The 72,089-nt window shown below is 39.0% G+C and overlaps 1 protein-coding gene and 1 long non-coding RNA gene across 8 annotated transcripts; both read right to left on the bottom strand.

Moving 5' to 3' along the window:
* Positions 1 to 23,210: 23,210 nt before the first annotated feature.
* LOC308196855 lies at positions 23,211 to 30,688 on the bottom strand. The gene is made up of 3 exons (XR_013952443.1): positions 25,997 to 30,688; positions 25,074 to 25,231; positions 23,211 to 24,646 (listed from the first exon to the last, which is right to left on the bottom strand). It is a non-coding gene; the product is annotated as an uncharacterized lncRNA (long non-coding RNA).
* A 670-nt stretch (positions 30,689 to 31,358) lies between these two features.
* Positions 31,359 to 49,216, bottom strand: FAM204A (family with sequence similarity 204 member A). Of its 7 annotated transcripts, XR_013952441.1 has the most exons (9): positions 48,713 to 48,736; positions 48,282 to 48,614; positions 47,260 to 47,350; positions 46,726 to 46,762; positions 46,168 to 46,270; positions 45,953 to 46,014; positions 44,506 to 44,595; positions 33,551 to 33,657; positions 31,359 to 33,222 (listed from the first exon to the last, which is right to left on the bottom strand). XR_013952441.1 is itself a non-coding variant. In XM_080596545.1 (8 exons), the coding sequence occupies exons 2-8, from the start codon at positions 48,549 to 48,551 to the stop codon at positions 33,171 to 33,173; spliced, it is 750 nt and encodes a 249-aa protein (XP_080452671.1). In that variant the 5' UTR covers positions 48,552 to 48,614; positions 49,093 to 49,216; the 3' UTR covers positions 33,044 to 33,170. The 7 variants fall into 7 exon arrangements, 5 of the variants coding, with proteins under 5 accessions (XP_080452671.1, XP_080452674.1, XP_080452673.1 ...); XM_080596545.1 differs by lacking the exons at positions 45,953 to 46,014; positions 48,713 to 48,736 and adding an exon at positions 49,093 to 49,216 and having other exon boundaries at positions 33,044 to 33,222; XM_080596548.1 differs by lacking the exons at positions 45,953 to 46,014; positions 48,713 to 48,736 and adding an exon at positions 48,877 to 48,991 and having other exon boundaries at positions 33,044 to 33,222.
* Between the last annotated feature and the right edge of the window lie 22,873 nt (positions 49,217 to 72,089).

Below are 72,089 nucleotides of genomic sequence, written 5' to 3' on the forward strand. Positions count from 1 at the left end.
ATCCATTTGTTTGTAATAACTGAGACAGCCTTAATATGGAGCACATATACTGCCTTTGCATTTTGGGTATGCAAAAGACATTTTGGCTTTTTTTATTTTTATTTTTTCCCTCTAGAAACAAAGGCTGGTGTCTGGGAAAAAAAAAAAAAAGGAGGGAGGAATATGATATAAAGGAGGAGTTTCTGTATGAGAAGATTTGTTTTCTCACCGACAGCTGTGCAGCCCCACAGGCAGCACAAATTGGCTAGGCTGTGAAGTCAAGGCCGGTGCCTACAGCACTCGGCAGCTTCCTGTGTCTTAATCTTTCTGTTTGGGGAATGAACTGTAATTTGTTTTCATTGACCCATAGCTTCAGTTGCAGAGTGTAGGATTACCTTAATGGACCAAAACTTGAGAGACACCAACTTTCTTTCTCGTCCCTCAAGTGCTGTACCCTTTTTTGTGCCGTTCACTCCCCTGGTCAGAGCCAAGCACGCTGTGCTTGCTGCCAGCAGGGCAGCCCGGAGGGGAGCGAGGATGCTCCAGGGCTGCCTGCATCGCCTTGGGCAGGGCTGGCCCAGGGTTTCTGAGAGTCCCCAGAACCATTCCCTTGTGCCTCCTGCCCCAGAGCACAGCTCCCCACCCCCAGTCTGTCTCGGGAGCCCGTTTCAGTAACAATTAGGAATCCTGCCTCAGTTAGGGGCACCATAAATCAAACTGGGAGCCACCAGCAAGACCAATTTCCTGGCCGCCGATGAATGTGCTCCGTAATTTTCTGTCTGCCATCCTGACCTGCAGTTTAGCAGAGGCTGCAGGTTTTTCTTTTCAATCCGGGGGTGCTACTGTGTGTTCCCTTATACCATGTCACCGTGTGTTTACTGTGAACATGGGCAACAGACACCCATATGGGACTCCCAGAGAAACGTAAATCCACTGCGAGAAAGATACTTTTCTGGTTAAATCAGCAGGCTTGAGGAACACCAATTCTGTCACAGAACTTGGCCTTATTACTTCATCTCCTTGTGCCTCACTTACTAAAATGGAGATAAAACTTTCCTCTGTAATTAGATTAACATTTCCAGGGCATAGGTAGCAAGATGCTGAGTACACTACAGTGGAACATAAACTCTGAGGCCTCTGAACGCTACCATATCCCACCAATACTGCTACATTTTCAAAAATTGGCACGTGTTGCACAGGAAAAGAAAAAATAATGTTTTTCTGGCTTTTGAAGCTCAAAGTACTAACAGCAGGTGTAACTCCATGTGGTACACTGACAAAACCTTGATTATTTGATTATTTTCTTTAGGATACAACCTCTAGCCCTGGCTCCCCATTAGGGTTAGGCAGCAGCTGAACATATTAGAGAGCGACCTGACGCAGCTTCTTGACGTCCTGGCAGGGAGCGCCTAGAAGGCAAATTTGCAAAGGTCTTTGGATACCTACAGGTACCATATAGGTTCTTCAGAAAAATATACTGCACACTTATCTGAATATAATCTGAAATCTTCTGAATCTTTTCCAAAGACTCATGAAACTCCAACAAGTGAGCAAGCACAGGCTCAGAGGAAGCTGCTATGCAACACTGAAACTAAGCCTTAAGCTTTTTTAAGGCACCCATGAGTCACTGGAAGATTTGCACTGACACTGCTTCACGCTCAATGCAAAACAGGAAAGTAATTAACAAGGAAATCAAAGTCTTCACCCAGACACTTTAAATCACTCTAAAACTGGAGTCTCTAGTAACTGTGTCTGTCAGCTATATGGGGCTTTTCAAAGAATCGCGCAAAAAATCACTGATTTCCAGATCTATGGTCCATCTGCCATTCAAATCATTATGGCATTGATCCAACAGACAACAAGAATTTATAATCTTTTATTCCAGAAATTCAGGAGCCAAAAGAAATGATTTTTTATAATGAGTTGTCCTGGGACTTCATCAATTTTTCTCACCTTAAAAGAATTTTCTGTCTTGCATGGGAAGTTCCTCTGGCAGGTGGAGAGACACCTCTTCTGCCATTCTGGTGTCAGGTCAAAAGATAAAACATTTTATCAACACAATTAGCATATCAAAATGAAAAACCCTATTGACAAAACAGCTAGAAGGCAGCTCATCATAATACAGAGAATTGAAGGAAAAAGAAAAAAGAAAAAAAAGAAATCCAAGCACAACAACTTGTATCCAACCAGCCACTGAGACAGAGGCCACCAAGGCCAAGATCCGCAGGGTGAAGGACAATCCTCAGTCACACTTGGAAAACAAAAATCAGGGGTGTTAGGAACCAGAGTACCTTGTCTATAAACCACGATAACAATTCCCAGACAACAGTTCCCAATTTTTGTCGTTTCCTTAACATTGTCATATTTAATACCACATCCAAGCAGCACCCTTATCTTAAGGCAAACACATCTTTCAAACACTTAAACAAAGTCCAAGCTTTAGGAGAAACCCAGAGCTCGTAGGGCTTGTCAGCAAGAAAGACAAATGTATTTGAGATCCACAGGCTGTTATTTACAAAGGGAGAACTGGTTGTTCTTTTGCTTGTCAGACAACATAAGAAGAAAACTTTCGCTATTTACAGTTGCATCCATTAGGTTGTTCCCGTACAATCAGTACGATGGGTGAAACAACTTCACAGAGTGAAGCCCCACCAGGAGCAGGTGGCTCAGGAATGCCAAATACTTTGAGACCTACTTGAGCCAACACAGAGGAAGAAGTGCTCTTCTCCCTCCAGTTTTCCTCCACACTCTGCCTTTTCTCCACCTCCATAACTCTAAGAAATTTTACTTTTCTCAGTTGGTATTAAAGCTCCTGATAGAAAATTAGATCCTTTTTTTCCCCTCACTTGCAGTGCTGTAGGAAACTTCGGGTAAAAATATATAAAATTCTAGCACAAGATCCAGGTTTGCCAAAATGACCAGTGATTTTGAGTATCTCCAGCTGCTCCCCAAACTCCTAGCTATTTCTGAACATCAGGTGATGAGTCAGGGTGAAATATTCACTAAGTTTGCCAGCAGGACTCCCAGCATTCAAGACATTTGAATACGCCTTCAGGGCAAGAACGAGTTAATGGAATTACCTTGCATTTAGTATTCATCTTTTTTTTTCAGCCTTGTCAGGTAGCAGACCACAAGCCCAGGCTTGACTTGGAGCATCAGCTCTGTGCTAGCATAGTCTTGTGGGTAGCCTTATGTAATATTAATAGAATTGGCATCTCCGTTGAGATCGGTTACACATGTAAGATTCAAGTTATTTAACAGTTTGTGTAACTGTAGTTGAATTTTGATCATAAAGACACCAGCTGGGTTAACACAGCCAGAGGCAGAGCCAGTATCACGTAGAGCAGAAGTGACCTAGGACTCATGTTTTTAAGGTATGATTTATGCAGCAGAGAAAACAGATTATTCCCATACATTGTTCCAGAATCAGCATTGCTTTATAACAAACAAACATGTCTCATAGTCAATATTTCACCTTAAACTGACCCTAATTTGGCTTGTCAGAAGACCAAGAATTATGAACAGCAAAGAAACATTTTGGAGTATCCTCTGCCAGCTGACTCATTTGTGTCTCCCTCCCTGGAAAGAGACCTGGACCCCGGGCAGATCTGGGCATAGGCTTTCTTTTGTATTTTAACCAAATATTTGAAGAACCTCTACCTGCCCTGGATTTCACTAGGCCCTCTGCTCTTTGCCCCTACATCTTGGTCTCTGGAAGAGGCTTCACTGTCAGCTGAGTCCAGTTTTCCTAGGATGCTTGTGAAGGCGTGAGCATAAAGTGGCAACAGCTGCAGAGCAGAGGTCTGGTTGCGTACCCCTCCCGCTGCCTCAAAGGCTGGCTCCGTGCCCTGTGCGTGAGCTTAGTCACAGAGAGTAAGCTTACTTACCTGAGAAGTTGTTTGCTTACTTAGCTGTGTAGATAAAAGTGTCTCACAGGAAAAAAAAAAAAAAAAGGTAAGAAAAATCAGGCAGTGGGCTGAGAAAGGTCATTTTTTTCTCCAACTTGGTATGCCCAGTAGGAAACTTATATTTATATAATATATATATATTATTTTTCTAAAGAAAATCTTTAAAACAAAAAATCTGAACAAAACCAAACTAAGCCTACCTTCTCCAAAGTGGGTATAGTGGAAAAAAAAAATAATAATTGGCAGAGTGAACCAGAACAGGAGCACTGAAAAAATTAATTCCTTGTGCTGCTTGCTTTCCTGCCTTCTGTGCCCAGTGCCAAAAGCCCGTGCATTTCAAATCCAATCCGCTGCAATTACCCCAGTCCCAGCCACGCACCGTGCATCTGTAGGAGCACAGTGAGCAAGAAATGGATTTCCTTCAGTGAAGGTGTCAGGGGACCAGCCAGCAGGCTGGAATCACATCCAGCCATTTGCTCAGATAGACAGTAGTAAAATGAAAAATCCTTTCCACCCTTCACTACGATCCAGCTCACGAAGCTTTTGTGCTATTTTATCCATTTTGTCTAAGGTCCCATCTTTATCCTGATCCTAAAAACAGTAAAACCGTTCAAAGAGACAGTATGTTGCTACACAGGTACAAAATTTACCTCTGGGAGCACCTTTGGGCTGCTGTAAAAAATCCACACTAACATTGCCGTACCACGATGGGACATATGTCCCATGCTTAGATGAACCCTCGCAGCGTAAGCCTATGGAAGGGTGGAAGCTTTAGAAGTTGCATCCTCAGATCACAGGTAGGCAAACCTCTTGGAGACCTCATCAGCTAAGTCCTTGCAATGGATTTAGCCACAACATTTGCAGAAAGAGGCCTGCTGGATGGTTCTCACCAAAATCTCAGAGCTGAGCCTCCAAACTGCCTGTTAACACCTCGGGATACTCCGGTGCTGGCCCCAGGAGCCTGAGACACTCAGCCTTTGCAAGCAGGAGCATCTGGCAGCAGCAGGTAAATCACTGTGGATGTTGCAGCCATCACGTCTGCCAAGGAGGAAATAATTGAGGGGGAGCACCTGGTTTTGGACCACCCAACACACCTGCCGCTCGGGACACAGAGGAAAGCAGAGCACACGTTTATTTAAAATCACTGTAAAAAGCATGAAAATGTCTGGGGGCAGGAGAGGCAGTGGTGCAGGGAGTCCTGAAGGTAGCCACTTACTTTATCAACTAAAATGCTTTTGTGAAGAAGAGAGTGGAATAGAAGCAGGTGAGAGCAAAGGAAGGATCCAAAAGCCTTATTTTTAGTTGTTAGTTTCAGACTGAAATGCAATGATCCATTTTAGTCGGTCAGCTGTAGCTGATCCTAGGTACATGTGTAAGGGATAAACAACCACCCCCTGTGTCTGAAATGTCCTTTTTCAAAGTCTTCACTCATTTTAGGGCCAGTTACTTGAATTCTACAGTTTGCAGCTGTGGACAACACACACTGGCAATGCACAATCACAGCACTGAGGCTGCAGTGTTGATTTTTGTAATTCATGGCAGCTTCTGGATGATCCAGTGAGGCTGGAGCTGTGCTGCCCAACACAAGCGACTGTACCACTGCCACCAGTTGTCAAACGGGAAACCGAGCAGGAGACGGCTTTTTTTTATTATTATCATTTAAAGTGCTTAGACATTGATTGCACCAGGGTGTTAAGCACCCAGCTGCTTTTAGAAGTCAGACCACTAGAGCCCCACTCACAGTGTCTTCTGATAAGCAAACCTAGCTTGAGACACCAAACTAAATCACAGTTATTCCCAAATATCCAAACTACACTAGCCAAATTGTATATCATCCTTTATCTGACTGGCAACTGTCTTTTGGACATTATTAACAGCTCAGCTGCACGGAGGGTAACTTCACCAGGGATCATCTGGGTTACAGACAAATGAGGGAGTGTAGATGCCAAAGGAGTCCACGGCTTAACTTTCAAAAGGCGGCTATCGTATGGCCAAAGTTGAAGGAAAACTCAACAAGTGAAGGTAGATGCGTTTCTGGACTTTGATGTGGACGAGGTGTATTCCTTCATGTGACCCAGATAAATATAACTCTCCGTTCTCACTGTATCGCCTCTCCTAATGCTCATAAACAGAGCTCTTACAGTACTTTGAATTAGATCTGTGATTTGTGAGCGACATGTATAATAATTAGAGTGTGAAGATGTACAGTTAATCCATTTAAAGGTGTAAAGAAGTCCATTTAATGAACATTATAGTCACATTAGACTTGGAAACATCTAACTCTTTTGTTGAATAAAAAGAAGTTCAATGAGATTAACTTCTCTTAGTTGGTTTTAAAGAATACTCAAACATGTCCTACTCTGATAGTGTACTATTCCTTAGTGCATGGTTTCTGCATACCAATGCCTTCAGTGCAGAAGAGTAAGAATAAGACTGGGAGACATTCTATTTCAGTTAAATAATTACAAATTAAAGAGGATCACTTCTACTTTCTATACTTACTGTAGTATGATAAGAAGCTGAACTCCTTGAACTTGTAATTATATAACAGAAATGTTAATCTCCTGGTTCGGTATTCAGTCCTACTGCATTAAATGTATTCTTACAATTATCAAGTTTACTACATGGCACATAGACATTTCTATTGGGAAACCTATTATTTGATCATATCAGATTTTGACCACAAATACTGTAATGGAATTCTGTTTTCAAATCTCTCACTGCCACACAATGACTAATGAGGGTTAATACACCTATGTAACTTGAGAACCTGAAAAAAAGAAATTGGTATAATTTCTGATTTTCAATTTGTAATTCTAACTGAGCTTCCGATTATTTTCCACAGCTTTGTGCAATTAAAATAAAATAAAATAATGAAAAAAAAAAAGATTTAAGCTAGAGAACATATAAGTCCAAAATACGCTAAGTAACTTGTAATAAAGAAATTTAATTTTAAATATATGTACTTTAAGCAGCTGTTCTCCTCTTAGGAGAAACTCATTTAGGCTTAAGAGTTACTGGCCGGAGCTATCTTCTTTTCACAGGATATTATAATGTGTGCTATTGGCTTTAATAGTTTGGAAGTACAATTTACATCCTCGTCCGTTTAAATATATAAAACTATTTCAAGGGGTAGCATAGCCGGTTAGAAAAGAAAACAAGATAATTCTCCGACTGCCACTTTCACATTTTTAGTGAAAAAAAAAAGTTATATTTGCAGCAAAATGCTGGCTCCCAATGCTTTAATGAATTTGTACTTCTTTTTAAAACTGAAGATAAATTCTGCAGATAGCATCAGTCACTTCAGATTTAGGCCAGTGAAGCGCTTGCTTCCCGCGGAGATACCTGGCTTGTTGCATACACCAGCCGGGATTGGTTTGTGGTTTGCAGAGCAAAACCTGATAAGATGGAGAGGCAACATAATCCCGGCTAATGCGGAATGACTTTGTGTGTGCTGTATGTGATGCGAGATGAACATGAGAAAGACAATCCTTACACCCAGGGAGGTTTTGGCAAGGGAAGTGTCCTCTTCACAGCTAAACCTGCACCGAAATGGCATTCTCGAGTTTTGCCTACCAAGCATGCTGAGCCTTGCAAGTCACTGCCTAAAAAGAGGCGTTTTACACATGTCCCAGGGTACCGGAACCGTACAGCTCCTCTTTATACCCTGCTGGAAACAGTCACATCACCGTTTGCAAAACACAGTCACAGACACTCCGAAACAACAATTTTACTTCCCAAATGTGTTGGTCTGAGCTTTATTACTGGTCAGACGCTTAGGCAGAGGCTTCTACGGGCTAAAAGGCCAGAAGGAAAGAAAAACACAGAAAAAGAGCAGTCTGTTCAGGACAAGAGGTGTTGCTAAGGATCTCTGAAGCTAATGCTGCTTTTGACCTGTAGGCAGTCTGGGAAGAAGTCTGCGGGTATCTGGGACAGAGATAACTGGGTCCTCACTCAAAGGTCAGCCTTGGGTGCCTGTGCAATGCCCAGATTTCCTGAGTTTCCTTGGCTTATTGAGGACCCAGCACCCACAGCCCCAGCACAGGGCCTGCCAGGCACGAGGGCTGCTCTCTGCTAGTCTGGCACCAGCCCCGCGTCCCCTTTAGACTTCACATTTCTCAGAAGCCTCCTCCCCTCCAGTGTCGAATCAGGCATTTGGTGCTCACTGGAGCGAGCAACTGAGATAAGGATAAAATCAACTTTGATTGCTCTGCATAGAAAATATACTTCCCTTTAAATTTCCTGCCTGCCTGAGTTATTGGATACGCACACAATACCCAGTCTAATGACTCAATTATGCAAGCTGAGCTACCCAGGCTGACCCACCAAGCCTCTCGCTGACCCGGCTTCTCACACAGTGTGGTTTGCAATGGCACAGCTAACTCCAGGCTCTCAAAGAGAATAACCATTGTCTGAAACCTCACGCAAGATTCTGAAACACCAGAATTCTCTAATTCACTCAGTTTTTTGCCTTTCCATCCTCTCTAGGCATATTAGTCCATTGCTTCATTATTTTCCCATTAGCAAGTTTCAGCTACTGTCTACACCAAATCTCCCCTGTTTCAGCTGAAATATCCATGATGCAGATAGCAGGAAGGAGTGTGTTTCAAGGGAAATCCAATTCTTGTCCTATATATACACCATGGACATGGATGGTAGGTTACTACCTACCTCTTTACATGCACACACCTCTGCTTTTCACCTGTGTGCTCACACAAACGTTACCGCACCTCCCTTCCAACACAGGCTAACCAGAACTACGTTTTTTACGTGACTACCTCCTTAGTCATGTTTTTTGGACTCCTGCTCATTCATGCTTCTTTTCTCCCTCCCCACCTTTTTTCGAAGTGCGATGCCTCCGAACGTGGTGCTTCAGCTGAGGCTTTATCAACCCTGGACAGACCTGAAGGATTACTCCTTGTGTCCTGCAGGCTTTTTTTTTTTCTTTTTTTTTTTTCCGATTAGAAAACCAACCACAGTGGTTGGCCTTGCCACAAGGTATTTTTGACTCGCCTTCAATATGTGAGCTGAGGGAACTCCAGATCTTTTCCTGTAAGAAGCTAAATAATTTTAATAATTAGTTAAGATCAGTATCCGGTGTCATGAGTTGTAGGTCTCAGTCCATTTCCCCCACAAATGCATATTTATAGTCTACTTCTACTCGTGGCATCGGCTAGCACCCTCCCTTGTTCTGAATTAGCCCGAAAAACTCATTGACTCATTCCAGGAAAGGTCTTCTCCGTGTCGCAGCCTGCTTGAGTCACATCGCTCAGCCAGCCTGGGAAACGTCCTCTGGCGGCCGGGTCTGCCTGCTTGGCAAACAGCACGCTTTGTTCTTTGGGGTCAAGCGAATTCACAGGTTTGAGCAGGCCACTGCAAGTCAGAGACCACAGGGACAGGAACGTGCTGGGGTAGCTGAGGCACTGCTGCAGGCGAGAGTAAGAAGGAAAAAAAAAGGTGAGTGGGAATGATTCAGCTTTACTGTAAACGGGTACATCCAGGCCCCGTCCCTGCCAGGAGGGCAGAGCAAATCCCCCCCTGCCCTGTTAGCAGGGACACATCAGTGAGGTGACAGAAAATGTCATCGCTGCAGGTGAGCAGAGCCCTGTCCGGGGCCACAGTGCTGCTGCGCTGCGTGTCCCCGAACAGCGCAGCTCCCTGCACGTGGCACAGAGAGCGGCAGCAAGGCAGCAGCCTTTACTTGTGCGCCGAGTGCAGCTGGCAAGCACCTGAAGAAGGTATTCCAGCCTCATTAACTTACAAAAAACTTCATGCTTCCCTCATATATCCAGTCTTAGTGGAACATCGGTATGTCTCTACTGCGTTACAAGGCTGTTCAGGTAATTAAGCAGTACACACAAATGCGAACTGACACACTGGGAAATATACTGCATTGCTGCTGCTTAAATGGGGGAGATAAAGCTATGGGAAAGAGGCAACAGAACATACTGCTGTAAGATTACGGAGATATAAATTCATGCCGTGGTGCCACTAGAATACGCGAGGAAAGTTGTTAGAAACAAAATGAATTCAGTAGCGCCTTGAACTCACTATCATAGTCTGGGGCAAGTTAATCACTTCATCCTCATCCACTAACACATTTATCCACCTACTAATTCTCCACCTAATTAGAGAGAAATTCAGAGCTCTACTGGTCAGGGAGGCAGGGATTAGGGTTAAGAAAACATTTGTATTTGAAACCCCCTACCTCTGCTGGTTAGTGTGAAAGATCCTATAAGAAACTCCCACCCTAGCTAATCCATGACCCTCAGCAGGGAGGAGTGTTAACAATTTGGTTTAAAACTCACACTCTCAGACAAACGCATCAAAAACGGCTTTTCTTCTTTGATTTATAGGTATTACTTGTTTTTCCAAGCTCCATTAAGGACTCTTCATCATGTACTGCAAGGGGCATTAAGCACTGAAAGTTGTTCCCAGCTCTGTATTATTCAAAGGCAATTTACACTAATTATTGGAGTCCGTGGTGTTACCCATACTCATAGAATGATCCATCTCAGCAGGCTAAAGTACTTTTGAAATGTTAATTTATTACTGAGGTATAAAAACGTCCTTACATTAAAGCACAATTCTTTCTTAAATGCCAAGGGTTTTCTATTACTGATATATTACATACTTACTGTTTATCTTAGATATAAGAATAAAGATATAATTTAATTTACTATATAATAGTGCCTATAAAAACCTCCATTAACACAAATTGCACTGCATTTAAACTCAGTTACGACACTGATATTATTCTTGTTTTTCTTGTTTAGCAATTTTCTCAACACGCATGCAAACAGAACACGCAGAGCTGCCTCACGGAGGTAAGCTTTTCAGGCAAGCAGCTGAATGCCAAAGTGGAAAAAAATAAATGTTTCACTGGTGAAGTGTTTCACTGATTCCAAAATAATGTCATTCACACTGAAGTACAGATATTTGTCTGATATCACTCCAAGGACAGAGAAAATGTCTTCATAAACTAGTGAGAGAGAACACCAGCCTACCAGGTGCCAACAACAACGACAACAAAAATCCACTAAAAGTACCCAAGCAGTCAGTTAAATTCTGGCACAAAAGCCATTTATTTTAGCACGAATAGTCCAACCAGTGCTGAGAACAAAGACACCACCTCTTACAGGTTTTGTTTTTCTTGGTCACAGTGTGTAAAACTACAGCGACGCCAACAAAAATTTATTTAACCTTGTGTTTGACAAAAGCCCTTGAAAAATCGAGGGTATTATTTCTTAACTAGCTCAACCGACAATGTTTTCTTCATTCAGATGGCACTGCGTTGCATTCAGTGGTAATATAAATGTTGCCTTGGAAGTGTCAGAGTCTTGGGATGTGTAAGGAGTTTGTGGCAGGTGTAAAAAAGCCCCCTTTGCTTTCCTATCTTTGCTGTCCTCTGCAAGGCCTCAAGGATAGTCTTTGCCCACAAAATGGACCCTGTAGTGAATTAAGACCATCTGCTTTACATCTGAAATACCTAGATAACATCACATAAACAAAGCTTGCCGTGATAGACTCAAATCTTTTTTATCCAAAATTTCTGGCAACCTAGAAGTTGTTTGCATAGCTGAACTACAAAACACGACTTTGGAATAGCAGTACGCTATTCCCTAACTCTGTCAAGACTTTATATGACCTTCTCCTAGATTTCATTTACCTCTCCAGGTCTCTCTCTGCCCATCCTTATACATTCCTAAAATGTAAGGACTTCAGAAATAAACTGCTATGCCTCCATAAAGCTCAATCTCCACCGACACTACCTGTCAGCCCAAAGAAATCCAGATTTGGGAAGGGCAGCCTCAGAAGCTGGCCAGGCAGCTGCAGGTGCTCAGGAGGCTGAGACTTTGCAGAGGAGTCAGGCAATTACATGGGGGAAGTATTGTGCTCACCTGCTTGCCTAAATCCCATGCGTAGGACTATAATTTGCATGCACTACGGTTTGCATACATTAAGGATTATTTTTTTTTTTAGATGCCATGTAATGACTTGTATACAAAACCACAGTAATTCTACCTGCAAGTCAGGCCTTTAGATATACAAGCTTGACTCACAAAAAGCAGCTCTTAAACTATGGAAATCTGCTTTTGAGAAATGTGTGTTCTCACAAATATCTCTGTAACTGATCATGAAAATGATTCACATCACAAAAAAAAAAAAAAAAAAAAAACCTCCTTCTGTAAAATTTAAATCATGAATTAAAGTATGGTTTATTATTTTGAAGCACTTCAGCGCCCATCTGATCAGCCATATTTAATCTTGAATTTAGTCCCAGGCTATGAATCATTTTATCTATAATTCGTCTCTTATTTTGGGAATAGGTGGGCACAGCTAATCCTAGACTACAGAGTCCTGGATCACCAGAACTTCTTTGGAAAGAAGCCATCTGGGTATAAATATCCCTCAAAGAGAATAATCCCATCTATCCATAATAAACTGACTTCTTGGTATGCAGATGAACCTATGTTTTGCAAGTTTCTGTTTTATTCTTCACTGAAAGTTAGCCAGACTTCAACCGTTTGGATCATCAGTTGTCTCTATAGAGAATTTACTTCCAAACCTAAAAAGTAGTTTGATTTCCCTTGTGCAAAGCTAGCCAAGTCCCAAACGTCCATGAGGAAGGACTGGAGATGCCAACGAGCAGCTCAGAAGCAGTGTTTCTGATGGACAGCATCACCACAAGACAATTTCGTTTTTAGCTGAAGTCCACCTGGGAAAAAACACGTTCAGGCAGAGAATGTAAATCCCGTCCTTGCCTGAAAATCTTCCTGTATCTCAAACGGGTTTGTTTTGGCAGGTTGGGCCAAGCAAGTAGTAGGAATTCCCTGTCTATCAGGAACAAATAAACATAGGCCACCATGGAGCCATTCTGCTCATTTCTCTTCAACAAAAGAATGGTTAGAGAGATAAATGAAGCTCAGATGTAATTTTTGGCAATAAGACTCATCTTTATCCACATGGAAGTCTAGATAAAGAATCACTTGAAGCTGTGCAAACTTTCAGTAGTCACTGACATTGGCTGACTGGTTAAACTCAAACAGAGAAGAGTGAGCCCATGCCATTTGGGGTGAATCAGAACATTTTAGGATCTACAGAATGTATGTTGCATATCTCTCTGTAGGACAAGATTTCTACCTTTGGATTAGTGGAAATTACCACAGAAAACAACAAAAATAGCACTGGGAAAAAAAAAAAGTCCAATCAAATCCTTAGCTTCCCTTCTAAAAGAGTGATTTTAAGGACCTTGTTTACTAGGAACTGACATGGGACATTGTTCACATCTCAAGATAACTAAACATTCAGCAAATGGTAACATCTGAGATTTAGGGAATTTGAATTTGCAGTCTAGAAATCAATATTCTATTTCCCCCTACAATTCTGCTTAGTAGTTCAGTCCCCCTGTGCTTCTCTCTCTATATATAATTTTATTTAAGTATATATATATATATATATATCAGCAATGACTTAGACTCTTCTGATGAACACATTTAAGAAAAGAGTTTTCAAGATAAACAAAAGAAAAAAAAACTAATTTCTGAAGGAAAAAAAAATAGATCTTTCTCCAGACCTTTGTTTTTTGTACGCATTGTAAGCAGTGGCCCGTCAGGTTTTAATGGCTGTGGATTAGAACAGAGTAAAGATTTCATCGTAGGGCCATAAGAAATATTTCAGGTTGCCAGAGAGAACAGATACACATACCAAGTTCTAAACTAAATCCCAGCCAATCAAATGACTGCTGGATCAGGTACTTAATGAGTATGCTTTATCTTATTAGACAGAAATAAATAAAGTTTGGAGAAAAAAAAAATTTAGCCATCTTACTTGTATGCATTTAATTTTTAGCCATAGTAATATATTTTATTAAAAAGGTAGATTAACCAAAAAAAAATATCAACAGGTTTGCCTAATAACATCAAGCCAGATATTCTGTATTTTATAAATTCATCAGGATATTGCTGTGCTGCCATTCAGATCACATAGCAGCTGTGCATTATATATGCAAGACTACTGGCACCAGGCAGGTCTTTTTCTAATTAATACAAGTCAGACTGAATTGTTAGGAGGAGGGAAATAGAGCAAAAATGAGAGAAAAGAAGATTTCAGCACAATTGCCTATTGCAACATGAATACTCGGCTCATCTGCATAATATTAATGATACCAAATATGCAAACAGATGTTTCTCTCATTAAATGCTGTATGCAAATAACACTAGGAGGAGTGGTAATGTTGTTTCAGGGTTGAGAGATCACGGGGGGTAATTAAAGGTTAATCCAGTTTTCAGTTCACAGACTGTAAGACATGAGTGGTTGTAAAGAAAAATCGTCACTTAACCTTCAATTCATTACCCACAGCACATGGATTTTTCTTCTAAAATAACAAAAACATATATGTATTTATCCACACTCTAGTGCCGAGGTATGGTGCATATCATTAGGGAAGAACAGAAATTATTTGTTGCCATGAATGCCATTAAGTAGGTGCAGGAATGCATTAATTAGGGAAGCCAGAATATGATCGGGAGTTCCTGATGACAGACTAAATGCTGCAGTCTCACTAAGCATATTTCAAATGCTGAGATGTCATCAGATGTTAACAGACAATCATCTAAAGCACTCGTGGAACGAAACCCCTAAAATAATTAGAAGTCTAATGTTTAGATACTGCGCAAGTTTTGCAGGGAGCCTCTGTGACTTGGATGGTACCATCAGCAGCAGGCTGCCAACCACTACTTTTGCTCAGAGCATCCTGCTGGGTGGATTGAAAGCAGTAAACATTTTAGCACTTAGATCTGAGTTCAACACGCCAGATGAGACATTCCCACTCCTTGCTCATAGGAGAAAATAAAGTGATAAGTGTCTGCGCTGCAGTCTAGCCATGTTCTTCAGCAGCAAGATTTTGTGCTGAGGGAAAGGCAAGGCCAGTGTGAACTACAGCAGCCACAGGTGGGAAGAAGTAGAAAGAAGCAAAAAAAATCTTGATTTGTGCAACCCTTTCTATATAATTTCTGGGTGAAAATCGATGTGGGCCTGAGATAGTGAGAGTTGAGAAAGCAGAGGAGATGACAGTTGGCGCTGCTTGGCCTTAGATCCAAACCAAAGCACTCTTTCCTTCCATGACTATAAAATAAGTTTAAATATTTTGGTGTTTCACTCGAAAATCTGCTTCCAGAACTCTTGCAAATTAATTTCTTTAAATATGGTTTCCTAAGAAGAAAAAGGGCTTATGCTGTCTCCCATGTGCTGCTCACCATCTGGCTGTCTCCACCATCTCTCACTCCTCCCCCAGCAACACACAACGCTGGCCCTTCCATCTGTGCCTCACCCATTTCTTTGGGTCTGAAAAGTGGTTTCCTTCTTCTCTGACCTCTCCAGTTCCCACTTGGGCTGTTTTTGAGCCTCACACTCAAAAAACAATGACCACACCAACCTATCCTGAAACTTTATTTTGGTTTCCAGGGCAGAGGAGCTCAGGTTTGGCCCAACGGCACCGGATATGGTATATCCTCAACTTAAGCTATCATAATTGTTTGTTCCATTCACCATTTGTGTTGCAAATCTTGCTGCTGGAGACAGTCTTAACACTCCATGCCGCTAATTATTCATTTCTTTTAAAATTGCATCACTTTACTCCTTGCCTGAGCTGCTCTTTTCCTCTTTGTTCTTTCTGCTAACTCTGGAATTTCATTATGGAATTCAATTGAAAATTTTCTTATTAATTGAGGGTATGAAAAAAGACATTGAAAAATGTACTGTATGAGATAAAAAAATCATCATATCTATACATCGTTGTCTGCATTCATGTGGCATCCTGTGGCACAAACTCTGTCTCATAAAGATCCCCCCTCGCAATGACTTTCACAGCTATTTACAGCCTGGTTCCATTTGAAAAAGGTCTGATATCCAAGAGAAAAAGCCTGTGAAATATCACTTTTTCTGCAGCTGAACACAGTGGAGGGATTTTATTATACTTTATTTTGTCCTGACTGAAGTGAAATAGAAGCATTATCTTCCTTGCCTTGAGTGTTCAAGAGAGCTGTATGTTCCCTTGGAAAGCACATTTTGTTAGGTTTATTATATTTGGCAAGCCACAAATTTTAGAACAACGGAAGGGTCATCTACAGCACCGTGGATAAGGCTTTTAAACTTTGAAGGCTCCAGTTACTCCATAGATCATGTCTGGTGGCAGGAGCTTTGCGTGAGGCCCATAGCAGGAATAGGACAAGGGGGAAAATCACTTTTCAACCACGCTGGGCCTGAGCACGGCTGCCTTCAGCTGTACACCCTTTTCCATGGCCACTGCCCCACCTCCGCAGCAGAGCAGCAGCTGCTGTCCCTCCCGAACTGCCAGAATAAACAGCTGAGGATTACCCTGCTGTGAGCGCACACCCGCCGGCACAGTCAGCTCTGCGTCACCCCAGGGTAAAGGGAGCACACGGCAGGATGCAGCACAAGCATAAAGAAGCGGTGGCCAGCAGGTGCAGGAGTCCCGCGGGGGCCTGTCGCGGGCTGATAGCATTTAAGCAGCCGTCAGCCCCCTGCTTTGATCACTTGAGCACAAAGGTGGTTTCCACGCCTTCCCTGTCGCCATCATTCCTAGCCCAGTACTAGGACCTGGAGAGCAATTCAGGTTGGAAATCTCCCCATCCACTTATCTCAAGATCCCATCGGAAAAGGCACCTGTCAAAATCTCATCCCTGGTTTATCACCCCCAAGCACCACTGAGGCTTTCTGACTCAAGCAAGCAGGTGAAGTTTTAAAGTTGTAACCATGAAGTTTGCATGGGTTCTAGTAAATGCCATCTGATCCCCATTAAAACAGATTACAAGTATCCCCTTGAAATGTCACGATGCATTTACAGGGAGAACCATATGAAAAAAATAAAATAAAATAAAAATTGAGCCATAAAATTTTCCCTTATCATGCTCTGAATGTACTTTCAGGGCAAGTGGATATCCGTAACAGCACAAGTAAATCAGGCCACTGAGGATTTGGACCAATGCTCACAAGAGCATAAGAAAATAACGAATACAGTGGGTAGAGGGATGCACACAGCCCTGAAGGCAGACATCTCGTGGGTGTGCTTGCCCAAGTGTGTGCACACAGGTGCTAGCCACTGAGAACACATTCCTCAGTCTTTGGTTACCTGGGAGAGAGCTTGGCTCTGGCAAGTAAGCCCCTGGATTCTGGCGTACACAAGGAAAGAAATAGCTGTTCAAATCTATTTATCACGAGCAGAGTTTTGAACGTCTAATGGCTGCAGTTGTTTAGAGGAACAAAAAGATCTTCCCTGGCTTCAGCCATATCCAAGGGGATTAATTTGTCACTCTTCAAAAACAACTCATTGGAGGAATACCCTCTTTGATTCTTTATTCTCACATTAATTAGGACTAATAAGTACACTAGATACACTTGGTATTTAAAAATTAGTAGAAATAAATCTGCTACACATCTCAAGAGGGCAAAGAAGATCTGGCTGAGCGGGGTGGGAGCCTTGAAAGTGACTCCTGATGGAGAATGGCCCTGCCCTGCCCTGCCAGGCTCTGGCACCACTCTACTCTGGGTACACAGCCAGGGCAGCCCCCAGCCCTGGGGCTGTGGAGAGAGTTGCGTGACAGGCTGAGAAACCCCACCGATAACACCGAGGGCAGCGGGGATGAGTTCTCCTCAGCATGCCGCAGGCAGTGTGTACCCAGTGCCCCAGTGGCTGCCCCAAAGATGGCTGCCCACAACAGCCTCGTGTGCTCCTCCATGCTCGGCCAGGCCCTGCCAGGCCCCAGGGCACGGCCTGAAGACACATGTGTCCCCTGCTCCATCCTCCCCAGCGCAGCCAAGTGCCATCCCATTCCACCCACAGCGTCCTCAGCACAGCTTTTCTGCAGCTCCACATGGAGCACCAAAAAGGGGCCTGTCTGCAATGGCTGTTGGCGACATGCAGCAGGCATGCAAGGCTTCAAGTGGGGCCTGGCTGGTCTCTTCACTTTCTTTTAAGACACAGCCTTATGGCCTGCTGGAAGTCCAGAGCACCACATCAGAGCACCAGTCCCTGAGCACCGCATCCTCCATTTTGTACCTCTCAGGGTTTTCCTCGTCCCCAGGTCCCTGCCAGCACTTATCGTCAGCAAAGTTTCTCTGATTTACCATGGGAGGAGTTGGCTGCAGTGGCACAGGGAAAAAAACATGTATTTTGTTCTTAAAAAAAAAAAAAAAAAAAAAAAAAAAGGTGACTGAAAAATTCTCCTCCAGAGAATAATTCTGACAGGATTGAACCCAAACCCATTTTTTTCTGTCATCAGTTTTCAAGCGAGAAACCCCCTTGGTGCTTTGGATATCTGCAAATCCCTCTTGTGACCAGTTTCTCTCACTTGAGGATGCCTTTTCCGTCAGTGGGGCCGTTCACCTGAACAAAGCCGTCTGTCCCCTGGCTCCAGGGGTCCGCTCGGCTCCCCCGGCATGGCCCCGCAGCCAAGGCCCTGCCCGGCGGCAGGAGCTGGAGGAGCTGGGGACGCCGCGGTGCGAGGCAGTTGTTACGGGCTGAGTGCTGACACCTCCACCTTTCATCATGTCCTTAAACCGCATGGCTTGAGAGGCAGCCTTTATTGCCTGCTTGTTTAAGGTAATTACTACATGTATTTCCTCCCTGCTGGTTCTGCTGAAGCAGAAAGGCTTTGGCCTTCACTGCACTATACATAATAAAGAAAAAAAATCTGGTATATAAACACCACTTTTTCTATACTTTCAAAGGCAGGTTGTAGGGTGAGCATTAGGAGAATGGTCCCTATTTGGCAATCAAGCTAATAACGGTGAAGTTGCTGGAGGGAAATCTCTTGTGGAGCCTCCCTGAGCTGGAAGGGCGTAGAAGGCTCTTTGTTCCCCTGTTAGTAAACAATAATCCTTTAAAGATATTCTGCTGTCCCCAGCAGTCCCCTATAGGATATTGCAAACAAAAAAAAACAGCCCAATTGAGTGTAAAAAAGTGGATTTAACTTCAGAGAGGGTGGGGAAATTTTTACTTTTTAAAGACTCTTAATGTTAATTAAAATCTATGCTACCTGAAGAGATATACAGCACTGGTTTTCAAAGGGGGATGAAGGCAGTCTGATTAGCAAATGATTTGCCAAGTTAAAATATGCTTTTTCATTCTCAAAATTCAGTGCTTTGTACTGAGGGAAAACAATTGTACTCCATACAACAATGAAAGTTCGTGTGACTTTAAAATACGAAAAACAAAAATACACTCAAAAATACACATGTATATGTTTTACAGGGAACTCTTAAAAACAAGACTTAAAACTCTTAAAAACAAGACTTTTTGAAAAGTACACCGAAAAGGTAAACATATAAGCAATATGGAAATTCTCCATTTAAAATCTACTTAGCAGTCAGCAGTGTGTCGATTTGAAATGCTTTGCATTTCTAACTGTTCCCCTCTTCCTAATAAGCACTTCCTAATAAGCATCCAATTTGTATGTTATTCTGATGAAATGGTTTAAGCGAGAGAAAATGAGTAGTTTGAAAAATAAAGTTCTACAAAAGAAATGAAGTGCTATCATTGAAATCTTTATTTATATGAAAAGAAAGGGCTAAAACATTACCTCAGCATTCAAGATTACAACATCAGTAGGATATAAAGTAAATCCATTCTCGTAGTGAAACATCAGAAACCATAATCCTTTTTCAAAGACCTTTTGTTATTTTAATGTCTGACAAATTATGCTTTTTTAAAAGAAGAAAAACACTTAGATTTAAGAGGTTTCTTTTACTTCAGTAAAAGTAGTTTCACTATTTAAAAGTTTTAATTTTCTGTAACCAATAGTATTTACTATGCTGGCAAAGTATTAACACAAGGGTAAGGTTATTTTAACCTCAATAGGACTGAGTACAAAGTTACCACCAAAGAGTTTTGCATCAAGTTGTTATGGCAACTTAGCTTTCAAAAAGTATTAAGTTTTAGCAATGGTTTTTGTTTCATTATTGTTAACTTTTCCTTCAACTTTTTAAGCTGGAGTTACAAAATCTTACATCAATATCAGGTTCAAAACCATTCAAGTGACAGGAGGTCTCAGAGTGTGTTTAGAACTTGTTTATGTTACAAGAAATTCCAGGGTGATGTCCAAGGCCTCCCATCATCGCCTTTGGGGGGAACTTCCTGACCTCAGTATGAGCCTAGAAGTCATTCCATGGTGTTCCTGGCACTGAGAAATGAGGACAAAAAGAAAAAAACTACGTAACTATCTCCAATGTACCGAAAGAAAGAGGACGGATCAAAAGATGGAAGAGGTGACCTTTCTGTTGAGCTTTCAGCTTCTCCACTTCATGTGTTCATGTAGAAAAGCATCAGGAATAAGATCCTAATTGGTATTCTGGACTCCTGATACCACACGAAGAACTGGAAAAGTGAAATACATCAGGTTTCATTGGGTGCAGACATTACAGATGTTCCAAGAAGCCTACTTTAGAACCTATAACACAGATAGGGAAAAGACAGAATTTTGGCTTTAAAAACAGCTGGACAAGAGCTCTGGATCACAGAATGTCACAAAACATTCACAACAGAAAGAGCCAGTGCTGGAGGCCCTCAGTTCCTTCACCCTCATGCTGACCCTAACCCTTCCGTGTAGCAAAGCCTCTTCCATCTCCAAACGCACTGTGAGCTATGGCTTATTCGTGACTCCAGCATCTCTCCCAGCTTGCCAGTTTGGGCAGGGGAGTACCAGAGCTCAGCCCAAAAGAGTCAAAGAGTCGGTCATGCGAAGGAGCAGTGTGTTCTGGGCTGATTTCCACGTGCAATCTCATGGGTGCATGGCCAGATATTTCTTCTGGCTTCATCGCAGTAATGGGTTTTAGAGGCTTAAATATACAGTGTAAGATAATAAATAAACAAGTAAATAAACTTGTTAAATAAACAAGTGTAAGAGGGTAAATGAATTGTGTCTCTTGTGAAGAGGAGTTCTTTTTTCTATATTGAAAAATTTCAGAGCTTTTTAGTGAAACTTGAAGTCATGGAGGAGTCTATGTTATTTTTATCAAAACTTTGGTTCGTTGTTTTTCCTCACCAGGTGTCTCAACTCTTTTCTCTCACAGTTTTCCTGTTAACATGTTTTTAAATAGAAAGGTAGATGGAAATAAGCTGGAGAAATTGAAAAGAAAACTGAAATATCAAAAATAAAAAGCTTACAGGCACATGCCTATAACAGATTTGGAAGGTAACAAAAATAATTTATTTTTAAAATGTGAAATTATTTTGACATTTAAAACAGTATTTTCTTTCCATACCTAAATGTCAGCCATTTTCCTAGAAGACAAACAAAACATGAACCTTTGTCTACCAAATTCTGCCAAAGATTTCTTACATAAACTTGGCAAATCATTGAATTTGCCAGTTTCTCCATGTGCTGTTTGGAAAATGAGAACAATAGTACTTCCTTTTTCTCATCCTCTGTCTTGTTTATTGAGATAGTCACCACTCCAGGGAGTACACAATCTCTAATTATGAGCAACCAGCATAATAGCACCCTGATCTCTAGGACCTACCGCAATACAGAGAACTAATAATCATCACAAGTCGTTCGTTCTGATGCATGATCTGCAAGAGCTATGAATACTAACATATGCTGGAAAGTTCTGTTTAATTTAAACTCTTTGAAAGAAAATAAAAGCCTATTTTTCCCATTGTTGTCCTTTATGCAGGCTTATACTTTCCAGGAAGCTTCTGCCTTTACGTTTCTTCCTTCCCCTTTTCAAAATGGAATTAAAAGTCTCACTAAATGAATGGCCAATCTTTTTCTTCCTACCAGATATTGTCACCCAGGAACGTGCAGCAAAGGATGTCTATACTATCGTTAAGTTTCATAGAGATCTACAGAGGTCTGCCAGCTGCTGGCCATATGCTTAATCTGAAAAGGAGATATCTGTGTTCTCTGTTGCCTGTACGTCTCTTTCCCTGTTTATATATTCTTACTTTATCAGGGCATATTATAAATCCATCTAGCTCAACTTCTGGTTAGGATCCAAATCCTCCAGTTTCTCATTATTATTATTTTGTTGTTGTTGTTCAAATGAAATTCCAGGGCCATTGTGGGAAATCCACGCAGCAACAAATGCGATGAAAGCAGTAAGATTTCACACAAATGTATTCAACACAAAACAAAAAGTCCACAGAAGTTCATTTGCAATTACATCCTTTCTTTAGAGGGTGTTTTTTAATGACCTGGTAGTATTTCAGAGCAGACAGAATTTCCTGTCAACTTTCACGGCCCTGTCCAGAATCTCTGTCCACTAAGTGACTTGTGTGGTTTCCACCACAGAAACCTCTGGCCACCCCAGCCATCGCAAAGGTCGGAATGGGTTCCTTGACTCCCCTCACCATCCCTTATAAGAGGGAACTGTGAAACAGAGGATGATGAAGTGAATTGCTCACAGTCAGAGGAAATAGCTGACCTGGGAACTGAGTTCCAGTTGCTCAACTCTCTAGCAGGAGCCAAACCACAGGGTATTGTTTGCTATTGAAGACTGTGGACATCCCCAGATACTTGAAGTCAGATTTTATGAGCAGGCTCGCTATGCACATACCCGTGTTGAAACGATACATCTCTGTACGACACCAAGGCAGGCTTTTATATTTCGAGGCCATGGCAAATCTTTACCACGAAAGCATTTTGATGTGCCTTTTACACGTCAGGCTTATTTTTCAGAACGCAGGAACATGTCTCTTGGGAATGCAGATTGGTTCCTTAGGACTCAACTTAAACATTCCCATGTGGTAAAATGAAGTAGGAGGATCCAGTGAAAGGAGCTCTCACTTCTCATTTAATTTACTACCTAATACTCAGCAGCCCAAGATATATAACACACTACAGCACTGTCTACATGTTTCCCCTGGTGGCAGATAGCAGATAACTGTTAATAGACTTGCTTAGAAAGTTTATTTAAAGGAAGAACTTAACTGGGTTATTTTTCGTGGAGGTGTGAACACTGCTTATGGAGCTTAAGTCTCCATGTAGAAGTGGTATCAGATAGGTTCACGAGGATGCTAACGTGCATTAATATGGAGCTGCAAAAACAGTCGTCACTGGTGTATGTAGATAGAGCCATTTTGTAAATAATGCCCTCTCTGATATTGCAGAGTTCTGGGATTGTGGAATATGGCATTATTTCAAAGTTTAATAATATTAGCACATAATACACACCCTCTCTGTCCTTTCTGCAACTTCTGTAAAATCAACAACAAAACCACTGGGGCAGAATTTGGTTTTCTTTCCAGCTGCATCTGGCTCCTGCCACAATAAGATTTTGTCAGCCAGTCTAGATAGGATCACACATCCATTCTGGAAAGGTGAAGGCGTGGATGGGCTCTGAAACAATTCCCATCTTTCACTTGTCAGGTGTACCCACATACTTCCAAACACTGCCACGGACCTAGCTTGAAACTTCACTGTAAGGACAACAGTGGGGAGCTCGCTGAGTGGGACTGGGCTCTTACACATCCGCACCTTGCAGCATAGCTCTCTGACCCCTTTCCATTGCTGGTGAGCGACCCTAGCACCTTCTGCCTTCAGAAAGAGTGGAAAGTTCACACAAAACCCTGCTCAGCATTCTCCAGAATTTAACCCACACTCCACATGCTGTGTGGTGATCAAAATGTGATTAAAGGAGCATATATTACATGATGTTCAGGTCTAGAGAAATGTTTTAATTGAATAAAGCAAGAGCCATACATTTATTTTATTTTATTTTTTATTTTTGGTTTAGATGTAAGCTGCACCTCCTGGTATTTACAACCTCCAATATTGAGTTAGTTAATAGGATCCAGACAATAAACCTGACTACAGGGAAAAGCAAGAGACTGTTTCAGTTTCAGCCAAAGAGAAGAACAGACTCAGGTTGATAAATGGTAAGTATATTAGATGTTAAAAAACATTTCATTTTTAATAATCCTAGGTGTTACTGACAACCCAGGTAAAAAGCAAAGTTCATTTCTTCAAAATATACTTAATCTGACAGTATCCCTTTAATTAAGTAGCAATTTAGATTTTCCTCTCTTCCACATACAAAGCTTTAATGAAACATGAAAGCCACAAAAGAAATTTGCGTGTGTTTCATGGCAAGGCGTGAGGAACGATTTTCTGTTTAAATTCACAGGCAGTAGCTATACAAATAGCATTTAATATTTGTCGGAAGTATTATCTGCCTCTTTCCCTCACAGCATGACATTACTAAGGTAGTAAGTCCATGAGAATACATGATTTCCTGGCTACTGTATTGAATACGCACCTTTAAACAAAGTTAGACTTGGGAATTTACCCATATCTTAAAATGCTAATCTAACACTAATTAAAAGGCCGGTGAGTACGCTTTGATGAATTCCAGCTCGCAGAATATGACAGCTGAATTCCGATGGCATGCGCGGCTGTAGCAGAATTACAATGCCCGAGCCGGGCAAGCCGCGCTCTGCACCAGTGCCGGGTGTAGGGAGGGGAGAGCTGGAGCTTGCCACGGCCCCTTTGGTGCTGCCGTCCTCACGAGGTGTGGCCAGCCACAGCCTTTGTTTCTCCTTTCATAGCTGCTTTCCAGCGAGGCTGAAGGAAAAATTTGGCTGCTTCTTCACCCCACCTTCCCTTCAATAGGTCCCTGCTATTCGCTGTGAAATGTCTTGCTCTTCAGGACAAAGGCCACCACGGGGAAGGAAAGCCAAATTTCACAAAAGTGGGTCATTTCAAAGGTTTCTTCATCCCCTTAAAACCCACGCATACCTTTTGTTAAAGAAATATAAAGAGATCAGGTAAACATTCTGAAACAAGCCTACGGGTCCAATATCTTCTGCAAATGACTCTCTTGATGGTCTTGTTAGTCTTCCCGTCTTAGAATCAGGACAAAATTCAAATCCAGCTTGCGACACAATTTGGACGTACACCCTATGAACATACACATGCCTCTGTTAAACTGACTGCAGATCTCTTCAGAGGTACTTCTTGCATGATGATATGGGAGAAGCTAACAAAATTGTTCTTGTAGTTTTACCTTCGTTCTTCCCACGTGAGGAAGGCCAAGATTTAATTAAGGTAAATTTACAAGTTAGGTTAAAAAAAAAAAAAAAAAAAGTGTGGCTTTGGAAGTAGCCTTCTTAGACCTCATTCAAAAAGGATTTGGAAATTGAGGTTTCCATATACCTTTACTTACCTGACTGCATAAAACTCTGCACCTCTGTCTTACACAGAGCTCCATGTAAATCACAGCAGAATTCACCACGTTTCTTCATCCCTTTGGGCTTTGCTGCCCCTTATGGTTGCTTTCAGAATAATAAACACAAGCAAAGCTGACCACACCATTTGAGAAACCTGAAAGAAAGAAGATGAGGACCACTTACTGTCCTGGGAAAAGAAAGCAGGAACAGTCACCAATACAATAAAAAATGTTTGCCAAAGGAGCCGGGCTGCTTGCTTTGGCCAGACTTGAAGCACCAGGTTCAGAGAGATGTTCTGAAAAAAAAAAATCTTTAAGAAGGAAATTGTCCAGTGGGAGAAGGTGGAAGCAACTATGATCAGATGATGAAAGCCTTTATTCTTCTAGTAACACAGAGCTCTGTCTAGGAGTATTTTGAATCAGAAAGAGCTGAGGGCTTAGTTGCTGGTAAGAGTCCGTGTGTATTCACAGATATACTGCAGCCAGGGGAGGCTCCTGCACAGAGACCTTCATGGGAACAACCACCACCTGCCTGCCTGGGTGAAGTCTCTCCTTTCTCTCTCCTTCAGTAACGACAAGGGAAAGCTGTTCCCCTCTGCAGGATAGGGCACTGTTAAGATCAGATTTCTATGCATTATCTGATCTGAATGCAGTAGCAAACACAGCAAAGAACTTAGCTATAAACAGATAACACAAGCGAGGAGTTAGAAAGGGAAAATGTAATTTCTTTTTTTCCTGATTAGAAAACAGCGGTGGGGACATCATGGCTGCATCCCCCAAACAACTCGGCTATTGCAGAGCTGCAAGGCTGAGCCTGGCAGCACTGGGACGCCCTCTCCGTGCGGTGGTGCCCGCGCTGCCACCCAGCTTAGAGAGGGCCACAGCTGCTGAACTGCGGAGGGAGTAGCTTGAGACTGTACCTGTGAGGTGGAAAACAAGCACTTCTGTCAGCCCAGGTAGGATGTCCCTCCTGAGGATCCTGGCAGCTGAACTTTGCACTTCCTATCTGTAATAAAGTGGATGGGAGAGCATTGGACATCTCACCAGGCACTAACTTTATCACCAAAGCAACCCTCAGGGTAGTTAAAGATTTTATTTTGATTGTTTCCATCAAATTTGTAACATCTAGAGGACACCTTTCCCACAGCTGAGGAAATATCCCAGCCACTGAGGCACTGGGTATCCTGAGGATGATTGATCCTAATTGTGTCGTGTCAGTTTGTATAAATAATTACTTCTTTACCAGATCAGAAAGAGAGTGCCTGTACTTATGGGTTAATGCACAAGTACATCCACAGCCTCCCTGAGAGGCAGTGTCAAAGTTTGAGTGGCTTTATATATACCCTCTGGCAAAAACAGAGATTGCAACTGAGCAGTGTCTCTTAAAAGATCAGTGGCATTTTAACAGTGGGCTCTGGGATGGCTCTGCGTGTTTAAAATCTGGCTCGAGGCACTTTTTCCAAGGTTTCACAGTGAAATGGTGCCAGTGCTGGATATTGAACTAATTCTGGGGAATGTCTATCCAGATTTTTGCAAACGAGGCTTAGGGACTCTCAGAAGATTTAATGGAGTGGACACAGCTCTGCACTAATAGAGCTACGCGGATTTGGGATGGGAGCTGGCCGGGTGCTAGCCAGCTTGGACTGTGGGCAGGATGATCTTAGACTGGCCTGCAAAAGACCTTGGAAAAATATCCAGAGTCCCAACTCATACCTTTAAACCAGTATCAGGCTGCCCTTTCAAGGGGGTGGGGAGGAGAGAGATTTTCCAGATTGTTCTTTTCCCTTTGCGAGGGTGAATCTTATTTTGAGCACAGCTGAATTTCTAGATGAAGAAAATTCATCTCCTCACAAATTCTGCTTGATCTTACTACCACAAACAGTGCGTACCCCCTTAATATGTTCCTTGACTGCTTCTCCTAGTTCCCCTGCTCTTCGATCACAGATAAATAAACCAAAGACAGCATGATGCCTGTTATCTAAACAGATTCAGGTAGAGCGAGTATCATAGCACAATCACAGTACTTGAAAATTGTATTTTTCTGGAAAGGACTTTTACTAGCCTTCTTGGACCGTGCACAGAGGAAGTCCTAAGTCTGGGGGGAGAAAATAACTCTTAGTAACAGAATGTTTGAACATTCATACAGGATTAATTACTTGTTTTATTTTTTTTCTTTAAGTGATTGTACTGCTAGCAAAAGTGAAAAATAAAGACTCTGATCTATGCCAGGCACTTAGTACATGCAAATACTCCACAAGTTTTTTCCTATCTTGAAGAATTTCAGCACAGACTACAAAGGCAAAGTGGACTGAACTGATCCCCGGAGAAAACATGTGCAACTCCACTTATATGAAAAGACCACTCGCTTCAATAGAGCTGTACCCACTTATCCTCAGGAGGAATTCACACATTTTTTTTCTATTATTAGATGGATGTCCTATTTCTGTTGGAGTGTATGTGATCTAAGCACTTATACTTTTTTTTTTTTTTCAAAAGTAGAATTCTATGCTTATATGATGAATTACACTGCTGAGCAGTGCTGTAAATACCAATTGAGGTACATCAACATTTGCAATGCCACTATGCTGAACCTGAAATACTAGGCTGTCCAAAAAAAAAGAAAGAAAAAGAAAAAAAATATCAAACAAAGCTTCTGTTCAGATTTGGTACAGAAAATCTTTAGTCTATGGCATACCACACTTGCAAATCAGCGCCCTAAGGATTTTACAGCTCTTGGAATGTCATCAAAATGGATGAATTTCACAACAAATAAATACTGTGGAAAGAATGGTGAATTTCCAGCAATTATTCCCCCAAACCTATTTCAACAAAATTTTGTATCCCAGATGTGATTATGGCACAGTAATTTCTAGTTAACACTTACTTACGACAATAATTGAGTTGAAAATATTCAGTCCGGGGCAAACACAAACTCTTTAAGACCTAATGGGTATGAGCAGTATAAAATAGGGGCTTATGACAGATTACTTGTGAATCACAAAGGTTGCTGCCAGGTTCCTACTGTATAACAGTAAAATGTCAGGTTGCTTGTGGCTGTTATGATTAATGTGAGATCAGGTCTCTGTCAAATTCTCCATCGCCTTGGCCCCCTCTCCTAACATCCTTGGGCATCCCTGGAAGCAAAACAATGTTCACTTACCCTAATACTTGGACGTTTGCGAGCCAGCAGTCCTAACTAGGATTTGTGCACACAGCCAGTATGACCAGAATGAATAACATTTGAATAAGCACCAACAAAATTAAAATTACCCCTCAAGTCGTCTTTTGTTCACATCTGTGCAAGCAGTACCCGTTCTCTCCACACCAGAGGGAGCTCAGACATGACAAGCAGAGGTTACGCTACAGCTTTAATGGCAACACTGCATGGCCAGAGGGAGATTCAAAAACCACTCAGGAGTACAGAAACACCCTCACTGCATTATTCTAGCTGATGAGCTGATCAGTTCACATTGTCCACGAACTTCCTCCTTCTAAACCAAGCAACCTCTTCTCTACTCAGCATTGAAATACAAGCCAGTATCTGTTCTCCTTAACAAATGCAGGTCCTCATCTCCAGACCAGAATTTGTAAGAAACGCATACTATCACCCTCATTTGTTCCAATGTGACCAGTTTTGGAGTAAAGGTGTTGCTCTTTTGATTGAGGACTCTGGAATACACTAACCAGTGATTTCCCAGAGCCTAGGCTGTAGCTAAACTATGCCACTTTCATGATGAAAGAGTTTGGCAACATATTTCTAGAGCAGGGGCTTTCTGAGGAAACCAGAAAAAAAAGAGAAAATTAATTACATGAAGTAATTCTATACTTCAAATCCATAAGTACATGCAACAACGTCATCCAGCACTATCATCTGCTATCAGAATCAATGAAGGCTGATTTCAAGAGGAGCACTGTCAGACTAAAACATGGAGCCCTTGAGTACAGCATGTCTTCAGGTAACATCAGAACAAGAGTGCAAACTTGACTGTTTGCATTTCTTACCAACCAATTTCTACGTTTATTTTTTTATTTCTATACTTTTTTTTTTTTTTGAGAACAAATTGTTATGTTCCAGGTCTGATTTTAAGCAAAGAAACAGAAAACCTCTCAGTTCCACCACACACAGTTCCAAGGAAACTGGAAAGACAAGATTTGATGGTAAAATAAACACAGCTGTAGGCAGATACAAAACAACACAGCCATTTTTAGACAAGAAGGATGACAACTTTTCTTGAATGAAATTAGGGCTTCCACTACCTCTTATGACGCTTAGAACATTCACGTTCAACGTCCCAGTTTCTTGCCCTCTTCGCAGGGCAGATGGCAATGAGGTACCTAATTCCCATTGGCTTTCAAAGAGATTTAGAAACCTACCTCATTTGCTCAAGACTTCAGGTTATTTCCAACTATGACAAACCACAAACTAAACAGAGAATAACGTCCATTTGCCACATTGCTGTCGACTTGCAGGTTGTCCTCGTATAAATTGCTCAACATTTGTATTCCTCTTTTGAGAGCTCCTATTAAAGTTAAAAAACACTAGCAGTAATATATTAAATACTTTTTTAAATGCTTTGAATTTGAACTAGAGGTACGTTATAAATAGGTATCTATCTGAATAAGCAACATTCAGAAGTAAAGGGAATAAAACTTGGATTCATGCCATACGATCAATGCCAAATAAAAATCTGCTCTGGTCTTGCTGAGGTCACTCAGCGCTGTACAATTCTCATAAAGTAAATATTTTTGAAAATGGGGAATGCTCTGAGATTAAGCAATACATTACATTTTTTGATCAAATGCCAGAACCCATAGGTGAATAGGAAACAGACATCAGTAATTACAGTTCGTACTCCAGCTATTTCAAAACCCCTTGCTTCAATGAACAAGTATTAACTGGACAGACACTCCTTCACAAATTAGAGGTTGCAAAGGCTTATTACACACCATATTTATCTTTGAAACTTGTCCAACAGAATTAAACTAAAAAATAATGATACAGATTATGGTTGCAGGCAAAAAACTATTAAAACTAACAACTATATATATGTTTTTATCTGTCAAACTGTCCCTGCAGCCACTCTTTGGTTTAGGAGCTCAGGAATGTGGTATTTAGAAATACTGTTAATTGTATTAGCATGCTGTTGTCAAACTTTAAACTGTATTTTCTCCCAGGATTTGATAAACAATTTCTTTCTTAATTGTTCAGGCCTTATAACACAATAGAATTACAAGAACATGAGTCTGGACTACCTCCAGATGGAGCAGAAATAAAAAAGCACGACACCCACGTGAGCGAGCAGCTTATACTGAAGCATCTAACACTGCTTAGAGAAAATGTGGAGCCATTAGGTTGACAGTGGCCAAGCCTACTGTAAAACCAAAAGCAATCTAACCACCTCACTCTGTTATAGCACTTGAGCTAATAGTTAGTCAAGAAGCCTTACTGGCAAAGTTGGGCCCCTAACACAGCTCTGGTCAGGCCAGGTAGCTCAAGATAACTCAAGATAAATTGTTCTTTGAACTAGTGTTGCATAATTGCACAAGGACATTCCCCTTTCCAAAGTTAGTTTTGCCCTTGAGAGATGTCTACAAAAAAACTACAAGCTTCATCCCCCCCCCCCCCCATGATGTAGGATTACTCAGCGTATCTTACAAGAATCTCACGGCTGTAGTTTGACTAAATATGAAGCTGTGGTGGGGAAAAGAAGCGGTGCAGAACTCGCTCATGGATTTAGGTTTCCTGAGGCTTCTGAGAGATGGTCAGAACTTTGGCACAGAAGAAAAGTACTCTACAGAAGCCAGGAACGTAACATCTCAGAATCAGATGAGTAATTCAGGAAAACATTTATTAAGGTACAATTATGCATGCATTTATTATGCATTCAGATAATCTCTATACAGCTGCATTAGGCTCCTAGGTTTTCCCTAGTAATTAGTGGCTTTTTTGAACATTGTATAATTCTAGGAATTAAATAACATTAAGTCAGTATTTTAGATATATCAAAATACTTGAAATGGGTTATTTTTATTTCATCACATAAGGAACCCAAAGCAAATATTGGAACCCAAAGCAAACATTTTGCATACTTCCCAAATAATTACATTATTAACAACCTAACATAAAACTAATTAGTCATTTTAAGTGAAATTGAAAAATATTACATGAAGGTTTGTACTGCTGTGACGAATAGCGTGTCACCTTCTCAGACAACAGCTGCTATTTGAGGGTTTGGATTTTTTATAACCCATTTTCAAATTGAACAACCACACTGATCCTTATGATTAGATGAAGATCTTTATTTGATCAACGTATATTAACTGTTACTATTAAGAGTAGTATGAGCAGATGTATAGCATGTTTAATATACAGTACTTTTGTGTTTATATAAAAGAATACCACTTATGTTTTCAGCACAAAATTATTAGTATCATTCTGCTTTTCAGGATGTCATAAGCAGAAAGGTCGGCTGTACCTAACACCTATCTGCCAAGTGCTTAAAAAAACTAACAGAAACTATGGGCAGAGTGGCTGTTAAGTTTTGGACAAGAATGTTTTGTACAAACCTACTTTCTTTGGGACTGAGGAAAAATATAGACAATGAGGAAAAATCTGGAGGAAACATTCATGGTGTCATCTAGTTTCGTTACAACAATAAGCATGCAACCTACCTTTGCAAACATTTTACTAAGAGATATCACTTCCTTCCATACCAGTTTCTAAAGCTAATGTATTTTGTAAACCATAGTGTGAGATTTATGATGTTCTATTGCAGAAACCTGTTTAGCCCCTGATTTACAGTCCTGGCAATTGTATTCAACTCCATCATCATAACTAATTACAGCTAACTGCAGATTACCATATTGCAAACTCTCATCTTTGTGAAAGAAATATGTTCCACTAAAAAAAAAAAAAACATCCTGAGGGCTAATGAACAAAAATGCACTATTCCATGTTAGACTGCAAATCTAGCCTCTTCGAATTCATGCCGTAAAACTTCAAATTACTATTTGTTGGCAAGTTGTTTTAGCCTCAAGTACTTACACAGTAAATCACCATTACGCTAATACCATACCTTTGGCCTGAAACATATTAATCTTGGTTAACAATACCTGACATTTACATTACCAATTCAATTCAGGCATTGTGGTGACTAAACATATATGCAAGAGCTTCAGGGAGAAAAGTTATTAGTTCTGAATGTGTCCTTACTTTTCACTGAGAACAATTTTGTGGAAACATCATCATCAATTCTTGCTATAATTCTTGTAAGCATTCAAATCTTAATTTATCTGTAAAATACTTGAATAAAATCTGTATTTGTCTCTTGGGTGCAGCTAACTGTAAAATATAACAGATCTTAGGTATTTTTGAAGATTTACATGTTTCTATACTTGATCTACTCAAAGAAACTGACTTTAAGAACTTGAGTTCTTGTGAAGGAAAGGGTAACAGGATTTGAAGCATTCTGAAAAACACGGCACCAAGACGTAATGAATAGTACCAGATCCTCCCAGTAGAGGAAGGATGGGCTTTTTCAGCCAACTTCTGTTCGCATTTACAAAGTCCATAAATACATAAATAATAACAGTTTTAAACAGGTAAGGTGTTCTTTTCTTTATTCAGCCCCATAACACCACCCTAAACTCTCAAGCAATCATAGAAAAAAGCACTTAATTATGTCTGTATAACATAGGGAAAAACACAGAAAACCTTACACCTCTCCTTATACCCGTTCCACGGGTATATGGCAACTGCAATGAAGCAGAGAACACATTTGGATGAAGTATTTTATTCCATCTTTAGAGAGCTCCCTTCCAGACTCCAAACACATTCTACAATAGATTACCTTAGATTTTTATATTTTGAAGAGAAATGCTGTAACATAGCATAGATAGCATTTGTGCTACATTGTAAGAGTGACATAACAAGATAATGTAATTTAACGGCACTGAAACACAAGGAATTTGATGTGTTAGGGTTTATGTGGTTTTTATTTTTATTTTTTTAAATTTTGTGTTTATATTTAAGAAAGTCACCCACAAAGATTCACGTAAAACCAGGTATTTAACTCCTGATGAAAATACAATGGATTACATGTATCCCATGTTGCTTTTTGTTTCCCATCTTTTCTTAGCTTCAAATCTGAAACAGAGGGAAAAAAAACCATGAGGAATCGTGAACATACATACATCAGGTATTCAACCACATTCTTAGCAATAATGACAACAATCAAAACTTATTTTTAAAACCATAATAAAGACAATGCAATTTAACCATATGGCCAATACATTAATCCTGGTAAAGCATCCTTAGTCTTTCACACTGCTCAGAAGAAAAAAAGACACAAGGTTAAACTAAACAAATAAGATTAACACAAGCCTAACTAAGGAAACATTCAACTGAGATTGTATTGCATACACTTAGTGCCAACGAAACCACAAATGTTTAATTCCATTCTCAAATGACTTACCCCCAAGCAAGCTTCTTTTTCTTCCGAGCTTCTTGTGCAGCCTCTGCTTCTTGTTTGGCTTTTACAAAGTTGCGGCAAGCGGCGGCTTTGGCAATTTTCACACCAAGCTAAGACATAAAAAAGAACAAAGGAAAACTGAATAGAAGCAAATGGCTCATATGAAATGTAAGCATCACAAATTACTTCGTTTGGTATTGTTTCCCAAAGGTCAATAAATATTTAAAATATCTTTCCAATATTAAGCTGAAGCTGTACTGTAAGATTAGATGGACAAAAATGTCTCTTGGGAAGTATACAAAGTAGTGGGATCCTGTGTCAAGCAATCCTTTTCACCCAATTCCTTAATTTTGAAGGATAAAAGCAAAGGGCACTAACTGTGCCTTTCCCACTATGCCCTTTTAAAGTATATATATATAGAGAGATATATACACACACACACATCCCCTCCCTCTCTCAGTTACTAAGACCAGTCTGTGACCTCAACTGCAGTAAAATATCATCAGGTCCTATCAATATGGAAAGCTTCCTGTATACAACTGTCCTTTTGGGTGAACTACCACTACCACGCATTTTCCAGTAGCACCAGTAGCCATGTTTTAATCAGTCTGTCCAAGAAGTAAATGAAACAGTGTCCTTAGAGTCCATCTGGCCTTTAGTCTTCACATTACCAGCTCTTAGATTATTAGTGTGATAATGTGTGCTTTCCAAATAAGGTCCTAATAGGCTATAGGTGAATACTATTTTACTTTTGTAATCTTATTCACACCATGAGAATTAAGTTCATATTAGTGCACGACAAGAGGGAAAAAAGAATAGAGCAGGTGAAAAAAGATGGAAGAAGGTTGGTACAAACTATGACCAGATTATTTTCCTTTATCAGCATTCATAACTTGTTCGCTCTAGTTACATTTTGTGATTGCCATCATGACTTGGATGTTATTTGCTGTTAAATTATGAAAGAATTTGATGTCTGAAGTTACCACTTTTCTCCAGGACAAACGAGCAATTCATTTAGCCAGAACTGCTGCAAGCTGTGATGTGAACAAACAGGTTTTCCTTCCATCCAGTCCAAAACCTACAACTAAGATACACTTGGATGTTCGAGATTTCCCCTGAAAGTCATGGAACCACCAAATAAAAGAGGCATGGGAGACCCACGCAAAAGAACCATTATTCACAGTAATATACTTCGATAATCTGCTGCACCTGTACAGGCAATTATTTACTCTGATAAAAGGTTTACTGAAATAAGACGAGAGACAGTACATCTGCATTCTTGAGCTGACATCTACAATTCTCTCACCTAACAACTACCCTGTAGGTAGGTTGATATCCAGATCACTTTTGTTCACACAAAAAAGAAATCTCCCTCATCACTACAAACTATTTACCTTAAGGTCCTTTCAGTATTCATGAATCAAAAAAAAAAAAAACTTTCTGCAGGTGAGTTTGAGAGCCTGCATGCCTATCGGGCATTAAACATTACTTTGTGCATTGCTTGAGGCTCTAAGCACTGGCAATACAAACAGTTAATAGGTAAGCATAGGATTTCCCTCCCCCCCCAAAAGGAATTGTGCACAATGACTCATGCTAGCTTTTTTTTTTTTCCAATCTAGTTTATGCATGTGTTTGTTATGGGGTCATAAATATACACCTATGAAATCATCTAGATGCACAAAATGATGTGAAGTTTCAAAACTTTTCTATTAGCTGTAATTTTCTGAGCATTAACAATATTTATATAATCAGTAATTCGATGTCAACATCTGAACTACCAAATAGCAAGTGAAAGACTAACAAAGGATAACATTCTTTATGTTGTCTTTTGATTTTTAGGTGCAACTCCTTATGTTATTATACTTGCGCTCAAAAAAAGCTCACCTAAAATATTTAGAAAAATGATTACTTGATGAGAAAGGCTCTATATTTTGAGCTAATCTGATGAATGAAGTCCATCAGAATCAGCAGAACCATGCCTTCATTATTTCTGAATTGCATTTTACCTCCTAATACACTTGCTAAAAATGAACTCTTACTATGTGATGAATAATGGTCTGTCCCTCAAAATATATTCTATGAATCTACTGAACACTTATACACATACAGATATACACTACTGAGATCTATACAAGTGCTGAGGAAAAAAAATCCTTTGATCTGTATTTCTTGGAAGCCAGAACGAGTTCTTCCATCTTTGAAAAGTACAGAAAATGGGATAATAAGATCCTCTGTAGTGTATGTGGAAGTAAAAGCAAAAGCATTTTGCAGCAATAATGTTACCATGTCCAGGCTACACAGAGCCAAATTTGCAAGACATGAAAACAAATGTTGCATATAAACATAAATATTTCAGTCAGATTAAATGTCTTCTGCTCCCACCCACACCCAGACATACATCTTCAGTGCCCCTCCCAAAAGAAAACCATAAAAGCTTGGTCAAGGGTTTTACATTAAAAAACATTTCAGGTCATCAGATAACTCCCTAAACTACAATGTTAAAAGAAGTAAAAAAGCATGAATAAAAATATATACAACAATTTCCTGTGTAGTCAAAGTATCAGCATTTTCCATATAGAACATCCAATATTTTGCTGCATTTTAATTAAGGTGTCTAAACATTATCACAAAGAACTGCAAATTGGTCAGAGCACGCAGTAAGGAAAATTAAGCTCTAAAGGCTTTTTATCACCATATTTCAGGAACCAAGGGTGTAAAATGTTCTAATTTGGGATATATTAAAAGCCATAAAAGGTCTTTCAAAAAGATTAATGGTACTTTGCTTGGATTTAAGATAAGGGCTTTAGCTGGTTGGAAAAGCAGGGCCCTGGCTAGACCCTTGAGGCATTCATCTTTACAGCCACTTGGAAGATTTGTAAAAGCGTCTGCATAACCTCCAGCAAACGCACTGCGACACTTTTTTTTTCTAAATTCCTTTCAATTTTACAGGTTTAAAGTGTGTAAATCATATTGGGTAGTAAAGCTGATATGATGGTTCATCCCTGTAACACAATATATATATTTTTAAGACAAACTAAATAAAACAACTTAGCTTCTAACAGGGCAAAGACCTTTCCATTTCGAAGTTCACCAATAATCCGTCAAGTATCTTCCTCTAACTGTTTCATGTAGCATAAGTGAGAAATTCCTCATCCATTATTTTTCATAATATTTCTATTCATCTGAAATTGTTACCTTGTAACATTTCTGAAGCTTTGCTTCTTTCTAAATAAATGCCTTGAAACTGTTCGAAAATACCAATTATCATACTTTAACTTTTTTGTGGAATAACAGGTCTCTATGAAAAATATTTATGCCTTTCTCTTTTGTTCTTTAATTAAATGAAAACAGATGTTTTCTGAAGTAAAGCGGAACCATTACTGGAGTACTTAAAGTGTTAAGGTCTTTAATTTTTATATCAGTTTGGTCTACAATTCCTGATTGTCTTTACTCAAGCTCAACATTAATGTCAAGCAAGTTACCTAGGAGACGAAAGAGATCAAAGAGACAAAAAACCCTCAAATGTCTGATTAATCAAGCCTGCAAACAGCTTATTTCTTTTAGCCTGCATGCAAGTATGAAAATGAGATTCTGGGAGCCGTACATTGTGCAGATTTGTTCATTCTTATCAGAACAAAGCCAGCGGCAGCTTATTTCATGGATCATTGGCACTGTCATCAGTGCTACACAGAACGGGTGACAGCTCCTCATTTTGAGGCTTGAACAAAATTAGCAAAAAGTCGGCACAAATTAGCCTCTCATCTTTTTAGTAATATGACATTATTCATTTACTTTTTATCCAATTTTTAATTTTTTCCTTGTCAGCTATCCCTTTCTAGTGTTTCTTGCACAGCATCATAAAACACTTTTAAAACAAGCAAAGAAATGGATGAAGTTGAAATAATACGGAAAGTTCAGGCAGAAGAGTAAACATTTTTGTCAAGTTGCACCAGCACCTAACTTTCAGAAAACTTCCTTAAAAAAACCAAGACATTTAACATCAAGTACTACACTCTAAATATATTTCATTCAAATAACACCACGCGATATAAATGCTGAATGAGCGAGCCAGCAGATTCAAGAACTGCTCAGAAATATTTAGGTATGATACACAAAATGCTAAACCCACAGAAGCTGTAACAAAACATCTGTATTCAAACAGGTCCTGAAATATCCTACGATCATAGGAGAGAAGCCAAACAGCCTTTTAATACAGTGTTACAGTTTCTCATCAAATATGAATCTAGCTATTTCAGGCTTGCCTTTAGCAATGATTTTCTCCTTTTATGTTATGGAATGTTATCCATTGCTGACGTATATAAAATATATAAAGCAAACAAGAATACCGAGTGGATTTTGCAGTGAAAATTGTCCTCTTTCAATGATGTGCTCAACTTCCACTGTAAAATACTCTGTAATACCTTTGTTGTATTTTTATGCTGTGTATTACAACATCAAATTATATTTGGATGACACAGTAATGGAGCAAGGACAGAACACTGTTATACCATTAAGCTCTTCTCTAGATTTAAACATTTAAATGCTAGTAACTTCTTCCATTCATGAGAAAACACAGCATTAAAAAATTAACCATAAGCTGTTAGATGCTTTACACAGCCCCCTTATAAGAAAGGCAGTTTTAAAAAAAGAACTGTAGTACTGTTTTCAGCAATTTCTTTATCTCTGTTCTTCTAAGTAAGAAAGCTTATTAACAAGCTTTGAACTTAAAATCACATTTACAATAATGTGCCATCAACAGTTTTATAAGCTAATTAGAAAAAAAGATTAATTAATGACTGGCTGCTAATAAAATGGCAATCATGAAGAAAGAAACCAAGGGTGCTAAGCTTCAACTACCACCAATTAAGAGCTAATTACAAACAAATTATATATGTGTTTTGCTGTGGGCTTTAATTTACTAAAATGGTTTTAATTAAAAGAGAAAACATGCTGATTAATTGAACTGCAGAAAAAATCTACAGTATAAACTGTGCTTTGTCTGTCTCTTTAATTAGACTTGTAACATCTGAAATCTTTTTTTAAGGTTTGTTAAGGAAAAGATATACATAATTAAGGGAGCAGAAGAATGTAATTCTAGGTGATAACCCTGCCATGTTCCAAAGGTTAAAAGAAAACAACCTCAATGAAGAGAGGTATTTGGAAGCACCTCTGCTAAGTGTTAGAAATAAAATCCTTCACAGATAAAAAATAAATTCTCCCCCTCCCGCCCCCCCAAGTCCTTCAACTGGCAAGACTTCCAAGTTAATTGGTGCTTGGTCATATTCTGCATAAAGCTGTATCAATCTCTTCAGGTACCTAAAAGTACCATGATATACTGTGAAGGCTGCACAGAATTTAGAAATGGAACTATGATACCAAAGGAGGAGCAGCCAACTCATCCAGCCCTAGAACCTGTTTGAAACAGCTCTGTGTACAACCTTGTGATCGTCCATATCCTACCCAGACTTTCAATACGACAGCAACAGCTTACAGAATCTGTCTTGATGGTTTTGACATACAACCTTGCTCGTGCACGTCCCATTCTAAATGATATGGCTAGAAGTTACTACAAACCACGGTAATTTGAACACTAGAAAATGGTGAAAATTGATCAACACAAATTTTGAAGACAACAGCAAAACCGATTTTGCTGTAACCTGAGAATGATGTGCCAGTGAATAGCTAATTAATTTGGTCAATTATGATATAGATCTTTCATTTAAACTTGACTACAGTACCATACTTTCCTTGTAAATTGAAGCATTTAAAAAAAAACTTTCGCCGAAACGCCAGAAGCCACAAGCTAAGTACATAGGAACAGTGCTGTCTAAAAGCCTGCACTATTTAGAGATTGACAACTACTTCAGCAATTCAACATGCTAAATTACAAAATGTTTCTAAAGTTCGTTTTGACAGGTAAATCTAACATGGTCAAGATTATTTTATGGTGTTCAAGTTACAGTCCCCAGGCTAACATGCTCTTAGACAATATGGCACCTACCTACCAGGCAGTAACACAAAAAACCACAAGCCAAATGCAAACTCTGAGGTTTAGACAGATTAGTTCTCAGAATATCAAAGCCACAAGAAATCTGCATGCTGCTTCTTGAGACCCTGCACAACAATCTGAGTCAAAAAAGCGCAAATAAAAAATCCTTCTTTGGGGAAAAAAAGCCTGGAAAATATTTTCAGGTCTATAGGTTGGGGATATAGGGCAAATGTTTGAGAGTTATTTGGTTGAACAAGGAACAGAACTTTATAAGGTATCACTCCAAAGTGAATTCTATTTACAGGAAGGTAAAATTACCAGGCATCTCCAGATACTGTCTTTACTCAAAAGGATAAACACCTCACACTACAAAGCCACTGTGCTCTAACTACTCAACTTTCATTCTTAAAAAAAATCTGGACAAAGTCCCACAAACACAGTAAGAACAATTCAAGTACAATTGAAGATATTATTCCAAAAAGCTTTTTTGAAAGTGTTAGAAAAGTCCACATAATTCTAAGTGTCTGTTCCCACCTACATGCACCTTCAAGTACTTGCTACCACTGAATCTCAGCTAGCCTACCCTAAAGTATTCCCAAGAAAGCCATTTTTATTGTAATTCAGCTAAGCGTACACAAGCTTCAACGTCACTACAAATTTCATTCTAAAAGGTTCAGGATTTTTGGGCAACTCCTATATTACTACTACCATTTTTCTTGATCTCTCTCAAATTGAGCAAGTTGTAATTAAACACAGTGTTCAAACCAGAGCTTTAGGTATGCCATTCCCCATTTAAAAAGCAGAACGCCCTGGCTTGTTACAATATAAAAAAAGATAATAGCAACCAGGTTATAATAATGAACCTTAATTGTGTGTTGTCACACATACTGCGCTGAATTGCTAGTTATTTAATACTAATAGTGTTATGATATAGGTATTACAGGAAGAACTTCCACTCTAGCAGGATGTTTAAAAACCCACAGTGCATTATGACTAAGCAGTACGACCTACCTGCATTACCTGAATGCTCAACAAAAATCCATCAAAGGAGCGCTGATCTTACGTGCTGTAACTGCACCACAGCACAGAAACGCTCAAACTAGACCAGGTTCTAGAAGCAGTCTAGTCAAAGAGGCAGGGAGTTACTGACAGACCAAGTTATTCTGCACAGCGTAAATGCAGACATACCCCATGTTCTTTCAGGAATAATTTCACTCACAAATAACGCAATCAAGAATTTCAGGACCGCCACAACTCCTTAGCAAAGCAGAACACCTCACAAGAGGACATACTGTGGGGATGGCCCAGGGTCCTATAGTTAAAAGATATCTGCTAGCTTGATAACATCCAAACTAACGGGGGTCACTTTTGTAGTCTACAAACCGGGCTGACAACAAGAGACAAGGGGTAATACTTTGCAGTGAGGTTAGCCACGGGATTAGACTATCATAGATGTACAATTCTTTTTTAATAGATGTGCGTTAGCCCTGCTCCGGCAATTACATTTTTAGCCACACTCCAAAGCTCCATACAAATCCATGTGTCACCAGTAAATACAGAGCCTTGTGCACAACATAGATGAGTTGTAACTTCTAGCCTCCCACAGCTGAAAACCTTGAGCACTACGAATGAAGACGCTTTGTTTTGAAGTCAGCATTTGGGTGTATTTGACAAAGTAGAAGAAAGCAACAAATAGCACATAGCCCAAAGCCTCATTTACATCAGTACAGTAACATCTTCCTTAAGGAACCTGCAACTACCACCAAATGGAAACCAAAACATCTAAAGTCTTGTAACAATATCATTCAGGTTTTAAGGATATACATTTCAGTGATTCACTCACAGCTGCTAGATTATGCACATTGCCCAAATCACCACTGATTTTAAGGGAATCTGATTTAAAAAAAAATACTCTTCTCACCATGTCATAATGATAGTGTATTGACAGCATCTTTCTGGCATTCCTTTGCTTTTCAGGACGTGCTTCTCCTGCCCATTCTCAGTCATCTGTTTATTTTTGGCTTCATTTTTCTAAATACTGAAGCTGCCCTATCAGTTTCACAGGCTTATAAATGTTATACATCAAAAATTAGTTTCACTTATTAAGGCAGGAAACGGCTTTAAGAACTCTGGGATCTGTGCCTCAAAGCAAAAGCTTTATCAGCAGGTTCCAGTCACTGCTTCTTGCAAAAGAAAATGGTGCCGATTAAAAACCCATACACCTGATTTCAAAAAGAACACCTACCCACTGAACATTTTCTCACATGGCTACAAGGGGGCCTGTACCCCAAACGGAAGGCAGCTATTTCTCACATACATACCCATAACCCCGCAACATTGCTCAAGAAAAATGGAAGCCATACATAAAAAGATGAGGTTGAGATAAAAGAACAATAATTCATCCACTCATTGCTCTAGACTTCAGAAGTGTTGTACTTCAATACAGTCATCGTACTGTTCCATGCCTGACTTGCCCAGTGTTGTGTTGCACTTGGAAGTTAGAAACACAAATAACCACATACACTAAAAATTAACTAAACTCAGTTCTTAGAAGTATTTCATAAAATGACTTTTAAATGTTGTATTTCTCTAAATTGCAAAGAGAGGAGGAAAGTTGTGATTGAATCAATACTGCACAATATGAAGACATTTTATTAATTGTTCTTGTGCACAAAACAATGATGTTTTAATCAGCCTCTCCCATAATTGAATCCTTTTCTATAGCTCTCCACTGAATCAGAATTAGCCACTGTTAGAAGGATCTCCTTCAAATAAGAAGTACTTTAAAAGATCCACTAAACAATATAAAATACAGGCTCTTAAGATAACACAGAAAAATAAAATCTTGCAGCAGGCTACATAGCACATCTTTAAACCAGCAGAGAACCCCAGTGAATTCACTGAGTTTCTGCCTTCACAGAACTCCTCATGAGATCAAGTCAGAGTCATTTGAGTTTTCCTTCTTCCAGCATGCTATTTATTCAGATAAACCCACTTAACCAAAACCAAGTCAAGGCTGTGAATACTAATAATGCTTCAAGCATTTTGTTTTCAGAATTACAACATGCTAATATTTGAAAGTCAACAATTTGGAGTTAATGTTCCACAAATAATATTATATTGCTGTAGCACCTGGGATATGCTAGATGTTGTACAATCCCATGGTTACCAAAATCAGATAATAGTTTATCATAAATATTACAAAACCTTAAAACTTCTTACATTAATTTGTTTTTATAGTCAAACAACTTGCACTAGAACCTCAGTATGTTTTATTGATTATGATACTCTACCCACTTCAGAGTAGATGGAATAATGACATTTGTGAAGGAGAACAGCAAGAGTGTTTAATGCTGTACACAAAAGGTAATATAACAGCATCACCATGAGAAGGTGGCTGGGCTTAATGGGAACATTAGGCTATGTTTTATCACTGTCAGTAGCTGTTACCTTTGTGAAGTTCTGTGATCACAAGTAAAAAAGGCTGAGTTTAGTAATTAAAAACTGCCCTGAGTGACTAGGCATAGGAGTTTCTAACGAATGTATAAGAACATGCACAGAGGAAGTTAGTTTTCCCTAACCGTATTTATGGAAACTGAAGAACTGTATTTCTCATTTCAAAAGCCATCTCTTTTTTAAAGTCATCAAAATATTGTATTATATGGCATTAAAACAAATTTAAACCTGTAATTTTACATTAAAGATTAACTGAAACACCAAGTATTTCCATGATAATGAGAAGCATTCAGAATGCCTTTTTTAAATGCTTTTCTAATACCTTTGAATTTTGCAGGTATATGCAGTGAGCACAAAATTACTTCTGCGAACATAGAACAGTGCGCAAGGTAGATGAAAATGTAAAACCCTTGTTGAAATTATATAAATCAGATGATTTAAAGGATAGCTCTTCCACTCACCTCAAATAGCATTAGATTTAGGATGTTTTTTCTAAACTAGCTTCAAAACTATTCCAACTGTATCTCCTCATTTTTCTTCCTTCACACTTTCTCCCCTATGCACATGTTGCAGTGGGCACAAGAGCCTACATGAATTTCAGTGACATACTTCTGTTGCTGCCACCTACACAGCAATAGCACTGTTTCCCTTAGAAATATCCATTCCCAGAGGTTTGTGATTCTTTAGCAGGTTAAGTATTCACACAGCACTACACACAAGTTTAAAGGATCCATTTTTTTGCAGCAAGTAGACAAAAAACATCATAAAATTACTCAAATACATCAACTAACAATACAGCCTCTTCAGGAAAATGGCATTTCTCTCACATGGATTTATTTGGAGATATGCATTTATACTCAAAAATTTTAGCTTTTGATGAAAAAATATCCTTTCATTCTATAAACATAATTCTAAAGCTACAGAAAGATGTTTAGCATTCATTTGCTCCCATTCTTCTTTAGAATTCTTCCTGCCATCAACACCTGAAGACATGAAGACACAGGAATTAAAAAAAAAAGGGCTGACCATCATCATCAGCTTAGGTAAATCTGTCCTTATTTGGATAGATCACGCTCTAAACTTCCTCAATCTCTTATCTTTTGCAAGGCTTCCCAAGCTTTTTGAGGCAATGCAGAGAAAAATCTGATGCACTAGGAACTGACAGGAAGGGAACATCCTATCCCTATTTTCTGGGCTTGCAATGTGCAGAAAAATCAAAAGCTCAATACAGGTTGCTAGTTAGTGACAACTCTGACTCGCAGAGTCTTTATCAAGGCTTCAAGGTAAGGTTACTTGGGAACATTCACAGTTGTATTTTCAATTCTTATACATAGCTACAGTTGGCCAACCATTACTGGATCAGCAGCAAAATACCTCAATCGTTGAAAAAAACCTGGTTAGGAAAATATGCCCCAAGCAACATTCAATGCTATTTTAGTTACAACTTAAAAAAAAAAAACCAACACAGATGTACTGATTTTTTCCTAAAAGCTTTTGTTAGTAGTCCACTTACCTCACGAATGGCTAATCTATCACTCAGCTCCTCAGCTTTATCAATGTCACCTTCAGCCACGGACTTCTCTATGCTAAGTTCAAGGCCAGACTAGAAAAAGAGAAGTAAATATCTTTAGGGGAAATAAACAGAAATAATATGTCTAAAAGGGAGGATCTTCTTTTTAAAAATATTTTAATAAAATTCTTCATTTTAAGACAGTACATAAACCTGTAATTTCTACGTAACACAAATCACTTTGTCTATGTATTGTAATGGACAGCATAATTAAGAATTCACCGAAAGCCTGCCTGAGCACAAATCATTGCATTAGTTCCATCTTATGTGCAGGATAATACTGCGGGTTAAAAAAATTACACAGACTAGTTTATGCCTGTCACAATAAAATTCATCTGAAGATCTGGCTTATCTCTTCCATCCCTGGAGCTTTCTAAACAAAATGTGCAATATATGTGTCAGGTAACATGAAGAATGGCAATTACCACTGTATCGTTACAGTTCTAAGATCTTATCTTTATCCAAAAACTGAGTTCTGGCATTGTGCCACTCCACAATACTAACACATTCAGAATTCTAACTATCCTATGGAAAACCAAGAAAATACTTCAAAATTCAACCTTTATGATCAAAACAACTCATCAAATGACTTTTACATATAAAGCAACAATAAAACATTTAACAGAAACTATAACTGGAAACTTCAGAATTTCATAGAAGATCATTCATTCATCACAGCACACAGTTTGTAGCCTCACTAGAGGTAAATAGTAATGATGCTACAGAAAACACTTCCAATGGTTTCAAAACATATACTTTTTTAAGAAAATAGAAAAAAACAATTCTTGAGAAACAGGGATCTGCAAACACCACACTTAATTATTCATGTGGAAGTTAAGGGAGTGTACAGCTGAAAGTTGCAGTGATACCTAACTGTTAGATGCCTTTTCTGAAATTAACGAGACATTGCACTAGCGATTAAGTCTCTTGACTTACACGGACAGCAGCTTCCTGTTAACTTTTTAGGCCTTACTCTAGAACTAGCCTGAACAGCTTAATGACAAGCAAACACCCACTAAAAGTGAGAGCTCAGACAGAAGCTACCAATGTCGGTGTCAAGGCAGACATTTACATTATGCAAATGAAAAACTACAGAAGAAACTCAAGATATAATACATCTGTAACTTGTCTGTTATATTGTAGCAGTTACTTCAAATATGATTAGCTTTACAGTAATATTTACGAACAGGATGTTATAAATCCATTGAAACTGTACGGCAGATTCAGTTTCTTAATTCCAAGAGCTACTGGTTTCAACTAAAGGGCTGACTTGACACATTTTGGAGTTAAAGCATGATTTTAAAAAAAAAGTTACTATAATCAAATAACGTATATCAAGTCTTTTGCCTCTCATAAACAATAGAATACAAAACCAAACAGGAAAATAGACCTGAATATTGTCCCAAAAGAATGCACAGTAACCTCTTGATCAAAGTAGAATTTATGTGAAACCTAGGACAAAATTCACAAAATTATTCTTCCTTACAGTGACTTGGTCATTTGCCTACTTTCAATTAGATTCAGTTTTGTTTTTATCTCAGTTAACACTGACTTTTTTTTTTCTACCAAGTAGAAGAGGACATTTCTTTTGTTAACAATAATTACCTTTTGTGGAGCCCTGCTATCCACAGGTGATTCAAATCTATCATTGATTCCAAAATACTGTGTAAGTTCTTTCCACTGGTCTTCACAGGCCAACTGTTGAACACTAAAACCCCCAAAAATAAACATAAATATAACCAGTTTGTTTCCCACAACTTGTAATGCTCTTTTCAAAACTAAAAGAAATTTTTCTATTGGGCAGACATGCCTTTTTCACACACTGACAGTTTTTAATGCAAGTGAAATTACTCTTTTCCCTCTGTAATTGCAATGTCACAATCTTGAAAGCAAGCTTGTACGCAATTTTATGCCAAACACTATCAAGAATAACAATAAGTTCATTGTAAGTTGCATTAAATAACCAATTGTGTTGTTTTTAAATCAAGCAATAAACTCAATTGGAATCAAACTGAGCCTGTGTGACAGAGACACCAAGCAACTTCAGCAGATATTTTCCATGACACTCAGAGCTAGCATTTGGCTATGTACATGGTCAAGCTTTTACCAGTTTTGCCTGATATTAAAAACAGACCTCAGATAATCACATTGACCTGGTTATACCTCTTAGTCACTTCGTTAGAGTTCTTTTTCAGTTTTTCTAGGAAAGAAAAAGAAACCCAGCATTACACAGTAATACCCTATGGCACCCAACAAAGTTAACAGATTACTAATAGGTCACGTTTCCTTTAGAAGATCAACACACTAGGATCTATTCCCAATGATCACGTGGATTTAAATCACTCTGCTGCCAGGCTTTCATATGAGGAACCTCCTACAACATTTCTGCAGAGCTCTAATCAGAGTACAAGGAATAATTTTATAAAATTACTGAAACGTGCCTAGCCATTTTAAGCCAGTACTGACTGAATGAGTTCTACCTCCTTTTTGAGGAAATAAACATATTACCTGAACTTTAAGTAGCATTGTACAACCTAGTCTTAGAAGGGAAGCATAGCAGCCAGAGAAATAAAGTCCCAGATAACACAAGACATCTATTCAGGCATTCTGTTCTTGGCAAAAATAAAAATGCACTTCCAGTGTACTTGGATAGTAATTCCATTTTTAAAGAAATAATTCTGGGATTATATAAAACACCTTTTCTGCCACGCTTTCTTTTTCGGCCATTGCTTTCCTGACTTGCTTGCATTTTCATTTCACGGTTTTTCTTCTGAAGCTCCAAAAATTTCTACAAGGGTAAGAAAAGGCAAGAATCAGCACCTTTTTTTAAAAAAAATTTTCTTTCCCTATTTTTTTTTTTAAAGTTAAATAATTTGCTGAGAAATGCTGTCCCAATATTTCATTTACCCATAGTAGCTTCCTGTATCCATTACACTAAAATGTATGTACTGAGAGTATTCAACTCTGATAGTGTTAAACTGTAATTGCCTCTAGTATTTTTATCACCTCTATTTCCCATGGAACATGATACTGAATACACTTATGATGGTTGTGTGCTCTTGAGCTATTCAATGTTTTGTTATCACATAAATGGTAGTTTAGAAGTTAAGGATTCTAAACAGCACATTCCTTGCACATCAGACTAGCTACACAGTAGGATGGAGGGCAGCAGATAGTTTTTTCCAATTTTTATTTTGATTCAAAAGCCCGAAACACAGACTGCTTTGTTTATATTTAATCTTTTCAGTCTTTACATGCCATGGGAATATAAAGATAGGGTATAATCAACTAGGAGTCTTAACGCTTGCACCTAGCCCCTACAGAAAGCAGAAGGGTACAGTTCTACTTCACAGGTACAAACCACCAGCACAGCAACAAACATGCGTAGATATAATTCCTTACTAACACAAAAAACGAAGCTCTGAGCCCATACACTACCACAAGTCTTTGTATAACTGCATGGCCACACAAACATTCCCCTGCTATGCATTTAATCACCACTGCACTAGGAAACAAAAGTTACATTAAACTCCTAACTAAATTCCTGTCCACCCTACTTGAGAAAATTTAAGGTATAGTAAGGTGACTGCACTTTGATTGTATTTTGTTTCTTTCGGCATACTACCTAAAATACCCAAATTGAAGTTATTTTAATTTAAGAAGTAGCCATTCAACTTGTAACATGGTTCCAAACATCCAGAGCATACTCAGATACCCACATTCCACATATCTAAAGAAATTCCAGGAGGGCGCATTTCAGATGTGTTTTCTCCATCTGTCACAGATGTGTCAGAAGTCACAGATGTCAGAAGTGATTCACTGGTGGCACTGCTTTCAGGTCCATTCTCCTGCAATTCAGAAAGCTGAACTCTTTCAGTATCTTCATTTGCATCTTCCTTTGAAGGGGAACAACGCGATTCATCTCCATCGTCCGAACTCAAGTCCACATCACTTTCGTTCAGTCCTGGGGGCAAGAGCCCGCTCCACATCTTCCAGTTTAAACGGGGCCACTCCAAGTCATCACAAAGACGCAAAGAGCCACACAAGCAGACCTGTTTTGAGATAAATCCATAATTAGCTTACAGAAGAATCAGAAACAGCAGAACACGTCATCAGAAACATTTTAATTTCTCTTGAGAAAAGTAACTACCATCAGGTGTTTTAGAGAAGCTCATTAGAAAGCTAATACTCGCTATTTGAGAGAGGAGTCACGTACAGGACTTAAGCACACAGATTAACGCTATTACGACCATAACGCTATTAGTTTTTCCCCTCCCTCACTCCTGAAAGCCTTCGCACTGGGGCTTTGTTTACAGCAGCTTCCACAGCAGCAACACCGGCAGCCCGCCGGGGCGCATACGCAGCCCTTCTCCACGCCACCTCCTCCCGGTGGCCGCGTCCCCTCGCCCCGTGCCGCCGCCGGGCCGGGCCGGGCCGGGCCGGGCCGGGCCGGGCCGAGCCATGTCCCCCCCGGCCGCTTCCCCTCACGGCCGTCCCCCAGTCCCGGCAGCCGCCAGCGGCCGTGTTTACCTGGCCGCCATCTTAGCACCTTCGCAACACCCCGCCCGCCGATTGGGCCCTGCCCCTCAGCCAATCAACGGCAGCTTTGCTGCCCCGGGCCCGGCCTCGCTGGTCTCCACGACAACCGGGCGGGTGCGCGGGCCCCGGGCCTGGAACGGGGCGAGTTCGGTTCACCCACAGAGCCCCGGGGCGGTCCCGATGTCCCCAAACGTGCGGTTCGGGTGCCTCTGCCAGAATGAGCAGCAGTGCTTGCACGGAAAGCGGATTGTTCCAGCAATCCTAGCTGTGACGGAAGTGTAGAATCTGTTCAAACACTAAGCCTTGGAATAGAGTCACAGAACCACAGAATCATTAGGGTTGTAAAAGCCCTCCAAGATCACCTGGTCCAACCATCCCCCTACCACCAATGTCACCACTGAACCATGTCCCCAAGCACCACGTCCAACCTCTCCTTGAACACCCCCAGGGACGGTGACGCCGCCGCCTCCCTGGGCACCCCGTCCCAACGCCTGACTGCTCTTTCTGACAAATGTCTCCTCATTTCCAACCTGGACCTCCCCTAGCGCAACTTGAGGCCATTCCCTCTGGTCCTATCACAACACCCAAGTGGGGGTACCATGGGACATAGTGATGAGGGTCCACAACCTTATTCTTCAAAGATGGAAAAATCCTTTCAAAGTTCCCCCTAATGTCTTGTAGGAAGGTGGTAAAGAGAAAACCTCTAACAACCCAGTCCTTCAGAGCTCAAGTTTTCCTTAAACTGCACCAAGAACCTGGAAAAGACACCTGTCCTCTCAGAAACCAGCCTGGAACTATGAACGAAGTAACACTGTATGAAGTGTTTCAAAGGCAAATACTAACTCTGGAGAGCGTTCAGTACAGTACTTTGTTATTTGGAAGATACTCTTCTTTGTCCTCTCAGCCTACATAGGTGAGACAGATGAAATAGGTATTTAGGAGCAGCCTGAATATGATTCAGCAAGAAATCTCACATACAAGGAGCAACAGGAAAGGTGACACAGAGAAATTGCAGGAAAAAGATGGAAAGATGTGATGGAGATGAAGGGTTCGCTGGCACTCAAATGTGTCTGAAAGAGAGGACGGTTCACAATTGAAATAATCCATAGGAAGATGCATTTGGGGAGTGACGTTTTGACAGGTTGAAAAGTAACTCTCAGTATCATGCCCTCTGAGAAAGAAATTGCTGACACCAAATCAAGACATGGCCAAGTTGTGGACGAACATTCAGCCATGGGGGGAACGAAGAACGGGCAAGAGTTCAAGTGCTATGAAAGATAAAGATGGACAATAGAGACTATGGCTTTGAGCAGGGATTTCTTGTGTAGAGTAGCTTCTGGGAATGGCTGTGAATGGAAAAATAAACACCTTTCTTATAAAACAGATCTTCTGATTCATTTCCTTTCTATGCCATAATTTTATGTCCTCAGTTTCATTTCTGAAATCAATTAATTCCGTAAGTAATCACTTTTTCATGAACTACATGTAAATTTCACACTCAGCTTGCTAACTAGCTTTTCCTCTCATCTGGGAAATCAATTTTTAAGAGATTTATTTTATTTACATTTAATAATTGATTGTATTTGGTATACAGATAAGTGGTAACTGATAAATATATTGATATTGGAAATTCATTTACCATTTGTTCTACCTAGATGTTAGACCATTAGGCTGCATCATATTTTCTTAGTTTGAACTAATTTTAGAACCCTCCAAAAATTGAAAGGTTAGGGACATCTTTATGACCTGTAAATTTACATGTTTGTAAGGGATACATTTTAAAAGGGTAAGCTTCGTTTCATGACATGATTTGTATCTAAAAGTTGTGCTCCTAATTTGGTATCCACAATCCAATTTCTGGCACACACTTTGACAGAGGTAGTCCACACAAATGAAATAATATAATTTAAAAAGCTGAATTTCAGAATATTCACTGGTTTTCCCACAACAAATTCTGAATTCTCACGGGTTCTTCTATAAGAAAAGATCTGGAAAGAGCTCCTGCCTGGCATTCAGCAGTCCAGAAGCATTTGTATTCAAATGGTTGGTTTTGTTGCTGCTGCTGCTGTTGAAACAATGCGTACAGGGTCTTTTTATGTGGGGAAGGAAAGGAGGAGGGAGCACTGCCTAGTGACCAGCACCCAGGTCCCTACCTCAAACTTTGTGAAGGCTGATACTGTGTCCAAAACTTGCTTCAGTGTTGAATTCAGTGAGGAAAATTCTTGTGCCAGTTTTCTGTCTAACAAATATTCAAATCATCTGATTTACTGCCTTTTGGTTAGCTGATCTAACTTCCTTTCTCACTTAAATTCCCATCCTGGGGACTTGCCAACAATGACTATTATGAATGAAACAAGCCATGCCTCTGAAATTCCTATAGAACACCAAATTAGTCCAACACAGACGCTATGGGCTAAATATTTTGATGCTGTTATTGAAAATTACTTGAAGGAAGGCCTACTGCAATTAGTTATAACATCAAGTGTAATTTGAATGTTTCAGGATCTCTATGAATTGCCAGGTTCTAGGCAATTTTCTATATTTCTGTGTTCCTTGTGTTTACCTTCTGATGTTGGATATTTACAGATGATACTTTGAGTCCCAATCATTATAGGTTAGGTTCTCTAATAAGAATTGATATTTAATATGGTCAGATGTATTGTCTTTTGGCAACAGGAATATCAGGTTCCTGCTACAAGAATCTCTGTATGGAAAAATAGACGGTCTGCTCAGCAGCTGATCACAGAAGCTCTGTGGGCTGGTTTTTCTATTGATACTGTGGAGTAACCAAAAATCAGTCTATAGCACTACGGTACTTTTAGTCCATGCTGTCCTGAGGTAGTCTCATGATGAGGTAGTCTCAAGCAAATTTGCTTGAGAATAGGAATCCTGTATTCTTTCAGAAAACCAGTCTGTGCTTCAGGTGCTACTTGTACTCCTTTGGGAAGTGTTTGGATGGTGTCTCAAAGTACCACCACCTTTGCAGTGTGCACCATACCCAGGACTTGTACATGGGACATAAAATATCCTCTAGGCTATAGAAGCCTGGATAGAAGAATTATCCACACCTTCTGTAGCAGCACAGAAGGGGAACGTTCTGATAGTTTCTGGGTAAAAAATATTATGATCTACAGAACTTGGTATTGCTTTGGGTCTTTCTGGAACACTCTCTTAATGAGTAACTTTAACAACAGTAGTCAAATTTGTCAAATATCAGAAGAGCTAACACCCATGTAGCTGCCTGTTTCCCAGGGCAGGTTCCGAGACTGAAATTCTCTCCTTCAGTCTGGCTGGAGCATGAACTGTTGGACTTCATGACACGGTGGAAGCCTGAAGTGTTTTCTCGGACACATGCTGGAAGCCTTGATTAGCTAATCATAAGTAATCATATCCATGCTTATTTCCACAAAGTATATGCAAATGGTTTCCTAATACAGAAATAGAATTTGCTACAACATAATTTATGCATTATTAACTGATTCTTGTTTTTAGCAGTAAATGAGGACATCAAGAACTTTTCCTTAAGCATGGAAATATGCTACTTCTTATCCTTTTGAGACACTGTTTTGGAAATATGTTAAAAATGATCAAGAACTGAATTCTTGTTTAAACATAATAGGAAGGCCTTATTGTATTAGCAGATTACTGTCATTGTGTTAGTATACTATCTACCTTGTATTCATTTTTGCTAACATAATGAGAATTTTTTCTAGCATGATTATATTTTAATACAATAAAATAGTATTGGAAAGGAAAATTAATATGATTTTAAAAAGAGATGTAAAGACAATAAAATAACCTGTTTTTTTCCCAAACTTTTAATTCGTAGCTAACTTAAAAATACTTTTTATTAATCCTTTAAATAATTATATTCAAATGAGCATTTAAAGTCAGTTAAAAGGATTAAAGAGTTTTTTTTTCACATACTGTGCCATATAAGAACCAAATTAATTCTTGCTAAACAAACATTACAAGAACCATCGTAGAGAAAATTAATGGAAATCTCCAAAGAATGTTATCTAAGACAGTACATTAAAGTATATTAGTAAATATTCTATAGTATATATTCTAAGTAGCAATGATGTTTTGTAACACGAGCTTTCTTTACCTCATCGAACGTAAGACTTTAACCCACACAAGCCCTTGCCTGAGCCCTGATCGGAAGCCTATTAAAGTTGTTGGAAAGATTTTCATTGGCCTATTTAGTTTTGGAGTAGGCCAAGAGTGTGCAGCAAGAGAGCACAAAGAGCACAAATTGGCAGCACAGGCATTCAGTTGGTTCGTGTACTAGGCACTGTCGCTAGTCAGTTGATCTAAGGCCCAAGTCCTATTACATTCTCATTCCCATGGTCCCAAGGATACTAAGCAAAAAAATGGAAAAGGATGTAACAAAGAGTACTATTCTGAAGGAAAATGAAGAAAAATGGGCTTGGATGATCTACGTTCAGTTATCATCCTAACCACAGTCTTCCTGTGAGAAATGAGCAAAATATTTTCAGCTTATTTCCTCAAAGATAGAATTTAAAATGCTTCCACAGCTTTCATCAGCCTTTCTCAGCAGTCATAACCTCTGAAGGTTTCAATCCCACTTGGACTGTTCAGGGCATTGACAGAGACTGTCTGCTGACTGAATTGGAAGGCCAAAACTGTCAGGCCTTCTTTTGATGGGCCCGCATTCATAACAGATGCTACCTTCCCCTCAGTTAGGGATATCTGCTCAAATCATGAAGACACCACAGCTTTCAGTCCTATAAATTGGGTGTATTAATTCCGAATGCTGCTGTTGAATACTATGACAGTCCAGGAACTGATTCGATAGCAGGTCAGATTTGGCTTTGAAAGCGGTGATACTGAAGCTGTGGATTGGGAACAGTGCACGGAACACAAGTGTTGTAGACGTACCTCCTAACCCTGAGCTGACTTGTTTGGATACTTGTAGTGGCAGGGCAATGAGGGCCTGAATGTCCGCTCTTGTTCAGTTCCATAGCACTTCTTCGTCTCCTTGGGACCTGATGGCTGCTTCCTGACCTGACTCCTGTGTTGCCACAACTACATGAGTTACTTTGAATATAGCATATGTTTCTATGCGACCCGCAGTCATGTATTCATCTACATATCTTCATCTACATATCATCTACAATGAAGATATCACCCTTATTTTAGGGTCTTCTCCTGTTATAGCACAAATCTGAGGGATCCAACCACATCAGTTCCAATTTTGTTGTAATGGACACGAGCTCTGTATACTGTACTGAAGTCCTGGACACATTTACTCTGCTCCATCAATAGAAGAGAAGCACTCTTCTGTCATATCACTAAAAGAAATATTTATAACCTGATTGTTTTTACCCAAGAAGAGTCAGAAAGCAGTTTGCTTGACTTCTTCAAGAGTTTTCCTTTGTGTATTAACTTAAACATGATTTAGAAGCACAATAGTGAGACTTACAGCTAGGAGTTCCTTCATGTTGCACTCAGATATGGCATTGAAGCAAGTCACTTTACCTCTCCTTGTTCTGGTTTGTGGAGCAAACAACTCAGTTTTATTTACTTTTCAAGGCCATTGGTTCAAAATTAGTTTTGTATTTGTACTTCAATAAAGGTCTATATAATTAAAAAGTATTGTGAAAATCTTGATCTTTTTAGTTTTATTTTGCACTGATTTAACTTTGAAGGACTAGTTTTGCTACTCTGAAGAGTATTTGAAATCTGCTATTGTTTCCTTTATATAAAAACATCTGACTTTTCAAGCAAAAGTAACAAACCTATTTAGGCCGTATGAGTACCAATGCCCTCTACTGGTTTGAAGCACAATTGCTCAGCAGAGGGTATTGCTATTTTCCTTTATTGGGGAAACTGTAATGTTTAAATGAGTAATTTACGAGTTTCAGAGTAGCAAAATTGTGGTTGTGTATCCGGGCTGTCTGTGAGGTTCACGAAGCTGCACCATGGGCAAGCTGATGCCCAAGCGACTATAGCTGTGCTACCCAGGTAAGCTTCCTGTAGACTTCTGTTTGTTTCACAGGGTTTATTACTCTTCCCATGAATGTCAGGATTGTAGGTGGCTGTTTTGAGAGGGAGAGCACTTACCTGAAACTTGTTCAGTACAAAGCTGCTGTGCAGGCGTTCTGTCGGCAGCACAGCCTCTTCTCCGAAGAGCCTCTTGGCTCCTCAGCCGGGTTCAAGGCCTACCGAGAAGGCAACGGGCAGTTACGTTGCCAGGATCTGGCACGAATAACCCTTGAGGCTCAGGAGCTGCAGAGGTAATGAAGTGCCTTAAGGAAAAAGTCTGAACTATCAAGGGGTGGATCCACTCCCCCGTGCCACAAACCAGAGGCCACGTGTCTGAGGAATGTGTATCCAAAGATAATACTACCTTCAGAGAACTCTACTTACAGGTAAGTAACTCTTCTTTAAAGGAGGTATCTTTGTGTGGCAGACTGTTTATGGGAGCAATTTGAATTGAACTTTAAATGAAAAAGGCATATCTCTGTAAGTGGTAATAATTTTAGTCATCTCGCTGTGGCTAGGGGTTGTGGAATTCATTAGCACAGATTAACATATAAAGTGGGTGAGATATCTAATAGCAAACGTAGAGGTTTAGGGACCTTAATTCATCACTGAATGAACAGCGTGTACAGTATTAGGGACTATGAAATTTTTAATTTACACAAAGTGTCCAAGAATATAGGGAATAAATTTAAACCCAAAACAGATAATGGAGCTGTGCCCTGCCTAGCTGGCAAGTTGAATTGTTTTTACACTGAGTGAAGAAAGCTAATTATCCCAAGCACAAGGAGACTGCTAAAAATAATAAGATTATAAAGAATAATTTGCTGATATAATTACAACAAAATTGGGTACACACAATCGTCAGATACATGTATTGCTTGACCTGGGCGAGAAAGTGAAATAAATCCTTCCTCTATAGCCTTCGTAAATTTGTTTTTATCATCTCCAAGTGGTGTTTGCACAGGCAGCACAATTTGCATGTGTAATGTGGCTGTACAAATTGACAACAAGTAAATTATTCAAGGAAATAGGCTGGTCGTGGGTCTGAACTATCTCGCAAAGCCTATTCATTTTGAAGAATCACTGAGACGTGAAGCTCATACATCAACCATTTTCTGACAATCCTCAGACTTATTGTCTCCTAAAATGTCATTATGGCTATTATTTATGAAGCTAATTCATTTATTAATATATATTTAACTCTGACTTGTCATGCACCTTAGCAGGCATTCTGTGCACTGCATATTTTTGAATAGATGAAAGAGTTTTGCATGCTTTAATGATTACTGTAAGCTGCTATAGATTTATAGAATGCAGCTTTATTATCTACTTGCATTAATACCTTTTTGTAACTTTTTTTTTTCCTTAAGGCCATCAAATATAAATAGCAAATGACATATCCAAAAGATTGTATAAAAAGAGATTTTCTTAGAGTTTGTTGAATATTAGAAAAAAATAAGGTAGCTAACTGTTAAGGCCTAATTCCTTTTTTAAGAATATCTAACAATTATGTTCAATTTTTGTGTATTTTGCTGAAAATATAGAATGAAATATATGAATGTAGACATTTATTATATTTTTGTGGACAAATGGCCATCTTTTGATTATACCAACAGGGGGAGTACCGTTTAGAGGTGGGGGGAACGTAGCAGATGGAAAACAGATCTATCCTTCTACAGTATACATAGAGTATAGAGAATTTCCCTCATATAGAACAGTCCTTAGAAATGAATAGCACAGAGAGTATGTATGAAGAGGTTGCCTATGGTTCATGTATTTTTTCATCTTGATTCACTCATCTTTAGGGCATATTAAAAGACATAGGGATCACAATAACCATCCACAGTGTCAGGAAATTAAAAATTGCAGTCTGCTATAATAAACATATTTGGGGCAGACCTATATTTTATTACACATACGGAATTCAGATTAAATTTAATAACAAATTGTAATTTAAATGCATAGTTATTAGGACTGTATGGACAATTTTACTTTTACTAGTGCTCATGATCACAATTTGAGATGACTGGCCAGTAGCCTAAGAACTGATTTAGAATTTATGAACTCCTGCTTCTGGTATAGATACCACCCACAGATTTGTTAAGCCATATAGTCTTGTTTCTTCAGTGTTTCCATCTGTAGGATGGGGATAAAAAGTTTGACATGTCTCCCAGTAGCATAAATAAATAATCCACTAGTGTAGAGGAACTTTCTGGTCAGAGCTGTTTGTTAGTATTAAAGTTAGTCATTGTCTTATTTTTCACCTACTCCCAGGACGTGCTACATCCTAAACGCCATGGTATACTGTGGAATGGGCAGTCTATGAATAAGGACCAATCTCGTACTGTGCCTGTACCTTAAAATCTCATAAACCAATGCTCTTCATAGTTCTCTAGAAAACTATTTCCCTTTAAGCAGAAGGAGAACACAAGAAGGTCCTCAATATTCAGAAGTCTTTTATGAAACTAAGAATTGCCAACTCCTTAGATAGCAGGGAGGTCTTTTCATGCTAATATAATGGTAAATACTAGAGATAATCCTGTTGAAAAACTCACTTATTATTTTGAATTCTGCAACTTTTTTTGAATGTTAATAAAGAACACAAAAGGACACATATGGGCAGCCTCAAGTGACAGAAATGAAGACACTGAGAAACCAACTCAATCTAAACAAGAGCAAAGAAACTTGATGTGGTTCTGAGTATGTGTGGTGAATAACTAAGGCTTTTGCATGTCTGAAAGTTGGTAAGAATAATAACATCCTGTGGTTTGGAAATAGAAGCTTATATTTTCAAAAGTCTGCTGTCTCTTCTGGTAGTTGCTATTTCAGGTGCCTGCCTTGAGACATCTTAGAAGGTAAACTGAGACTTCCAGAATTTCTGGATGTAAATTTGCCCAATGCTTACCCAGAATGTTTTAAAATCTACAAAATACATTATTGAGCTTGTGCAACTTAAATTTAAGCATCTTTTACCACTTGAAAAACTTTACAATATAAAAACTGGTTGGTCTTTTGTTTTTCTTAAGAAAAATGATGATTTCAGTAAGACTTTCAGTCATCCCGTAATCAATGTCTTCATGGTTTTTAAACTTACTGGCCAATTTCAACCAAGAGAAGTAGATACGTGACCTCCCTGAATGTTCGTTGAATTCAGCCAGTTAAATATAGAGACAGAAGTTAATGCTACTGCTGAATTAACTGTGTGAGACTGATTTCTAACATATTTCTTGTTAGTTTACAATTGATTAGACTATTTAGGTAATCACGAAATCACGTTAAAAAATAAAATTAATCCTTTCCCAGTTATATATGAACATGTTAGAGATTTTCCAGATGCAGTTTTCACAGTTAAAACAGAATTTGAAGAAAAGATTGAGTGGATTGGTTAAAAAGAGCTTTTATTTTCCTCATCCAACAAGAGATTACAGACTTCTGCAAAGATACTGTATGGCACATCAAACTCTAGTTCGTGCCATTTCTGTGTACAGTGGTGGAACTACATGTTTATTTTATGAAGATCAAAATTATACCTGCCATATAAGATATTCATTCATCTTTATTCAGTAACCTGTAAAATTCAGAGTGTAGAGAGGGTGCAAATCTGCTTGATAGTTCTGGACAAAATTTTTCAGCTGTGATTTTCTGAGTGGCTCAGCTGTACAGCCGCAGAATGATGTGCGAGGAAAGTGCCCCATCAGACTGCCTGTGCAGCTCTTGCTGCTGCTGCTGCTGACACTAATCCATATTCCACTTCTAAGTTGGCTGCTTCTCAGGGAAACGCTGCTACTTCAACATCTTTTGCTGCTGATCCTGCTTTACATTTTTTGAGCAACCCAGGAATTCTCCCTTCCTCCTTTATAGCCAGGGAAAGTAAACACAATTTATTGTTTCACAAAATAAAATTCCTGAACCATAACATCATTATGAATTCTAGCTGTAATGCCTTGTGCTGTGTTTAAGATGCCTTAGTGTATCCTGCAATAGTCTTTGTTGGGTTACTATGGTATCAGCCCATATGGAGAGCCTGAGTGACCAGCCTGAGATTCTTCCAAGATTCTGGGACTCGGCATAAAACAGCCAACTCATTTCACCTTAGGCAGCATGTGAGGAATATGCCAAGTGATACCCAGAGGACTGCCTGTAGCTAGGTTCCTAATAATCCCCTAAAAGCTAAAATCAGTAAGGACACAGTGTGAGCAGTCACTGGATGCTGTAGATGCTTCAACCGGCCTACCTACACCTACCCCCAAATTGCTTTGCTTTTAACTATAACAAATGAGGATTTGGGAGAATACCTGAACTCTCCTAAAAACCCCACACTTAGTCACTGTATAGCACCCTCCATTCTGATGTAGTCACCCAACCAAACGTTATCATGCATAATGCAGCTGAAGGGCACTAACCATTCAAGATGCCATGGGAATGCAATAATAAGAACTGGATTGTAAACCCCAGTGTTCAGTCTTGAGCAATACCAAGTTAAACAATCTTCTTTGCCCCCTAGACAGATAACTAATACTTCACTTTTGTTTTAAGCATTTACACCATATTGGCAAGTGCTGATTATTTTAGTACAATGGTTGTAGTGGAAGTTGACATGCCCTGCTGTTGATTATTTTTGCAAAACACATTGGGATTCTTTGGGATAGCCTAGTCTGTGCAAAATGTAAAGTAATTGGTGTGTATATTTAGAGGGTTGAACGAGATTCATTATCATTAGATATCAGTGGGGCCGATTCTTCAAGCCTGTCTGTTTTGGTGCATGAATAAAAAACAGTCTGGTTTGCATCAGAACCTTAATGAACCTCAGAAAAACTGAAACTGGCTGTCCATTTAGGGCAAATGAAAATTTGCCATTTTTTTTTTCTCAAATTGAATCCAGCGCTGTAAATCATGAAGGCCAAAGAATGGATGCCTCTTTTGAGTTGCAGACAGCATTTGGCAAACTAAGTATTTTTTCTTAAGAATGCAAGTGATTTCTTCAACTGGCTGCTGCATTCTGCAGATGGTTGGATCAGCAGGAAGATCTATGCAGCTGTGCTTATTTGGCAGACAGGTGTGTAATTGTATTTGGGAGTTAACCAGCAGCATCGGGAAAAGGAAGACTCAAGTACACACGTTAACCTTGCTGTTCACACTGCTTTTTCTGCACATCCAATGTCAAATTCTGTTTCGTATTGGAAAGCTTGATTTCTTCTCCTACAATCATTTCATGCACTCAGCTTGCACTCAACTTCTTAGTCGAGAAAAAAAAAAAAAATCTTAAGTTGTGTTTGTGAAGGTGTAGGGTAATAAATTAAGTCTTTTGGAAATAATGGAAGCATGGAGTAAATGGGTCATGAAGTGAGAAGAGCAGGATGAAAGTGTTACTAAGACACTGAACATCTATATAACATTTTTTTTTTTTTTAGGTTGGGTAGTGTCAGGTTTCTGTTTAAATGTGAAACAATCCATCTTTACCCAAAACTCAAATGAAACTCTCTGAGGTTGTGCAAAGAATTTCAATTTTTTTTTCCTCCACTTTTTTTCATCATCTTTACCTCTTTTATACCTTTCCAGTTCCAGGCTGTGATGGGAAAAGCAAGACCAAAATAAATAAATAAATACATAAATAAATGCCAGGGCCGATTGTCAACAATTGACAGGGAAAAAAAAAAAATGAATGTAACCATTTCTTAGGGCTTTGCAAAACCTTTAATTCTCCATTTAAGTCACTGGTATTCATAATGAAGCTTATTTGTCGGAACACTGTATAGTTGTTTTGTACTTAAAATGAGAAAAATATAAACAAAATTATATAGGAGAGAAAAAGCTAATTAGCTGTGCAAAAACCCATGCATTGGGGAAAAAAAAAAAAAAAGAATTATTCATGTCTTCCTCAAAAGAGCAGTCACTCTTGGAAGCCACGTACATTATATTTTATCTTCCTGAAAGTTACAAATACACTTTCTCATGAGATTGAAAAGTGTATATATAAATATATATATATATGTATGTTATTACATATATGTATATTTATAGGGTAGGAACAAGATGGATTAGAGAGAAATTATATATTTAATGGTCTTCTGTACTGAATAATCCACTCACTTTACCATACACTTGGCTTCCAGTAATTCACATAGGAAATGTTTGGAGATGGTTGCTAAACTCAATCCTGCCCCACACATTATTATTGCAGGACTGTAATATTGGGTATACTAATCTCAATAATATGTATGTATATATTTTCTTAAACTTCCAGAGTCATGCTTCTAAGCATTTGAAGCATAGATCCCGTAGGATTATCTAAATCTGACATTTATCTGGGTAAAAGCTAACACATAAATTGTCATAGCTAATCACATGTTTTTTATACTTTCACTTGGAAAAGAAAGAATACTGGAAGTGACACACTAACAAATAATACATAATCTGTACACGTGAAGTAATCTTTACTGCTTTGTTACTTCTTAAATATGTGACACGCACTACATACAAATACAGCATGGTATCTTTGTAGTTTAGATTCGCGATATTTATTCTAAGTAACACAATTAGTAATTGATCACAGAAAATTTGACTTGGGAGAAATCACCTGTTTAAGATTCCAAGGCAAGCTGTTACATTTTTAGTGAAATTATTTTAAAGTATAAATATGTGAGAAAAAACTCTCTTGTTAGTCATGGAATATGGAAAGTTAGCAGAGTTATTCTGCTATGCTAAATATTCTAAAAATGTTAGTTTTCAATTTCTTATATTTTATTACACTTAAAAAAATATATAATCATGAGATTATATGAGAGGTCAAACGCTTAAATTCTTATTTTACACACTTTCATAAAATATGAGGTCTAGAAGGAATTTCAGGAGTTCATCTAGTTGACCCACAGGAAGTTTTACCTATGTCATCTTCACCTTACTCTTTTCTACACTGTTCTTAAAGATCTTCAAAGTTTCACAGCAAATTTGGACAACCAATTCCCCCACCTCACTGTTATTAATATTCAAAAGCTTTTCCTAAGTACTTAACTAAAACCATTTAGACTGGCGCTTGAACCTATTCTCCCCTCCACCCAAATGTGAGCCATAAAACAATCTCTAACTTTACTTTTGCCAAGACAAAATACAAACACAATTACATTAGTAAATGTTCTGTTTTGTTTTTACTTACTATAAAAGTCAAATTCTGATGCGAAACACCCCATGCAAATTTTGACTGGAAAAAAAAAAAAAGACAAATATCAAGTTCTGTATGTTTCTTCTGCTATTGCTGTGCAGGATACACAAGATTATAAAATAATAAAATGTAATATTGTTTCAGACACAATTTGGTAGGTTTTCTGGTCAGAAAATAACCCTTGCCTTGCTCGTGCCCAGAGAAGACCAACTACATGTGCTATTAATGAATAGCTATCATAAAAATAAATTAGCCAGTCTGCGTTTTCAGGTTAATCTTCAATTTCGTAATTGAATCAGTAATTACTATAAGTTAATATAATTAGGTGCTAACACTTAATTGAGAATTATTTATTCAGGAATCTTCACTATTGTAACACTTCTTATAGCTCCAAATCATTCTGAATAATATACTGCATCAAATAAGCTTAACCAGAAATTGAATGGACAGTACTTGGGATCCTGCAGATTAGGATTTTAAAGCTAATTTTTATCACTACGGTTCTTGCTGAAACAGGGGATGACACAATTTTTTTGGCAGTCCTTCTGATTCTGCTCACAGCTGAAGTGCCACCTGAACATTTTCAAAGGACCGAGCCAAATTATATTGGAAAGACTTTCTACCATCTCCAGTGGTTGTTGAAGTACGTCCCAAGAGGAGGCTTTACCTCTAAATCTCTCTCAGAATAAGTGCTTAAAGGAGGTGAATAGCAATCTCTGATCGGTATCTGGTGATTGCACATGTGCTTGTCCCTTCAGCCTCATATCCAAACAGGAATTCATAATCCTGCTGTTTCAGAAAACATCTTTGAGCCAAGTTACTTTATATCGGTATTTTGCTAAATTATTTAGGTGCTATGGCTACCATACCTGAAAAGGCAGAGATGCAGTTTAAAGATCGTCTCAGAGATCAGTGAGGTTTTCTTATTTGCCTTAAATTAATCTCTGCAGTCATTTACGGAAGAAGTTCCTTTGTCTTTGTTAACTGTGACTGAATATAGGCTCAGTTTTCCTGTACCATGTGGTTTGGACAATTTGGATTTCTTCTACCCACAGTGGAAAGTCTTAAGTTTGCATCAACCCATCCCTTTGTCTGCTGCTTTGGTTGGCTCACTCCAGGGTTAACCAAGGTGTAAGTCAACACGAAGGCTGTGAGGTCCATTAGGGAGTCCGGATTTGAGTGTGAGCACCCGTCTAGAGCTAACGTTTCTGAAAACAAAATGTCTTTTAGCTAAGACTCAATATGCAAAAGTAAATGAGATACAGAATAATCACATCTTGACCTTGGCCAATTTGATAGAAGTAAGTATGATAAAACTTAGAAGGCAATTTATGTGACACATCCAAAGTTTGCATTGCTGATTCAGTGTAAATTCAACACCTCATCCAGTTGGGTTGTAGTGGGTAGTCACAGTGGTTCATTTGCTGGTTTGGCAGAGAAAATACGCATTTTTCAAAGTGGTGTGAGAGTGTTAAGCTGTCTGACTCCCAGAAAAGTCAACATTAGTTATGCTGTTAGATCTCTCTTTCCTGTTTTATAAAGTAACAATGAAGTGCAGTGGGTTCAACAGAACTTCAGAATTACTTTGATAAATCTGTCAGAGGAGAAAAATATTAAAATCTGTGTACTGTCTGTTTGCCTTTTTTCTTGAAATATAAATTAATTATGACTATATAAAAACCTTTTACCATAGCTAATTAATCTGAATCTCCTCATAAACTATGTGTCGACAGCACTGTATGTCTAATTATCTTTTTCACTTCAGAATTGTGCAGTTGAATAATGAAGAAAACATTACCTGATGAATTCTTTTATTTTATGATGATATCTCTAGAGACAGAAAAGACAGAGCAGCTTAAATGCCATCTTAAATTACATCTTGGCCTTGGCAAGCTTTCAGCTGGTTTTGATTTGCATGGAAACCATTTTTGTAAGACTCATATTCTCTGAAAAACAGAACTTAAAGCTATAACTAGAATAAATTATCTATAGCTATTTAGGGCTCTATTAAATCTAGATGCTAGGCACCCTTTTCACATGCAGAATGCAATGGAACAGCTTTTAATACCCTGTCAACCTGTTCTGTGAAAAGTCGATTGGGCAGGGAAGGTTTGATTTGGCTGGTTTTATTAAAATATCTTTCCCCTCCTTATACCATCATGAACCACTCAGCCTAATTTAAACCAGGCAAATTCACCAATCTGTCTTGCATGTCTCTAGAAGCAGCTTTTATTTTTTAAAGTGATGACATCTACCCATAACTGTAGGCATGCAAGCTCAGGACAGTTATTCATACACTGCTGATAGGGGATTGTTCCCTATATGATATACCAATATAGGGAGCAAATTCATGGATTATATGCATCCATGCCTCTCTTTTGGTTGCATCATCCTCTCTCAGAAAGTATCTAAGGATTTTGCCTAGGACACAGAGGGAGGGCCATATCAAACAGTTTTAGACTGTGCATCTTGTTAGTCAAGCTTTTAAGTTTGTTCTGGTTTTATAATTTAGAAGATGTCCACCTGCAGTACCACTATGGAATGCAAATAGCATCACATCACACAGGGGTTCATAAGAATGTTAGTACAATAAAATTATGATCTGATCTAGTCTTATTAATTATTTAGTTTAGAGCTTAATTAAATCTAATGCCTGAATTCATTGCTTGTTTACTGTTCGAGATCAGCTTAAAAGTAAGGAAGCTTCTTTAAGAGTGTACTGGTAAGAAAAAGGAAAGCAGTTATAAACATCTTAAAAGCAACTATTCATACCACTTGAATTAAAGACTTCAAAAAATTAAAGAGATTTTCTCTCTATTTCACCTGCTGTCCCTTCTGAAAGTATTGATCTAGATTGTGCTTTAAAAATAGGAGTGTCTTGTCTGAGTGTTACACTTCCATCTGCCAGGTTTCTTCTTTGTGGATCCTTGCAAAGTATTGGGAGAATTTGCTATAATAAAAAGCGTTTTTTTCTTGAATTGCATAAGAGGAAAATAACCCTCAGACAAGACTAATTCTAGCTCTGAAATACTGACGCTGACTGCTATGTACCTTTGTGACAAGACTATAGAAACCTAATAGAGAGGAACACATAACTTGTACGCATCCTAATAAGCAATCTGAAAATGTGTACCTTAAATTCAGATTTAGAGCATGTTAGAGAGTCAGCTAGTCTGACCTCCATGGTTAATGAATTCCATAAGGAGAGAGCAAACACTAAAAATGCCCTCTAGCTCAATGTCTTCAGCCAAAAAGAACTAATCCAATTGACTGAGACCAAAGAAAACGACTGGGGATGTATGGTTCCAGAATGTCTCTGAGGTATTCAAAACCAAGTCAATTTAAGGACTTGTAAGTTAATAACTAGGACTTTACACTTAATCCTGTACTTTACAGGTAGCCAGAGAAGGTTTTTTACAACCAGGGTAATGTGATTTTCATGCATGGTGTCTGTCAAAATTTCAGCAGCTGAGTTCCAGACTAACCGAAGTTTCTCCATCAGTGCAATAGCAAGATCTACAAAATGCTGACATGGGATTGCATTAGCTGGTTCTAGAGTGGATTCAGGCATACAAATTTGTATGAGCAAGAGCAAATACCATATTTTTTTCCTGTAGGTTTTAAAATAGGAAGAAATAAAATAGTAACTAACAATGTAATACTAGAAAATGTGACAGCCTTAATTACCGCTTGCACTTTTACCGTGAAATCTCACCAACCAAATATATGGTAAAACACTATCTTTTGGAGCTTTAAGCTATAAAATTTGGGAGTCTATATTAGAACAAATCCATTACATTTATTAGTACGTATGTGTTAGCTGTAGTAGACATGTATTGATGGAGAGGGTGGGAAACGGTTTCCTGACAGAAAAAAAATAAATAAATGTCTGTGATAAAGGATTGGGTTTTCCTTTTTATGTTCAACAAAGTTAAACTGGTATTTCCAGACACCGGGTTCCTGGTTAGAATTGACTGAGTGAAGGACGCTCTTTTCGTCTTTAGTGGGTGTTGTTGTAATAATGAGCTGTTTGTACCTTAGCAGATGATAAATAGATACACAGACATTTAAGCACGAGGCCACGTGAGTTCTTCTTTATACTTGCCTTGGCAGATGAAACTTGCTTTTCAATAGCTGTCCTCAGATATATTGCTGAAAGTTAAGATATGAGAATCAATCATAAGGGATGAAAGCACTGGGTATTTATAGGAGAAAGGGTTATTAAAAGAAGATCAGCAATGGTTTTACCAAGAATAAATCCTGTCAGACAGAATACGACCAAGTTCTTTGAAGGAATGACAAAAGAAATAAATGATGGGAACGTGGTGGACATAATTTATGTAGACTTCAGTCAGGGGTGTAGCCAGCAATTTGAAGTTTGTACACATCCTGGCTGATCCCTTGCCCCCTGCCTGCAATATCCCCATAATCTCCCACAGCAGACAGGCCATTGCGTATGATCACTAATGCAGCAGGCACACATAGATGTAGATTTGTATCAGAGCTATGCTTTCAGAGCCCAGAAAAAATGCTGGCCCCAGGAAAAAACAGATTGTATTTCGCACGTGCTGCTTAAACTGACAGCATTAGAAAAAGTCTTTGGTAAGACAAAATCAGAAATACAGGTATCAGCATTATAATGGCGGAATAGCCTCAGTCAATTAGAAATGTATTTCTGTTGGACGTTGAGTAATATTTCTCCTGACATCTTACCGCTGTTATTTGAAGACTGAAAATTAAATCTTAACCTTGGGAATTTCTTTTTTTTCCCCTCTGAGTTTTTAAGACTGTGGGAACTCTCCCTCTCTAGTTCCCATTTCCAGCACCAAGTCGATAGCATTATTCCCTCTTTCCAAAGGTCTCCCCCTCTGTCATTACACCATCTCAGTCAAATTCAGATGCTTTCACTGTTTTGCAAGTATTGTTTATCCAGTGAGTCAAAAAATCTTCTGTCACCCTTCGTTCTGCTTTCCCTGAACAGATGTCTCATCCATAGATGTTAGACTATACAGTTGTTACTTACTTGGAACCTTTTCTAATTGCACCAGCAAAAAGTCTATTCTTTCTTCAATTTATCTCATAGAGTCTATGATATATTACTAAGTATTACTTTCTTAAATAATAACATGCCCCTGACCCATATTACTTCCATTCCCCATTGCATTTAATTAATTAGATATTATTCTTCCACATTTACCTACATCCCAAAATTCTCTTTCTCTTACAACTCTTCCCAATTCCTCAGCTTAACTTGGTCTTTTAATTATTATTTCATCATTTTAGTAATGTTGTAGCTAAGCTTGATTCAAATCTCTGGATTTGAAGAGCCATGGCGTTACAATTTGAGTTGAGTTTCAGATCTGAACTTTATGAGTGAGAAACCTTTCTACACTGGGATACTGAGTCTTGAAACTTTACATCTGGATTTGTATAGCTCACCTTCATTCTGAATGACATTGTACTAGGCACATGTTCTATCTTTACAAAAGTATCTGTAACTGAAACAAAGAAGATAATAGATTTCCGTTAAGCTAGATATAGGTTTTCAAAATCTGAGCCACATACTTTTCCTAGATCTTTACATGTCATCTCATGCAACTAAGATCTGTAACATGGAATATGACTGAATGTAAATACAGAGTAGATTGGGTTGCTTTGGTAACACATAGTCTAGAGAAGATCTAATAATTTTGCCCTCAAGTGCCCAGATATATGCTTTTGACCCCAAAGGAGCTGGCTGTATTCTTGTTTTTGTAACATACTTTGAACCTAACATGAGAAGTACTTTACCTGCTAGACCTTGGACTGACTTTTACCACTTGCTTTGCTTTTAGCTTTCATCTAGAACTTTAATATTTGAAAAAAAAAATATATTGAACAAGTTAAATTTTTTTCCCAAAGCACTTTGAAATATGAAAGATTAGAACGTGAGGAAAAGTCTGTCATAAAAATCATTGCTTTTTCTTTATGAGGTATCATATTTGTTTGTCTTGTCCCATTTCTACTAATGCTCACTGCTAGACAGCCAGGGAGATTTGTTCAAGTAAGCATGTAATCACGTCCTCTAAGAAGTGGTGAACTAGATTACCACAAGGCGTGCAAATGTTTGACAGATTATTACTGTATGCTTGCGTACAGGAGTCAGGCCGATCTGTCCTCTTTTCTGTGCTGTGTAGGTTCAAATACTAGCTGCGTTGTTCTTTGTGTCTTATTATGTAGGCTTCCCTGAACGGCAATGTAGTGATATATGGTGGTCTCTCCACCTACATTCAAGCATCGACATGTGCTGGATGTTCACATTGAGTAGCAGCAGCTGGGATTTTGTTGTATGCTCGTCTTTCTACCAGTTCTATCCTTCAGGGTGTCATTATCAAAGTAGAACATACTTCTCAACCTCAAACAGTGTGAGTCTTGTGAAAAAAAAAAAATCAAGCAGAGAGATATGTGAAATTCTCGTTGAATTAATGGGTCTCTTTGATTTTTGCCCAGGAGAATACAAAAATAAAAAAATTTCTAAGCCAAAAAAAATCTGGTGTCTCCGGGGTAAAATGTGAGAGTTGAGAAGTATGACATAAGCATTAGTAGCCTTTGTGCCTCTTGATAGCTCTGCTGAATCTCCCAAGACTCTAAAAGTTGATTTGTCAGCTTAACATTAGCTTCAGCCTTAGCTGCAGCAGTAGCTGTTGTTTCACCTTTATCAGCAGAAATGGTACAGCTACTGGAGGGACTGATGTGGTAAATCTTTTTGTGACACCATTTTGTTTTTGCTACTATCTCTAATTGGCTTGCTTGTGCACTCTGCATCCCAAGCTAGATAGGCTGAAAGCTTCATCACACTTTAATTAGAAAAGAGCTATTTTAAAGTTACAGAGTTGACTAATTTTATTCATCAAGTCTCTAAGGGTCAAATTTTTAAACTGGACCACTTAAAAATGTCATTGTTGATATTTTGCGCAGGCTGAATTCACAATACTGCATTATAAGCATCATAATTTGACACAGTCAAATAAATTAATGTCTGCCACTACCAGCAAAACACTTTTTGTGTGTGTGTGTGTGTGTAAAAAGCTAGAGATCCTGGTTAAGACTTACTCTTACCTTTAAGTCTGTCACAATTGCTTACATCTTCCATATATTTGATCAGGTCTGGATGCCCAGAGTTGAGTTGCTAAATATATAGTCACTCTTTGGTATTATTCCCTCTTTCCTTTTTTTTTTTCCCTTTTTTTTTTTTTTTACCTCGTCAGATTGACTGAAATAAAAAATACCTGTTTGTAAGTTAAGGCCAGACATATATCATATCACACTCTACACAAGTACAGGTGGCCATGCGAGGATTATTGGGCATGCCAAGGGCTGTGTTATATGACAAGAGAAAAACTAATGGTACTGAAGTTTGTAGATACACAAATCCTCATCTGTGAACCAGTGTGTGGGAGGGAACAAGGGGTAAAGATTAAGGAGATCACCTGAGATGAACTGTGCACTTTGTACAGTGCAATATTGCAATGTCCTTGCCCCATCTTGTGTAACTACAGGACAGTCACTGATATCTTTCATCTGAAAATCACTTCCTGGCGACATTGTGTTGAGAAACATCTCTTACTGCAGAAGGACCCAGTTGTTCATGGTCTTTCTCAAGCATGCAGTATTATAGCTTACACATTCCCCACAATATCCTCTATGCTTCTATGTGAGAAGTAATTTGCAGTTCATTCAAGCATATTGGATTTTTTAGCGCTTCTGGTATTGACTTAGGGGTCTCTGATGAAGACTGTTCATCTTGCATTTAGCTTGTTTTTCTGCCAAATAAAATCAATTTTCTGTATATGGTCTATCATTGCAGTCTGGGAGGGAATTCTGGCTTGATATTCCAGGTAGGTAGCGGGGCACAAAGAGCCATATCACAAGTGAAAAACAGAACTTACTCAGGTATGTTGAATGTTTCCAGAAGCAGAGCCTTCTTGCAATTTTATCCTCTCAGGTACAATAATAAAGCTAGCATAGACACCCTATAATCCAGTTTCAAAGATGAAGCTATCCGGCCATGTACCCCCAGTGCTGTTATAAGGTGGTAATAGTAGGAAGCCACTGCTGACATGCTCGAAACAGTGAGAGTTCTGTGATCTACCTGCAACAAGAGGAGGCAGCTCTTTATTAGTCCTTTTGTGTTTGTGTAGAACTGAAACATTAAATTGCCCTTTGATTTTTAAAACCTTCAATTTGTTTGTTTCTCTGGTACAAAGAAACTTCTTAAGCAACAGTTAACATAATCTCATTTTCTTATTATGGTTTTAGATGCTATCGGTCACAGTATCTTTCTTCTTGTATAAGGACAGAGAGTGGAGCAGGAAATCTATCCTCACTTAATAATCAGCAGAGAGGGATTCACCTTGATTAAATGCAGAGTTTTGCCACATCATATTTCCCATCTCTCTTTGTAAGGCTTAGTGTTAACAGAATCTGGGGCATCGTGAGGTATTCAAGCAATTTGTATGACATGTGAGTTTTTTTTTTTTTTTGGTTTGGTTTCGTTTAAGGGTATGTCTTCATCTTCTTTACAAACCCCTAATTTTTGTCTGTATTTTTCCTCCATCATTACCTTTCCCCTTCTCTTCCCAAATATGTAGCCCAGGAGAAAATATTTTGTACAGTTGAAGCTGCTTATTTACTATGTCCTGTTATGCTAAAATGTTAGCTAAAAAAAAAAAATCTACAATTTATAGTAAGATAAAATTTTGGTACACCAGTCATTCTGCATTGCCAACACCAGTTCTGCATGGTGCATGCTGCAACAGGAAGAGATGATGAAATTTTGTGATGATATTTTAATTATAATATATCAACTCATATCAACTTATATCAACTTTTATTCTCAATTTTATTTCAACTGTGCAATGCAGGTGGACCTCTACAGTTGCTTCACTAGTCTTCTTTCTTTCATAGTGTTATATTTATTTAATATGGGTAGCAAAATAAAAATTGGATAGTCATCCCAAAGTTGGGATGTTGGGAACACTGCCATGCTAACTTCAGATTTTGCTTTCTCGCCATACAGCCAACAAAAAACTAATTTTAAATGTAGATCTGAGTGTGTATGCATGTGTGGAAGAATTGGTTGAAAACAGAATACTTACTATGCAGAAGTTTTTGTGTTTCTAAATCCATTATGTCAGACTGAATTTTTCAATGTGATGTGTTGTTATTAGCAACTCAAAAATATTTGAAAGTTTCATTTTAGTTTATTACACCAAACCGAGATGTTTTCTGCTAGACGTTTTCAAACTAGATGTTTTCTGATATACTGCAGTGATGGATGGGAATTGTAATTCAGATGTTTTAAATGAGCCATTTTAATTTGGAGAGGAGAGGAGAGGAGAGGAGAGGAGAGGAGAGGAGAGGAGAGGAGAGGAGAGGAGAGGAGAGGAGAGGAGAGGAGAGGAGAGGAGAGGAGAGGAGAGGAGAGGAGAGGAGAGGAGAGGAGAGGAGAGGAGAGGAGAGGAGAGGAGAGGAGAGGAGAGGAGAGGAGAGGAGAGGAGAGGAGAGGAGAGGAGAGGAGAGGAGAGGAGAGGAGAGGAGAGGAGAGGAGAGGAGAGGAGAGGAGAGGAGAGGAGAGGAGAGGAGAGGAGAGGAGAGGAGAGGAGAGGAGAGGAGAGGAGAGGAGAGAGGGGAGAGGGGAGAGGGGAGAGGGGAGAGGGGAGAGGGGAGAGGGGAGAGGGGAGAGGGGAGAGGGGAGAGGGGAGAGGGGAGAGGGGAGAGGGGAGAGGGGAGAGGGGAGAGGGGAGAGGGGAGAGAGGAGAGAGGAGAGAGGAGAGAGGAG

The sequence above is a fragment of the Anser brachyrhynchus genome (assembly GCF_964034855.1).
Source record: "Anser brachyrhynchus genome assembly, chromosome: 6".
NCBI lineage: Eukaryota > Metazoa > Chordata > Aves > Anseriformes > Anatidae > Anser > Anser brachyrhynchus.

Coding starts and splice junctions, on each gene's coding strand:
- FAM204A (XM_080596544.1), bottom strand. Junction 46,763..47,259: donor AAGAAAGCGTGGCAGAAAAG/GTGTTTTATATA, acceptor TTTCTTTCCTAG/AAAAACTGAAAAAGAACTCT. Junction 33,223..33,550: donor AAAAAGAAGCTTGCTTGGGG/GTAAGTCATTTG, acceptor CCTCTGTTTCAG/ATTTGAAGCTAAGAAAAGAT.